The sequence below is a fragment of the Neolamprologus brichardi genome, chromosome 1 (genome assembly GCF_056152115.1).
Source record: "Neolamprologus brichardi isolate AB-2024 chromosome 1, ASM5615211v1, whole genome shotgun sequence".
Taxonomy (NCBI): Eukaryota; Metazoa; Chordata; class Actinopteri; order Cichliformes; family Cichlidae; genus Neolamprologus; species Neolamprologus brichardi.
The window spans coordinates 12124603-12196691 of NC_142104.1; the positions used below are offsets into that span (position 1 = coordinate 12124603).

Consider the following 72089-nt stretch of genomic DNA (forward strand, 5'->3'; position numbering starts at 1 on the left):
CCTTTTTTTAAAGCTTAAAAAGACAACTGATCATGTATTCAGAGTATTAACTTCCCTTTGAGAGCTTGTGATGAATAAAACGAGAAGACCGGTGAGGCACAAAACAACATGTTTGGGTCAGTATGTTCCCTTCCTTCCTTCCTCTTGGTGATCTGGACAACACTTACACAAGGTGAATCCATTTAAACACAACAGATCCTGCGACATAAACATGAGCACATCACAAAGGAAGGGCACCGTGTATTGTTTTGCCAGTCCCTTTCAAATAGATTAGTGGACTGAAAATGTCATGGCGATAATGATGGTCTTAATATCACAGGATTCAACATTGCGTCTGGTACAGCAACAGTTAGACTTGCTTTTTAACCCCTACTGCTGTGGCAGAAGATAGTCTGTTATTAAAAGCAATTACAGACTAATTATAACAATTATTTAAAAAATTGTTTAATAAAAACATTAAAATAATAACAAGTCTTTTCTGTAATACTTGCTGTCATAAATAGTAATTATACTTTTCTTACTACTTATCAATGTTATATTGGTCATTAGATATAATAAAGCTAAATGTTTTTAGAGATAAGCATCTTTCCACCCACTTTAGTCCTTTTTCGGGTGTTTTTCTTAAATGTGTGGTGAAAGGTTTTATCGCCCATAATAAAGCAAAATATTCAACTTGACATTGGCAGTTTTAGCAAATTAATCAAATGATAACAGACAAGTAAAATCTGCCGTTGCTAAACCCTATATCACAGTGTTCAGTCCCTACATGTAATGGATCTTTGATTATGGTGCCATCGCTCATTCCTTTTGTGTTTTGCTCAGACTGGAATGGATAAAGAGAACGTCTGTGGTGTATTAATTGATTGCTGTCACTTCTTCTCTTGCCATGACCTGCGATGGGCTTTAAGTGAGACATTGCCATGGAAACAGAGCCCATCGGTTTGAGCTGTTCAGCCACACAAATATCTATAAGCTTTTTATTAAAATAAACTGCTGTCAGTGAAACGTAGCAGTGAAGACATGACACAGCCTCACAGGGTTGAAGTTTTAAATATGCTTCTTTAGAAAAAATCTTATACCGTAGGAAAGCCTGTTTATTTCCCCTTAAATGATGCTACATTTATAAGGAAAATGCTTTTGTAGGTTAAGAAGAGAAAATTGCCTTTTCTCTTCCAGTGCCTTTTAGTTTTAAGATTATAAAAGACAAACACAGCCTTTAAACAAAGTTAAAAAATAAAAAATAAAAAAAAGAAATTGCAGTCCTTCTCATGGCCAACAGGGGGCAACTCCTCTGGTAGAAAAGAAGCCAGACTGAATGGAAGTCTATGAAAAAATTACCCTACTTGTCACTTTACATATGATCTCAGTAAATATTTTTCTGATAGGTTTATGGGCTGAATCGCTAATTTTAATTCTTTGCCTCTATAACATCAGGCTGAATTGATAAATTATGGTCCCATTTAGTGTAAATCTGCTGATAAAGCGGGGTACAATCAGCAGCTTCCCTGTCAGGTAAGCATGCTGTCTTAAGTTCTCATTCACATATTGTACACTTTCTCTTGTGACATCTAGTTAAAAAAAAGTCAACAAAATTGAATTCAGTGCGACAAATTAGTAAAGTTATGTCATGGTGGCAGTTTCTGTCACTTTGCATTACATTAAGTACCACCTAATGTTTGTGGGGTTGTTATAGCCATGTGGCTGAAAGTCCCGTGATGTAAGTATTATTTGACACAACCACAACACAACAATGGAAGCGATAAGGCAATGGTATACCTGCTGCTAGGTCTATGGCTTTTTGTCAGACTCAGGGACCATTGTGTTGGTTTTTGTGTAGCCACTTCCCTCATTATTAGGTTTTCATTTTTCTAAAGGAGTCAGTCTCATGACTTGTGGAATGATGCCACTGGCTGGCTAATTGGTGGCATGCAGTCTGTTGATGTCACATCTTCAGATCGCCACAGCTCACTTAGGATCCTGACCGAGCAGGTACTAAAAAGTACCTGGCATCAGACACTACCACCTGATGGAAAAGCCTGACTTGACTAATGGCAAGTTGAGCTGAGCTGAGGCACTAGTGGAAAGGGCTTTATGAGGCACTTCCACGTTAGCTTCACTTTTCTAACCTGGTGCATCTTTTGTATATGGTCTATTCTTGTGAGTCAAAGCACTTCCACATTTGCTCATCCATATCTTACTTGCTTACATTTTATTTCCAAGTCAAATGTTTTGATGTTAAATGTGAACATTACATATTGAGGTAGATATAGTCTGACAGTAGCTGTGTCTCATAGGCAATCTTGGACTTGGAAAGAGATCAGGGCTGCATTTAGCCTTGAAAAAACTTAGTAAAAAGTTGATTTAAATGGAAACTGTGGTGCATTTAACTCTCCCTTATGTCATACCTTTGGCACCTGACCCACTGTGTGCACTGCTCCCATTTATTTATAACCCTGAGCTGACCGAGCAATAAAAATATACCTCAAAGCTGCTGGCAAATTTCAGGTAAACATATTATTCATTCTGGAAACTTAGCAAAATGCAGCTATTGTTCTCAGATTCCACAATTGCTTTTTCAAGCATTTTTTTTCCCAGAAACTAGGACTGCTGTGGAGAACAAGTGCATTAAAGTCAGGTTCGGTGTCTAGGGGAGATGTGATTGACACTGAGACACTGAGAAGGGATCTGTATTTGGATTTGTTAAATTTCAGTGATGTTCTTTTCACATGTCCAGGTAGAGCCAAAGAGAACCAACATCTTCTCCTTATGCATGGAAGGTTCTCCTCTTTGAAAGAAGAATAAAAATCCACCACTGATACTGACTTGAAGGTCTCTTAGTTTAAGACACTTCTACTCTGGCTTCACTTTTCAGAGCAATTTTAAAGCAATTTTATGTTGCCACTTGAATAGGTTTCATTAAAATTTTTTTTTTTTTTTAAAGAAGTTTCCCCTGCCCTATCAGACACCTTTAAAACAACTAGTATTGTTATAAAATCAATTGGTAATGCTGAAGCTCACAATGTGGAAATCACTGGTTTCTGGTATTGACTAGATTTATTTATTTGTTTGCTTTGCACATTTCTGTTAAATGAGAATAAAATATAGGGTTACGCATATGCAAATTGTGATGCAGCAAATGCTGCTGGCAGCTCTTCACACCTTAAAATCAGATTTCAGGTGAGCTCAGGGACTTTTTTCCACTTTCAGCCTTCAGATTGATCCAATTATTGATCATGCTGTACAGAAGCCAAAACATTAATAGAGAGACAAAGATGACCTTTCAGAAGCAGCTTTTGGTTTTAAAAATTAAATCAAGGCTTATTTTTAATGGTCACTGGGGCATATAATCTGCACTCATACAACCACCGGTCAAATAAAAAAAGAAAAAACAGACAAAATATTTTTTCTGTGGACAAAATAAACTTTCTTTGGACAGCGCATCTCAAAGTCTTCAGATGTTTGTCACACATAATGTTTCTAAGCCTCAGCTGTCTTTCCCCGATGATCTCATGAACCATTTTTATGAGATGGGGCTGACTGGAGGGTATCACACCACAACTCTCATCCAAACTATCGTTTTTTGTCTGCCTTGTCATCATTCATCACAGTTATGCGTCCTAACCACTTGAGTGGGCTGTTGGCTTATGAAGCTGAGGTCAGACCCGCCGGGAGGGGGGTTATCTCACACGTCTCTGATTGGCGTGTATGGATAAGGGCGGAGCATCTGGAGCAGAAGAGCCGGACGGCTGAACCTGCGGACTTTGTAAACTTGCAGCAGCATACCTGTGGAAGACAAACGCACATTAACGCACTAACACACGAAGCTCTTTTAGTCCTGCGGTGATTTTTAAACCCTCGGAGAAACACGGCATCACTCCATGTAAGTTTGTCTTTTTTTCATTTTTAATAGCACGCTGTCTGTTTTGTTTATTGAATGAATTTATTAAGAACGATTTTAAGATGATGATTTTTACGCATTGCTTTGCGGGGTTTTTTTTAAAAACAAGTCTGTAAAATAACATGCCTCCGGTGAAGGTTACCAGTTTAATACAAAGCACACCCTGTACAACTGCAAAATGTCCAGTGGATGTGGTGTTAATCTCGTTTTGGGGCTCCAGATTCTCCGGATAAACAGTGCACGGTGTCTTCTAATCAATGCCTCTTATTTTAAAAACAGAGAACTCTGATAAGATGTGTGCAGTAAAGATTTTAGGTCTATTTGGATATAAGGACGCCAGATCTGCGATTTACTAACTACAAATAGGATTATACCGAAACTGTTTTTCTATAGTGGTAATAACTCACAATGCGATTGTGCGTGTAATATTTCCTGTTTTATTACAGCTATAAAACACATGCACATTAGAATATAACATATTGCTTATTTTGCTACTGACGCAAAGCAGACATGATGCTGGTGAGGCCTTCACGCTGTTGTGAAGCTTCCTTATATTTTATGGTCTTGACTGAACTCTTAGATTTAAACGTTTCGTGGTGTTATGCAGGTAGCATCACTGTAATGTTTCATATTTGGTAATGGGGCTCACAAAACACCATTTAATGATATCGTCACCATCATGTTTTTCTTTTTCTTTTTAAATGCTCCTGATTTAATATTTAATAATATACAATAATCTTCATTTTTGCTTTGTTTTTTTCAAATCTGTCTTCGGTTTTTAAAGAAATTCTCAGTAAGCTTTGGGTGAATATTAGACTTCTTGTGTGCACTCTGGGAAAACATGAAAGCACATTTGTAGAAAAGTTTCAGCTATTGCATTAGCTGACTTTGGTCCTCACAGTCTGTTAGCTCCATCTCTCCAGCTCAGTGCACATTGGGCGTCCATACATGCATATTACTTCCTCTTGATATGCTGCCATCATTTATGGGCTGTTTGTGTTTGTCTTGTAACACACTTATTCTGGTCCCTTGGTGATTCCCTTTTATTGCTTTTCTCCTATTTCCAGTGTTGACCTTCATGGTGGATGAGCACAATGTTCCTTCCCCTGAGCTTCAGAAAATGAACGCCTCTCTGTGTGACCCTGCAGCGGTTATGTATCAACTGGTGGCAGACCACCAACTTGATACCAACTGCAACTGCTCCTCTGCCCTTTCAAACTGGACAGCAAGGGGCGTGGCCCCTCAGCTGCCCACATTCAGTACAGCGGCGAAAGCGAGAGTGATCATCACCTTCATCCTCTGTGGCATATCTGCCTTTTGTAACCTGGCAGTGCTGTGGGCGGCTCGCATAGATGGGAAACGAAAATCCCACGTGAGGGTGCTGATTGTCAACCTGACGATGGCGGATCTGCTCGTGACCTTCATCGTGATGCCCGTAGATGCGGTGTGGAACATCACAGTTCAGTGGCTTGCCGGAGACTTTGCCTGCAGGCTGCTGATGTTTCTTAAGCTGCAGGCAATGTACTCCTGCGCCTTTGTCACAGTTGTAATCAGTCTGGATAGGCAGTCAGCCATCCTCAACCCTCTGGCCATCAATAAGGCCAGAAAGAGGAACAGAATCATGCTCACGGTGGCTTGGGTTATGAGTGTTGTGCTGTCTGTCCCTCAGGTAAGCTCAGGCATTCCCGCTGACAGCAGAGGCAATGATCAGGACTAATTTAAATTCAATCAGGCCATTAAACTGCTTCTCATCCTCTCTAAAGGAGGTTTAACTCCACTCCCTGCTTTAGTCCAATCTTTCATAAATAATAATTTTCAGAACAAAAAGTATAGAGGCAGTCTGAAATAAAGAGCTCCCTGTGACACATTCATCCCAGTGTGGAAAACTGCTGAAAGAAGCACCAAAGTCAACAGTAAGGGGTCATTTACTCAAAGGATAATGTAGCTTTATTTATTTTTATGAAAATGAACAAATCCCACAATCTATCCTTGTTACGGGCATTGTATCACAGACCCAGCATGAAGCTGCTGTGTTCTTGTTGTCCAAGAACACATAACAGAGGGATACTGTTGCATTTGGAGTGCAGGTAGCATTTTTCTTTGTGTTTGTGAGAACATCAGCTGAATGAGCCTGTTATATTTTTTCATTTCATTCTGTTCATGAGTCACGAACTGACTTAAAAAAAAAAGAAGAAGGTATTGATTGCAATCTGTCCTTTTTGTCAGTGTTTCTTAGCACCTGTTAAAATCATCGAGTAGGTGTGTGGTGTTTGAACCTGCAGGTGTGCGCTGCGTAATTTGGAACTAAATCAAATTAAACTGTTCATGTTCATAGAAGGAGGACACACTGGTTAGCACTGGCAGCTGAGTAATTTCTGTGTTGTTCTCCCTGTGCCTGCATGGGGTTCCTTCAGTTTCCGTCCACAGTTCAAAGACAGGCATGTTAAATTACCTGGTGATGAAGCCTAAGGATAAGAGATTTAAATAGATCACCCTTCTCTAAGAGAAGAAGTTCCTAATTTTTGGATTAGGCTCAAATAAATTAAAGGTCTAAGAGGTGTAATTATACAAAGCTGCTGCTTAAAATAAATAATAAACCTTTGTTATACTCCGTCCAGTTCACGCTCAGAGTCAGCACTTGCTTATGCACTATAGATTTATGCCTAGTTAAGGACAGCAGGGTTAAAACAAGTTAACTATAGCTTCATTTCACAGGTTTGCATGGCTTATTCCAACTTTTGTAACATCTTCTAAAGGTTCATGAGCTCCCTGAAAACAGGATGGAGACAAAACTTTGTCAGGCACAAGCAGTAAAAGATGTTATTTAGCGCTCTGAGAGACAGTAGCTTGGTAAAATGTATTATCCTCATATGATCAAAATCAAACTTAGTAGTTGTTTTCTCTTTGCAAATAACTGTAAACAATTTTTAAAAGTCAATGTGACATTAGCTCAGCAGGGTTAGTTCATTCTCACTCATTTCCAGTGGTATGTTGCCAGTATAATTTTCACTAATTTCTGCTACAGAAACAATACAAAATGATGAACTATCAGCAGGACTTAAAGCCACACAAGGCCGATTTTGAACTGGGGTAATCTGACCCTTGAAGTTTCTTCCTGAAACAGCATCCATTCCCAGCTGTTTGATGTGTAAAAGCAGCTGTGAACAACAATATCAGTAAACTTGTGAAAGTAGCTCATGTGTTACTTCATATGACTAAAAATACTTTTCTAAATGTCACGTTTTCCCTCCTCAGATGTTCCTTTTTCACAATGTGACCATCATCCATCCCGAGGACTTTACTCAGTGCACAACACGGGGGAGCTTTGTCACCCACTGGCATGAAACAGCCTACAACATGTTCACGTTTTGCTGCCTGTTCCTGCTGCCGCTGGTCATCATGATTACCTGTTACACCAGGATCTTCTGTGAGATCTCCAGACGACTGAAAAAGGACAACTGTAAGTTTCAGTTTAGTTTAGATGTAAAGAAGAAATAATCTATTAAATATTAAATGAGCGGCAGTCTGACCAGCCATAAATGCCATAAGTGTCTCCAGGTGAAGAATCCTAATACTGGTGATCCCCCTACATATTTGAGAACTACCAGCTAAACTCCCAAAAGACCTAAACAATACAGGAGGGCCATAGAAAGACTAGAAAGGGGGAGGAGCAGACAGGGAAAGAGTAAGAGAACTAAACAAATAACAAGATCGCTGTAGAAGCTAAAGCTGAATGAAAAAACAAGAATTCAATGACTAAATCATTCATGAGTAAAGTTGGCAAAGGCCTTTGACTATCCCTTAAGTATCACAGTACTCTCAAAGTGAACATCTGCTTACCTTGAGCCAATAACTAATCAAAAATAATAACTTAAAAAACAATAAAGGTTTGTGTTCATAGCCTTTTAAATGTGCACTATATTTTGTTTCTGTTCTGGTTCCAGTACCTTCCAGTGAAATGCACTTGCGGTGTTCAAAGAATAACATCCCGAGAGCCCGGATGAGAACTCTGAAAATGAGTATTGTGATTGTTCTGTCTTTCATCATCTGCTGGACTCCATACTACCTGCTGGGCCTGTGGTACTGGTTCTTCCCTGACGACCTGGAGGGGAAGGTTTCCCACTCCTTAACTCACATCCTGTTCATCTTTGGGCTTGTCAACGCCTGCCTGGACCCGCTCATCTACGGCCTATTCACCATCCACTTCAGAAAGGGGCTCCGGAGGTTTTATACCGGCACCACCACATCGGCTGATCTGGAAAACAACACGGTCATAACTGGGTCTTTTAGTTGTGCTGCCAACTCTTTGTCACTGAAACGGGAGGTGAGCCCTGCCAGCCCTGAGAGGCTCCTGCTGTGCAAAGCAGAGTGGACCCCACCGAGGAGCAGCTTTCTAACAGCCGACAACGACACAGACAGAAAAACTCACCAGTCCAGTGCTGAGAGCATCTTATGAGAAGAATATAGTATTGGTTTTACTGTTTTATTTACTCATATTTATTCAGTGTCGTGCTCTCATATGTAGGGTACTCTCATTCTCTTACACTCACCAATTAATTAGATACACATGATCAAGACGAACAGCTAAAGTTTTTCAACTGACCATCACAATGAAGACGACAGGTGACTTTGAACTTTGAATTTGAACATGGCATGGTTGCTGGTGCTAGTTAGAGTGTTTAAGAAACAGTTGGCTTTGAATCTCATCATAGATGTGTAGCTCACAAATGTGCAGCAACTGTGTGATGCTATGGACCAAAATCTCTGAGGAATGTTTCCAGCACCTTCTCGTATCTGTGGCATGAAGTATTTAGGCAACTTTGAAAGGAAGTGAGGGTACAATCCAGTACTAGTCAGGTACCAATCGGAATACATAAAGTGGCCAATGAGAGTATGTATAAAATACAAAGGCCAAAAATGGCTGAATGCTGGAAAATTGATAATTTTGTATGATATTGGGAAAAGCTTCAGAAAATAAACAGTGATCATATTACAGGATTAAAATCAATGCTTTGTAAGATCTCAATAAATAAAATCCAGCTGTGTCAGAGTGAAGTTTGTTTTGATTTTTTTTTTAAAACAAGCCAGACTTTTAGTTGGGTATGCAACTATTAAACAGTCCAATAGCCCTTGCAGACAGTATTTGATGCCCAAATAAGAGTAAAGAGACTGTCTGAAATTTGGTCCTACAATATAAGCAATTTAAAAAAATCACTTTGATCATTGCAGTTCAGTATTTATGGTCCAGAGTTTGTGCCAGTGCATTGCCAAATATTAGCCATCATAATATTTTCATTTCGACAATAATATTTTTGCATTTGCACATCCTGCAGGAGTCCTGAGAACTATTAACGTCGCAGAAATAAAGGAGTGTTTGTATTTTCTGTAAATTACAATTTGTGACCATCTGAAATTAAATGTATTCAGCTGGTGGAGTGACTTTTGCTGCTGGAAATGTCTTAAGTAAAAGAATTTGTGTTGGACAGCAGTTATATGGGATTTGTGTGCAGATGTCATGCAAACCCATGTCTGTCTCTGTCCCCAGAGGGGAGAGCTGCCTATAATCAGCGATGAATCATAACCTCAGATGGAAAAGGCCATTTGTGCCCTGGAAATGTGACAAAATTAAAATCCTCTCTGGCTCTCATTAAAAGAAAGAAAAAAGAAGAAACTGAGAAGTGCAGGTTCGTGCAGCTGGAGATGACTGTTGGACGCTCATTTGGGAGTGATTCTGAAAACATTTCTTAAAAAGCAGCATCTATTATTTACAAAAAAAATGTAAATGATACAAAAAAAATGCAGAAATTAATCTCTTACAAAATAGTAGCTACATACCAGCATTTTATGAGGACTATATATGAACATGAAAGACTTTGGAGGTTGCATTTAATTTCAAACCAAGATAAGAAATTGAATCTTCTTTCTAAATGATGCCTGTATCATTCATCTGCTAGTGCGTGCCAACTGGATCAGGAAAATCTGGAACTGAATTATAACCTTAGTCAAAATACTGGAATTTGTTGTTGGCCTCAGCTTGTGATTGATACCATTAAGGAGTCAGTTATTTTATTAATCAACCAATTAGTACATATTTATATGTAAAATATTAGCAAGAAGATTAGAAATCAAAAACTTGTCAGAACAATTGTGATAAAAATAAACAGACAATTTTCAAATTTGAAATTTGAAAAGGTTTTTGCGTGACTTTGAAAAAAAAAAAAAAGCAGCTCAAATCTGAAGAGGACTATCTGTGCTACATGTGATAAAAGGGCAACTTTGGATGGATCTGATTCTCCTGAAAGTGCTCAGAGTACATGAGTAAAACAGAACTGTTATGAATCCTTTATTTTTAAATTAATTTAACAACTTTCAATTCAGGTTTCATTTGGCTTTAAGGGCAGAAAATAAACCAACAAGGGAAAACTGTCACTGGCTGTTTTGTTTGTGTGTTAGCCGTTTCAGTTTATCCCAAGGAAGAATAAAGGTAAAATACATCAGTTAATCTGAGTGGGAAAAACTCAAATCATCAAAAATAACAGACCAAAAAAATCAACCCTTTGAAGTCTTTGCTTCATAGCAGGAGCTTTACTTCACTTCAGTATTACATCTAATACTGACACGAAAACCTGCCAAGCTCTCTGAATGGAACACCTGAGCTATTGTTGCCTTCTGAGTCATGACATCAGGGCTTCTGGTCTCAAGTCTTTTTAAAGCCTCTTAGAAATTCAAATTAGAAATTCAAATGAGGCTTTCAGTCAGATATTAAAAACGGTATCAGTATCTTGTTCACTTTTATGGAGAGATGTGGCAGTGTGCTTTCATAAGATGAAAGGAAATGAAAGAGAATTACACAACTGTGTACAACCCTGTTTCGAAAAAAAGAGAAAAGAATTGAATGAATGGGAAGTCTTTTTTTTTTTTTTTACCTCAGTGCTCATTAAATTCAGACACCACCTGATCATGTTCCCCTCTAGAAAAATGTTTTTGTTTGCCAAAAAACATAGCTGAGTATAAACAATAAATAGTCTTAGGCTACACTGTGTAATTATTTTAGTTAATTTTGTTGCATAACATTTTTTTTCCTGTCTTCTGAAAACATGACTTATGACACATTCAAGGCCCCAAAAGGCAACAAAATGTCAACATGCTGCGACTGAGCTCAGCTTGCATACACTCATCCTTTAAATAAATGTCCCTCGAGCTCAGCAGATATAAAAGCAAGGACCATTTTTCTACAAGTCACACTTAATACCTGAAATCTGATCTTACTTGAAATAAAATAAAAACCTGAGATTCATGGTTTGAGTCACATTTGGATCTATGAGTTCTCCCAGGTAAAGTGTTGCTGTGAGAGAACCATGTTTCAGCAACTTTGTATCCAAAATCATGAACATTTACTGCAAATAACACAGGCATGAAACCTTATTTCCCTCTATGAACATCATGCTCATTTTGGAGACTACACATTAGTTGTTAGTCACCAAAATGAGCATGATGTTCATAAACCTATCAGGAGAAAATTTAATGAGGTCATAGACCAAAAGTTCAGTTTCCTGCAGGTACTTACAAAAGCAACTAAAGGAGTCGCCCCCTGCTGGCAATTAGAAAAATACAGGTTTAAATGAGTTCCCCTTTGGCTTCACTTTTCAAATCTGGAAGCTACTCATCTTTTACATGCAGTCTTTGTGTGTGCCCATACACCAGGAAACAGATTCTCAAAATTATTTATGTTTTAATAAAACAATTTCAGTTTACAATTCAAATGCATCGAAAATATTTAAATAACAGAAAACAAGGACAACATCTTAAGACAATTTCAGCAGTTCTATATTTATATTTGCTAAGTTTATCAATTAAAGAAATAATATTTAATAGGATCCTCCACTTTGTGTCTGGGTGAGTAGTGCTTTACAGATGGTGGGAATCACTTTATTAGTATCTTTATCATTTGCTGCAATTCTTCATTGGATTTTCCTGCAGCTGCTCCCATGTCTGTGTCAGAGTTTTGTTCCTTTCCTCCACAGACTGTGCTCTTCACATGAAAATGCAGGAAAAACACGATGCTACTTTATTATTCAAAGACAAGTCATTTGTGGAGTTCAAGAACAGTCTGCATACAGTACAAAGACAATGCTAACCTTTTCTGAAGGTAGAGATTGCAGGTTTCCTTTAAGGTGTCGTAGCTCAGAGTTTGCTGCTGTCGTGTGGACTCAGGATATGAAACAACGTGCTGCTTAAAGATGTCAGACTCTGCAAAACGGAAGACGAAAAGCTGGCTCTGGCTACTTTCTTCAGATGTAACACTGCAGCTGGTGTCCTGGTCACCTGGATGAGAAATAAAAAAAAAACTTTATTTACAGTATTGTTCTAACATTAATCCAGGAACATGCTGTTATCATAAAATGGTGTTTGGGTTTACCTCGTATGAACAGACTCTGCTGTTTGGAGTTCAGCGCATAAATTGGACTGTGGGGAGTCGTAATGAGATGAGTTGTGGGAGGAGTCAGGAAGCACACAGTGGTGTTGTTGATGACATCTTGGATGGACAGTTTTCCACTCCTTTGCATTACAAGTGACTCACAGAGGCAGGAAAAATGAGACAGTAAGATAAAGTCATTAAAGGGAACCTATTGTGTTGATTTCCTAGTGCTTACTTCTATTTTTGAACCCTACTCCAGTAGCTCTGCGTGACTTGCAGTTCAAAATAACCCATTTATCTTATACTGGGTCCACTGAACCTTTACATCGTAAAGGTCCAATGGTGCATTTAGTCAGGGGCGTAATTTCCAGGGGGGTTATGGCCCCCCGAATAATCAGACCCAGCCAATATACCCCGCCCCCCCCAATAAAATTACGAATGATAGGCTGTTGATTTTCTTTACTCATTTCAGTTATTACCAGCAAAATAGTTGCATGTTTAATCGTCTGGGAATTTACCCAGATTTATTTATTTATTTAGACAGAGATCTTGACACCCCCCCCCCCAATGTTCAGCACAAAATTATGCCCATGCATTTAGTGCAGTCTCAAGCCTGAGCTTTTGTCTCACAAGGGTTATTTGCCCATACACTGACCTCATTATAAGTATTATAGCAATCCATTGTATATTTTTATCAACAGCTTGAGTATTCCTACCAATCCCTGCAGGAACTGTGCTGACGCAGTGACAGTTGGGAGGTCCTTGCTGTCCTTTGGCCTGAACAGACACATAAAGTGACGTGTAAACATTTAATCTAATACAATGCCACGCTACCACACATGTAAAACTCAGACAACCTTTTAGAGAGCTGCTTTGTGCTGGGTTTTGTCCCCCGTCCAGTTGTGACGGTTTGAATTGCTCCACTTTTACACAATATCAAAAGATGTACTTTTTCAGCAGTAAAAATCTGGAAGTCATCATCAGTCACAGGGCAGCAATCCACAAACTGTACCCTGAATAAGGCGCTGTTTGCTTCTGGCATTAAAACGAGAGACAATGGAGCCCCTGGAAATAAAAACAAAGAGGAATAAACAGGCTAAAATTCGTTTAGAATAGAAATAAATAAAAAGCTTTAAGACTTTTAGCCTCATAGATATTACATCAGAAACTGTGTATTTGTCTGCTATCTGACTCATGCTAATTATTGTTTTCAGTCATGTTTTTGTTGGAGAATAAATATATCTGTCAGCTTACTGAGAACGTGATTATTAGCTGAACTGTGTTGTCATGTGCACAGCTGGATGCGTGTTTAACTGTGGAAGCACTTAATAATACTGACACTGTTGTGTCAGTATTATTAAGTGTCAGTAAGGGAGACAAAAGGATGTCTGCCTTTTCTGTCCATGTGTTTGCAGAGACACAGAATAGAAGAAAATGGATATTCTGTGAGGAAACCAATCATTGCTTTTCATCTAACGTCCTGAGAACATCTGATTTTTTTGTATAAGAACTTAAGAATATATTTTAAAAAAAGCCCTGCAAATTTTACAGGCCCCTTTAAATACACATGCGTGGGTAAAACTTTGGTGGCTTTTGATTTATTTATTTATTTTTAGTAGTTTTTGAGTTTTGGCTAGAGCCAAAATCTTTTTTTTCTTCAGCATATTACTCATATTCTCATTCATATTACTTTAAACATCAAGATCATGGGATATATCATAGTTTCAACAACGGCAGCAATTTAATATTGAAGAGGTAGAGAAACAGGAAAAAGAATTGGTACCCTGATAATTTACTGGAGAAATCTTCCAAAATTGCATTTGAGTAAACTTTCAGCGGTCATGTCACCACCTGGGATAAGTTGCTTGTCAAAGGAACTTATATGAGAAGTTTTGATACAGGGCTCACCTTTAGCATTCATTCCTTCTGGGGGGGTTAAAGTGATTTCCTATTCTAAACATTCTGACTATGAAATGGAGAAGCAAATTGAATGTGAACTGATGTTCACATGTTCTATTTTCCAGATTTCATTTTAACGGAAAACAAGGATGTCTGCAGAAACTCTGTAAACTCCCAATCAAAGAAAGCTCTGGAGAATTCAGCCATGGTGACATTTTAGAGCTGCCCCGTAGGATTTACTCACTGGATCGCCTGTCCCAGACACACACCAAAGCATCACTGAGCCCAAGAGCGATGTAACGGTTGCATTTACTAACAGCTGAGCAGAGGATTTCCTTTGCGTTTGGCCACAATACATCTGGCATCGGGTCCACATCTGCATCAAACAGAAGGCCATTCCAAAACCTTAAAATAATCTCACTGGTGTAAAGAAAAGTATGCTGTAATATCAGCACTCTTTAAAGCTTTTGTTCTTAGTATCTAGACTTATCTCTTAATTAATAAAACATCATACTTGGGCTGCTCTTTGGTGGTTTTTTTAGGAAATACTGAAGAAGATTACAGCTGCCACTCCACCACACAGCAACAGCGACAAGTAATCCTAAGAAAAGGTCAGACAGTGAAAATGACATTAACAGGAGCATGGTCTGCATACAGACTTGAATATGTCTTTAATTGATCTGACTGTTGAATGCATAACAAATAAAATCCAAAGCAGGAGGATACCCTTGTGACTTTCAATCAGCTCATCAATCATACATATAAGGTCAGAAAGACAGAAGGATCATTATTGTGGAAACTTCCAAATGGGTTTGACATATTTAAATTACTGTTAAGCAATTAAGCAATAACACTTAATGTTACAAACCTGGCTGAAACTCTGCTTTGCTGTCACCAGGACCACAGGGCAGAAGAAAGTGCCACGTGCAATGTCTGGAAAAGATTCAGTAACTAATATGTAACAAAAGAGAGATAATTGTTTGCAGACAGACAGATTACAAATGCTGGAGTATCCACAGGTGAGTTTTATTTACTCTTTATATTAAGATGTAGAACTAACTCATCTTATGTCTTTAATACTGGATTTGCTGATAATATAGTGACTGGTTTGATTAGTGGTTCTTTGCATATCTGAATGAGTCTGTTAGTGTCATTCTAGTTTTCTTTAGTGAACCACATAAGGTCTTAGAAGGCAACCACACAGGAAGTGAGGAGCACCAATGTGGCAACTAGAGACCACCAAAAGTCAACAACATTTGACGACTTCTACGAGCAAAATATCTGCTGGCGATGCAAAGTGGGCAGATTTTTTAATTTTGAGGCGAGCGAGCAGGATGACATTTACAAATATAAACAAAATGAGCCTATGATTATTATCTAATACAGACAGACAATCTGGAAAATATCTGTGAACTCCCAATCAAGAAAAGCTCTGGAGAATTCAGCCATGGTGATATTTTAGAGATGCCCCGTAGGATTTATTTTAGACAGACAGACAGACTGACCAAAACAAAACAGAGCAACCAATGAAAGCAGCTTAGCTTTGGAATGCTGATTGTATTGGCACGAACTTTATCACACCTTGGGCTTTCATTCATTTCCTTTCTTTTTCCTTCATCTGCACTGAAGGGCGGCTTCTCCAAACGATGGCTGCTGCTCCTGATTATGTCCAGAGCCAAACAGTGCATCAGAAAGTCTGTTGGCTGCGACGTCTCAGGTGGACTACTGAGTGCCTTCTCTGCCAAAAAGCAGAAACATGAAGGTCAGTTGCTTGGGTGCATTTTTATTTCAATCATAAAAACAAGAGATACAATACATAAAAACTGATAGACCCACATACATCTCTGCATGTTTGGTTAAATTATAGCACAGTGTAAATGTAATGCATCTGCTCTAACAGAAAAGTTATACCTGTTGGGATTTTTGGTGGCCTGATTTGAATCATTACAGTAACTGGTGACCATTCAGATGAGTTTGGGTTCTGAGGATTAAAAAAAACAAAAAAACTGTTTATTTAATGTGTGATTCAGTCACATGCAATATATAGTCTCGATCAAAAGACTACTTGCAAAATGGCAAAAAAAATCATATTTTGCATGGTTGGATCTTAACAAGGTTCCAAATAGAGCTTCAACATGCAACAAGAAGAAATGAGAGTGAGACAAAACATTTTTTTTGAGAATGCAATTTATTGAAAACAATACTTAAACTGAAACAGGCTGTTTAGGACCACATGCCTTTAAAAGGCCAAATCTGTGAAAAAAATGTGGATTCATTGTCATCCATTGCATACATTTGAAAATCCTTACTTATATCCTTACTTCCTTATTGCAACCTTCTGCATTCAGAAGGTTTTCAGAAAACCTGACCTCTGACCCTCACATTGAGGTCGAGGTTACTGAGATTCAAACTGAGATTTTTAATACATACACTCATCATATTAATTTGACAGTCCTTGTGTCATCTTTCTTGAATTGTCATGTTCACAAAATTTTCAGAAAATTTGACTTCTGACCTTGGCCTTGAGGTCAACGTCATGGATATTTGAACTTGTCTAAGATTTTTAGTAGATACGCCTAAGGTATTAAATATGAAAATCCTAGCTGGGTGTTAATGCTACTTGCCCGGCTGGATGATGACAATACCCCAAGCATTTCAGGTTTAGAGGTAAAATCTAGAAAAACAACCAAAAGGATGGGAAAACCTGAAAAAAAATGATGGTAACATAAGTGTAATATGAAAACAAAAGGTATAAAGTACAAAGAGAGACCGGGGTGTAACCAGGACTTCAAAATCTTTGGTCTTAGCACTCCTTCCCAGAGTTCGGTACCCAAAACACATTCTTATTTCAATTTAAACTGTGACTCATTACCTGTGCATTGTCCAACTCTTTCAGCCATGCTGCTGAAGGGAACTGGTAGATCTCGAGCCAAACAGCTCCGCCGCCTGATAGGATACGTAAAATGAATAAAATTTTGCATTTGATTGCAAACTCTGTAACTAAATCCCATCCTAAAAACTAAAATAGAAGTTCATACTTACAACTGAGTGATGCAGCTCCATAATTTCCCCCTTCAAACAGTTCAAATGACAAACAAATGCTCCTTTTGTTGATATCTTCCTGTTATTCAAATAATTGATTTGTTTTCTTTTGTTTTTTGAATAATTAAAAACAGAAAAAATTTGTGAAAACCACACCCTGTCCCAGTTATATTAGTCATTTAGTAAAATGTGACAATACACACCATAATGTTAGTAACACAGAGAAGGTGTATCGAATCTGAATGATGACCAAAGACTCTCGCAACACCTGTAGATGATAGCAATGATGTCAGTATGATGAATAACATTGAATAATATAGAACCTGTTTACACACTTCAAAAAACATCACTGTCTAAGGCAGTGGTTCACAAAATGTAAAATTAAAATGGAGCATTAAATGCACAAAAAGACATGAATTAAATAACATTTACTACATTAATTACATCAGATGCCCTGATTAACATACAAGTGGCTCAGACTGACTGCAAGAATAATATTTTTTATGACTTAAAAATGAACAGTTTCTTGGGTGGAGTTAAGTTATGCTAAGATTGTGCCAAGTAACCCAACAAGGCTCTTGGAAACCAAACATCCCTTCTTAGAGAAAATGTGCCTACTGCACAGATTCCTAACCAGAGGCAGCAGCAAAGTCTGATTGTGTGTGAAAGCAGCCAATAAAAAGAATAGTGACAGGTGCCTGTCCTATCTGTCATAGGGTGAGAGGGCGGGGTGCATCTTGGACAGCTTGCCAGGCCATTGCACGGCCAAATGTCAGTGTGCGTTTGCTAATCTATAAAATTCCAGCTGTCTGATATATATTTATGGCAGATATTAGTTATAAACAGCAGAAGCAACCCAAGGAAAGCCTGGTGGACCATAACTCACCCATATCATCAACAGTGCCAAGCAGATACGTGGTCTTAGACATACTGGTCATCTGGATAGATGTCATTTCCAGCCTGTCCTGCAGCCACCCTGCAACACGATTTAGAGATGACGCACACCACACAGACAAGCCCCCGGAGTGGCCCAGACAGAGATACCTGCCGTCGTCTGAGCAAGCCAGGCAGTTGGTGTTTCCTGGGAGCTGACAAATGAGGGAAATAAGTCTTTATAGAAGCAAGTCTCACCACTAAACACCTTATATCGGCCGCTATTTTGAAACAATAATTTCATGAATTTCATTAATCACAAGTATGTGAAATTGCACGTATAGAATCACCAGTGAAATGAAATCTCAGAACAAATGCTCAAAAATACTTACTCACACCTGTAAGTTGTATTTCTACAATCTTCCCACAGGTTTCAATTCATAATTCTTCAAATAACACATTTCTAAATTAGAATGAGTATGAAAACATCTACATTTTGTTTAACGAAACTGTTATTTTTATTTGACAAACTTTGTTTTCTTCATTGTAAAAAATGGAATAGCTCTGTTTGCTGGTTCAGAGTTGACTGGATATATTTCATACTGGTCTACACAAAAATCAAGTTCTCACTTTGGCCATGTGCCAACAGATGCCATGATGCTACATGGATATAAAAATGTGAGAAAACATCCGATTATAAGCTTTAAAAATGTCTTATTGACAGTTTTCACAAAGTAAATCATGTTCTATTATTGGTTTGTTAAATACATATTTCTTTGGTTTAGGAATCAAATGCATGGTGTCCAAATGAGTAGACATGTTTGCAACTCCCTGAAAAATGGGTTCATAAACAAAATTTCAATTGCATTTTGGGGTTGTTTTTCTTTTTGTGCTTAATAAAAATCTAAGGAAAAAATCGTGACTGAGGCTCTCATAATTAACGCATGAGATAGTTAAACTTAAAACTTTATATGTCAAGATCTTTGTACCTGCATCATACCAGTAAGTTCCAAAGTAGGTGTCTCAACCCTGGATGTCTTCGCTTTATGGGCTGATTCCATTTCTTATGTTTTCTTTGTGCATACAAAGAAATCAAATGAAAAAAACAAAAACATACAAAGAATTTTGGCATTACCACAAAGAATGGTAAAATGGTAAATGGCCTGTATTTGTATAGCGCCTTACTAGTCCCTAAGGACCCCAAAGCGCTTTACATATCCAGTCATCCACCCATTCACACACACATTCACACACTGGTGATGGTAAGCTACAATGTAACCACAGCCACCCTGGGGCGCACTGACAGAGGCGAGGCTGCTGGACACTGGCGCCACCGGGCCCTCTGACCACCACCAGTAGGCAACAGGTGAAGTGTCTTGCCCAAGGACACAACGACCGAGACTGTCCAAGCCGGGGCTCGAACCGGCAACCTTCCGATTACAAGGCGAACTCCCAACTCTTGAGCCACGATCGCCTGAAGAAACATCACTGTAATCAAAACAAAATTGTAACCATTTTTGACAACTACAGTTATCAAATGACCAGAAATAAAACTGTATAGTGGACCACTAGTGGGCTCCACTCACACCCAGTGTACGGGAAGAGGTTGCTGCTTGAGGTTTCAGTTGTTTTGTGATGAAGAATAAACCTGGAGAGAGAATCGAGAGCTCTCATGTCGTCTTTGTTTACCTCCACAACAGAAATACATTTTTTTAGAAAGAAATAGATGTCTGTGAAATAAGACAACACAGACTCACTGCTTTAACTATATATAGATTTTACTCATCTGCCCCTTTATTAGCTAGAAAAAGCCCTGAAGTTAATTCAATATAAAGTATTCCAAAAACTGATACTATTTATATGCTGCTGAAAATATTTATTGGAAATAAATAAAATAACAAAATGAATCAGATTAGCCCTTTTTGTAACACTTGATGTCGTTCACTAAATACTTTAGAGCATAGAGTTTACAACTTTACACACAGACTGATTCATACGGCCTAGATGTGGCTAAAAAAGAGTTCAGTGAGGTCACTGGTTAGCAGTGTTGGGCAAGTTACTTTGAAAAAGTAATTAATTATAGTTACTAGTTACTTCTTCAAAAAAGTAACTGAGTTAGTAACTGAGCTACAATATTCTAAAAGTAATTAATTACTTGAAAAGTAACTATTGCGTTACTTAAAGAAAAAAAAAAAACGTTTAACCCTCTGGGGTCCAGGGTGTAATTGGCCATTTTTTTTAAAACTACTTTTGATGTTTCCTCTACATTTTACCTTTAAAAACTATTTACTTTGCCTCGTTTGGTATCATCCTTTTCAGCACAACCTCACGTGTCTGAATTTACAGTTATGTTTTCATTTTGACATACTGTATTAACACAATTGATCTAAAATCACACAAAAAACATAACATCAGAGTAGAAAAAGTTATATTTTTTTTTACTGTAACAACCACAAACATGTTTAATGAATCATATTTCAACTTTAAATGCAAACATAAATGGTCAATTTTAAAATCCTATGCACAAGTTTTGCAAACAACAAAGTTATTTGCATCCATTTACCTTTTACCTTGATTTTCCAAATAACCATTTCAAACTATTTACAGAACAATCAGCTGTTCTTTATTCAATAAGATGCCACACAAAAATATTTTCTGTCCACTATAAAGGAGAACATCACAGCCTAAAACCTGCAGGTCTGACAGCAGCAGGTGTATCACTCCTTTTTCTATCTGGAGACAGCAGTCACCTCATTGTTCTGACATACAACACAAAACTATCCACAACACTACACTCCCATCGCTGCTGGTTAGCCTGGAGGCTAACAATGAGCTGAGACCACAGATAAAAAAAAATCGTCATATAAAGCTGTTTAACTCAGGACAAAAAAGGGGCAGCTTGTAAAACAACTATTAGATCACAAACAAAAGTATTTTAGTGTAAGTGTAATTTCAGACCAGAGTGGAAAAGCACTGAAAATGGATATGTTGGTCTTACCTTAGCCTTGTGAACTCTGAACGGGCTTGATGTTTCACGGTCGCTATGACAACCGACTGGCTCCACCCCGACCGCGGTTTAAAGCTGCTTCGTGTCAGGAGGAGCTACACACCGGCGTGGATGCTACAGAAGGACGGTCACAGTGAGATCTGCAGCCCTGCGATCTAACCTATGTCTGAAGAAAGTGCATGTTCTACTCTTGTGATAAATGACTGATAAAATATTATTCTTATGTGCACTTTATGTAAAGCAGAAAGTATTTTTTTTATTTTTATTTTTAAGGTACTTAATTTATCATTTATAGATATTGCCCCGCTTTAGTATGCCATTTATAAATATAGATATATTATTATGACTATGATTACGATTGTTACTGTGATAGCTCTGCATGATGTAACAGTAACGGATGGCTAGACATACCTGTATTTATAAATGACATACTGAGGAGGACTCTCTCTTTCTCATTTATCTTTGAATGTTATTCCATGTGGTTTAAGGGTTTCTGTTTCTCAAAATCATACTTTTCTTATAGCATATGCATATTTATCTGTTGCCCCTCTCCTGTTAGACGAGTGGACCAATCTTTGCCTACTGCAAGTGCCAACATCTGCATGATGTATAGAAAGATTACACACATTAAAGACACATTTTTTTGCACTAAGCAGCAACCTCTGCAGCTAAAAATTCAAACCAATTATAATACCAACGAGTGCAGTTTCTCTGGTGGTCGCTCCCAATTTTATTTATATAACACAAAATCACAGCAGCAGTCATCAACAGTATTTCTTTTGTGCTATCATTTTAATAGAACTCTTCAAGCATGTCAGTCTTGCAACTACTTAACCCGCTCAACCCAGCACACATGAATAAGCAGCCAAAACTTAACTGAACTGGTCTGTGTTTTTCATTGCAAGTTGGAGAATGATACTGGGATGAGGTCAACATAGAGACAAGCTGATGGTCTTCTGTTGTTCTCCTTTTATAACATGGTAGTTAACAGTACATAAAATAGTGTTTTGTACCTCAAGTCTCGCCTTGCAACTCTGTGAATGTTTTCAGATCTCATCCATCTGGATACCAGAGTTAGTCTGTATCTTTGCAGTAAGTAGCAGATGTGTGTATTCAGGCACTGCATCTGTACAGTTTATCAATGCAGCTTGCTAACCACAGTTACTAGTGTTAGCTGATGACTTAACCTACATTCTCAAATATGGTAACTTCCAGCTAAACAGGCAAAAATGCAGCAATTATAATAAAATGAATGTGGCTTTCAAAACGCATGCTATAACCATCTTTATTATACAGTTTACAATTATCCTCCAAGTATACCAAAACACAAAATTAATAGGACTGTTTCATGCATGTGAAGCATTATAATGATATGAAATTGCACTGATTTTATAGCCAGCCACAGCTGGCCTTCGCTTTAACAATTAAGGAAACAAAACATATTATTATTCAGGATCTAAAAGCTTGAATTTTAAAGATCTTGATTTAGCCCATTCTTTACATTTGACACTTTATTTTAAGTTTTAAAGTTTGCAGTTCTTACACTTTTGATAAAGGAAAACTCTCTTGCTGCAGGATAATCATCTGCAAATGGATTTTTATCACAAACTGACAACATTGTTGTTTAGCCCTTTATAAAACAGATAATAAAATGTCTTATACAATAATTTCTTGGCTTCTACTTATACCTGTATATGAGGGTGCCTGTGTGCATAAAGAAAACATGATTGCTGTGTGCACAAAAAAAAATAAGAGCGATATACAAAGAAAAATGTCTGTGGTTATAGATCTCTTTGATGGTTTTATTTGTTTGAAATTTGCACAATAGAAGAAGAGAAAGTACACAACTGTAAAATGCAGTTCATAATGCATACGCTCCTCTCTGGGTCTTCATCGTTGGTGATACTTTTATCCTGCTCAATCGCCCAAATATAATCATACCCTCTTAATCACAACAATCCAAATATAATTATGGTTTTCCATCAATAATCTGACACATCAATTCCTTTCTTTCTATAAATCTTTTCATAATTACCACTTGTTCGTCAATTGTTACTTTTAAGATTGGGCTTTTTGTGCTTGAAATATGGCCGAAATCACTAAAAGGCAAATTTTCAAATCAAACTACTCTGTGTGCTCAGAAAGTAAAACAGGGTGTCAACAGGAATATCGGCAGCATTAGAAATATATAAGTGTTATTCTTAATGGCGAATGCCTGCACATTTACCTCAGTGATGTATAAAGCAAAAATGTACCAGAAGGATTACAAATGCAACAAATGAGTAAGCAATGTCATCACAGGAAACAGAGAACGTTAAATTACATTAAGAATACAGAAAGCCACTGTTGGCAATCATTTAAACAGTTTTAAACAGCAAACAGTGGCAATAAGGCAGATAACAGATGAGTGTGTATGGATAATGACCATCTTGATATTGGCAGTTTGAAGACTATACAAGTATCCTTAAGGCTTCTATGTCAATGACTGTGTAATGACATTCAATACAAAAGCTGCAGCCACAATGGACAAATACACTCTGAATAGGCACTGATTAAAAGTTGAGAATCAGCTCTCCAAGCGTAAAATACCTAAATACTACAACATATAGTAAGTTAGCAAATGCACACATTTTACCAATATAGTGGCAGCTTCTTGAAACCAGTCACTGTACACTATAAAACATCCTCAGTTAACTACTTTTATTTTCTAATAAGCCAAAAAAAAAGCAACACAATATGAACATCAACCCTCATAAAGGTGCACTTTTCTCATAAGTAAAATGACTTTGTGGGGTTAATTATCCAGTTTACACAGGAATACTTCTTTAATGACGGCATTTATGTTCATCGTACCTACGCGGACAGTTCATTAGGTATATCTGGCTAGCATGGGCTGGACCCCTGTTTGCCTTCGGAACATGCTGAAAACATTCCTCAGATTTTGGTCCATATTGACATGATTGACATGACACAGCTGCTGCAGATTCGTCACCTGCACATCCACGATGTGGATTTCTTAATCCACTGTATCTCAAAGGTGCTCTATTCAATTGTAATGTAGTGGCTGTGGAGCTCATTTGAATATAGTGAACTCGTTGTCGTGTTGAAAAACCAGTTTGAGATGATTTGAACGTCGTGACAGGTCACCTTATCCTAATGGTCATTTATCATTATTTAAACGATGCTCGTGTGGTAAGGGGCCAAAGTGTGCCGAGAAAATACCAAATTCTGTCCCCACTATCTGAGTGTAACAGCTGAAATGAAGACTCCTCAGACTGAGTAACATTTTTTCAGTCTTTTTTTCCCCAATTTTGGTGAGTGTGCCGAAACTGTAGCATGTTCTTAGTTGACAGGAGTGCCAAACAGTGTGGCATTCTGCTGCAATGTTCAAACTGCATATCTCAGTTTTAAGAAGTGGTTACTGTTGCCTTCCTGTCAGCCTGAATCAGTCTGGTTATTCTCCTGTGACATCAAAGCATTTTTGCCCAGAGAACAGCCGCTCACTGGATATTTTCTCTTTTTTTGGACCATTGTCTGTAAACCATGGAGTTGGCGGTGTGGGAAAAATCCCAGCAGGTCAGCAGTTTCTGAAATGCACAGACCAGCTGGGATTCTAGCACAAACAACCGCGCCAACTTCAAAGGCACTTAATCACCTTTCTTCCCCATTCTGATGCTTGGTTTGAACTTCAGCAGGTCGTCTTGCCTACATGCCTAAATGCATTGAGTTGCTGCCATGTGATTGGCTAATTTGGTCTTTAAAAATGAGTTGAACAAGTGTGCCTACGAAAATGAATGCAAACTGTTCTGTTCATTTAACCGTTTTCATCTAACTGAGCTGATTTTATTGCATCAAGGCTTCTGCTGCAGTAAACCTAGTTGCTTTGTCTCTATGAGCCATGGCTCACTACAAAACACCACGATGTAGTACTTAGAAGTGGAAAATTACAATAAATCAAACCCCATGATGTTGAAAACCTTGCACAGATTTCCAGGATCATAACTGACCCCACACAACTTTCCAATATCCTTGCCACATCAATGTGCCAATTCATGAAAAAAATAAAGTAGTTTTTGCCATTGTGATATAAAAATGTTCACAGCAGCACTGAAGTTTAAAGTAACAGGTTTGCTATGTGCCTCATTCTTTTTTTAAATCTATTTTTATAGTGTACAAGTGAATGGTTTCAAACATAGCCGGAGAGTTAGGTGACGTGTCTATTCACTGCTACCAAGACCTTCTGTAGCTATATCAATCTTTTAATATTGAGAGTCCTTTGGGGCTGCAGAGACAAAACACACAGTAAGTTATGATACTTTCATCTACAACTTTTCCCTCTCTTGCTTGGATACAAACACTTAGATCTACCAAGACCGGCTACCACGATCCGTGGAGACCAGCGACACAGGAATGAAGAAAATCCTTTCAAAATAAATACATCAGTAGTTCTATGTAAAAAGAGACAAAGACACTTCTTTCCAGTAGGTTTAAATACTTTAAACTAGACTTGCTGCTTGCTTATTAATGACGTCTGAGCATTTTGGTCAGTTTAGCAAAAGAAAGGGAGTGTACTTAATAAATACTTTATAAATACGGCACATATCGACTTATTGCAGTAAGTTTCATGTGAACCTGAAGCTCTTAACATGTTCAACCAGGTAATTGAGAACAAGTTTTTGCTCGTTGGATTCAGCAGCTTTCAAAATGAGCCCGAATCAATTTAGTGTGTGAAATGTGAAGATCGCATACTTCATAAAAAGTAAGAAACCAGCTGACTCCAGCTAAACAGCAGGAACCTCTTACTGGCTGCATCGCAAAATGTCATTATCTTACATGACTTTTTGTTTTGCCACAGATTGACAATTATTCCACTTATTTCCAGTACAGAACAAATGTAATGCAGAACTCTAAAACATCCCTTCCTCCAAGATAAATGCCTGAAGCACTGCAGGTGGAAAAAGAGGGGGGAAAAATCTCACTCACTTTGCACAATAAGACATAAAGGATAAATCTGAAAAAAGTATTTAAATCGTTTCATTTTCTTTTTCTTTGCAGTGCACAGCTTCTGTCATTAATCGCAAATTAGGGTGCTTTGATAAGAACCTGAACAGTAGTGTCTCTTTTATGCTGCTTATTTAAATCTTTAAATGTTAAAAAAAAAGAGAGTGAAAAACATTTGACTGAGCAAGTCTCAAAAACAAAGGGAATAAGTTAAAGTCACTTCTACCTTTGATATATTTCAATTCAAATGTCTGACAGCGAGTCTGGCTGACAGAAGGTTTTAGGAAATGTATCCATCTTGGCAAAGTGAGGTTCACAGTCCTCATTAGTGCCAAGACTCTCTCTTTGCCTCTCCCTCTGACTTCTTAAATCCATGAGATATCTTTAAAGAAGTCATAACTACACAACTAAAAGACCGCAATAGAAATCTGCTATATATTTAATATCACCAACGCTCAGGGCATCATTTGTGGTCTGCAATAGTGTCTGCCTTTTTCATACAAAACCTTTTCACCATATAAAAACTCTGTTTGACACTCTGTTTGTGTATGCATATATGAAAATCTGCTACGAGGAAGCTTTAGAGACGTCATAGTCCATGATGAGCTGCTTGATATAGGAAAGTTTTTCGTGGAGATACTCGCAGCGTTTCTTTTCTTCCCGGTAACCGGGAAACTTCTGTGGAGACAACAAAAAAAAAAGTGTATTATTAAAAGAGTTTTACATGGTTTTCCTCTATGTTCATGCCTACATAACTTACATAGTAGACAGGTGGAAATCCTAAATAGAGCAACTGCAAAAAATCTTGTTAAACTAGTGCCAGCCTACACCATACAATCCACATTCTCTCAAATAAATAAAAAATAAACAATAAATAAAACAATTTCTTTCTCAACCACTAACATATTGAGGTTCAATCTTAACGATTGTCTTTGTTTAGTTTAGGTTAACTACTCGCTGTTTAATAAAACAAGCTTTCACAGAATTTAATTGCTTAAAAAAATCAAGCTATTTAAGCGTTGAAATGTACATTTAAGACTATAAGAGCACAAAAAAAGAGGAGCAATAGATGATAAATCTGAAATAAATCTCAAATATGTGAACTACAAGAAAAACAACTTCAATGTGTCTGCCTTACCTTGCGATACTTCTTGTACTTTTCTAGTATTTGGTCTTCCATTGTCTAAATGGTACAAAACACAAAGTTGTTCATATTAGTTTCCACATAGAGAATAACAGTCCAAACTGAGCACTTGCATATCTGCATATATCATGTACCTTATATTCTTGAGTACCAGGGGACAGGCTCTTGATTTTAGAGCCCAGCTGAACAAACATGTGAGTTATGGTGGCAATCCGGGAATGGAGGTCTTTGTACTCATCGTACTCGGCGCAGAAATCCTCCTGGTACTGCTCACGTTGCTCTAAACTTGCTATGGGGCTGTATTTTCTATAAGTAGACACAGAAACATAGTGTGTGATAATGTAAGGACCACCACAGAAGATAGAAATAATCTTATGCAACATTGAGCCTTCAAGAGACACTCTTCCATATGAATTCTTTCCTAGAGATACAATCACAATATTTTTTATGCAAATTTCTAAACTGCCTATTTCCCTAATTTTGTTTACTTCTTGTGTAGTACCTCTTTCTGCCACGAGATGGTAGCACAAGCCTACAATATCACCCTACACAGTTTGTTCTTGAATCCTTGTCATCTACTTCATTTAAACAAATGCAAAAGATTCTAGCAGGTCATGGAAAAATAACTTAAAAACATGTTCAGACTTACAGCACATAATCTGGCTTCTCCTCAGAAACCACAGTATTTGTTATGTCAGGATCTGGAGCAAGAACGTAAGAAAAAGACAATATCATTAGCTGCAGTCGAATCAGTACAGTCATCCATGTGGATCTTTGCCATTGTCTGAATATTAAGCAATGTGTTTTTTGTTTTGCTAAAAGCCACAGTGTGTCTGTGTGTGTGTTTGTGTGTGTGTGTGTGTTCATCTCTGCCTCTGTTCAGACTAGCTAAGAGCCTGTGGGTGTCAGGAGACCTCTAGGCTTAGAGACCCAAGCTGTTGTCGAGTCAGTCAGCCACATAACACACTGAGGACTCAAGAGGGAGAGCTTCAGGAAGCACATACAGTCATGAGATAATACTGTGCTGATACAGCACTGGGTTGCAAGGAGGACTTCACATGCACTCACCTGCCCATTTATTAGGTATACCTGTTTAACTTTTTGCTAATACGACTATCTAGTTGGATTTAAATGGACAAAACAGCGCCAGTGCCAAAATAAACGGGAAGTAGTTTAATTTAACACGAGAGGCAGCAATGATGAAGGGGCATTTAAATCCAGCTGACAGGAATTTGGGGGAATGTTGGATGAAAAAGCAAAACTACAATCACTGACTTAATAATCTGGAAAACATTACAAGATGTTTTTTAGTTGTTTTTTTTTTTTTTTTTAAATACACAGGGAGGAAAAGGCCTTACTGTCAAGTTTGTCTGGATTCTTCTCGAGCTCATTATTTGTCTTTAACCAGTCAGTCCTATGGTCGTCTTTCAATTTCTCGCGCTCCTTGTCCTTGTGCTTTTTCGATTTCTTCTTTCTGTGTTGGCTGTTGGCGAGCTGTGGCTGAGCACAGTTGGAGTCACGCTGGGTTGGCTGGAGGCTGCTTACTTTGGGTTCTTGCTCCCTGGTCTCTGAAACAGGCGTGTCAGAAGTGCTAGATCGTTTGTGCATTAGAGGAAAGGAATTATGGCTCCCTGGTAAACCATTTTGGCTATCAGTATGGTTATCTGTCCTTTGAAACTCAGTCTTTGTGTGGAAACTTGGGTTAAGGGTAGGAGTTGCATCATCGTGTCCTCCTTTATTGTTTAAGAGTCCGTTTACAGCTGGCTGCTGTTGTAACCTCTGGTCTGTGAGTTTTTGTCTCTTAGCTGCTAGTCTTTCCTGTGAGTCAAAAGGCACAGGGCGTTTCTAGGGAAACAGACAGGGAAAGACAAGAAATACATCTCTGAAACATTTTCATACAAACTTCATGAATAAACTTTAATTCCAGCAGACAAAGGTAAAGACTAGAGGGCAAAGGGCACTCATTTACACTGACGTAACAAAGGAACATCCGTTCAGAACCACATCAACCACTTTCACACATACTGAAAGGTAAATGGAGAACAATACAGTTATTTACCACTGCAGGATTTTTTGCTATGCTTTGATCCTCTGACGTCCTCAGTACTGATGGGTTTGGTTGAGGATTTCGCGACTGGTTGCCAATATGTGGCTGCAACTTCCTATCAAACAGAAAGAGAGAACAAAGCAATCAGACACAACCAAAGCACCTTTGGGAATTTCATAAACACCTAGTCTTGCTGGTTTACAGAAGCCCGAATAAGGCCAAGCTTAAAGGTGGAAAAGATTCTCTGTCTAGCAAGGACACACAAGGTCTGCCTCTGAGGGCTGACTAGCACCTATACAGAAACATGTGGGAGTGAAAGAAGATGTGCAGGAGACCTTACTTTTCTAATGCGGCGAATAACAAGTGCAAAATGAAGTTTCAGTGATTCAGTCATCATCTTGTTATTTATGAGCTAACACCAGTACCACCGGGGAATTAATAAATAAGATATATCAGGCATAAAAGTGAAAGGGCACGTTTACGTACAGCACGTTACACAAAAACAAGCTGTTTAATGAGAGCGCATAACTTGCATCCATATGGGACCCCCTGCCTCTAGCCCACCTGGCCAGCAGCCGGCTGACAAGCTGCTTCTCCTCCTCGTTGTAGCCTGGCCAGTCTCTCTGCACATGCCTGTAGAAGTCATCTCTCAGTGAGTAGCTGCTGTCTTTGGGGTTCAATTTGGCCACCTAAAGAAATATCACACAACACACAATGTTAATTCAAATTCCTATTAAAGTTAGAAAAAATGTTATTTATTAGTTACTCCATGCCAAATGGGGAATTTTAATGTGACATTCACCGTTTTTAGCTCTGTTTTTGGTCTCCACCAGCCCCAGAGGAAAGCATCTGCTTCAATAGCAGTTAAATATTGCCATATGTTCAACAGTTAGTCATCAAATTTGTTTGCCAGAAAGTGGTTAGAAAGTAGGGAATAAGAGGTTATTTTTTCCTGGATGACGCACACATTTCTACTTCTTAATTAAGACAGAATTTAAGTCATTGTATTTTGGCTAAAAATCTCAGTCATACAGGCTCTGGCTGTTACTGTTAGGAAGGTTGGAGCCCTTTCTGACCAGGCATATGCCTCATTTAATGTCCTCATGCAACAAATCTCTCAGACACACTTCTTTCATCTGATCAGTCATGTAAAAGTGAGGAACATCCTTTCTCAGGAAAAGTAGCCAACACCTTTATTTCTTTTAAGCCTTTTGCAGAGAATACAAAGCTGCTGCCTTCAATCCGTTATGGCGACAGGATTCTGCCATTCAAGCACACCCACTGCAGTGACAGAAAGCACCATGCAGATGATTGGAATAAAAGATGAGGGTGGTTTCTTGGTCACAAGAGTAGCCAAGTCATAAGTGCCTTAACCTTGGATTCATGATGATAGCTGTGGTTGCAAAAACACTCTCAGTCATACAGAATCTCAGTGCTGACCTCTAAATGCCTTCCTCGAGGATTTATGGGTTCAATCACTCATTTTGAATCATATTGGATGAAACATTAAGTCCATTTTACATATTTTAGTCATTCTAGCTGTCAAAAAAAAAAGGGAAAAAAAAGAGTATAATGTGGAAAACTGGTATTGACTTGTGATTGAGAAGCCATTAGCAATGAATGCCGACTTGATTACAACAAAAACATCAAAAAGGGTTAAAAATTATCTTTGTGGTAATTTTTAATCCTTAAAATATACCAAACCTCTTTTTTATTTTTAACATATCCTCACATATGTAATAGCAATCGATATCAACGTATCTTATATTCCGCCGACTAATTTGTCAGTAAGTTGGGCTTCTTGCAAACTTGTTTCGATTGGGATAATAAAATATGAAATGGTAGAAAAATAAATAAAAAGACTACTCAGAAACTTAAAAACACAAAAGCTGCCACTACCTGGATCCATTATGTGCTAAACCCGAAACATCCACATTCTTGAAAAGCAACAACACTTTCTCAGCGTTTCCGTTTCCATCCGAGCGTCCCAGATTTTTTCCCCTCACATTCTCTAAAGACATCTATCTTTCTGAAGCCTCCAGACAGAGGAGTCTGCCCAATAGCAAACAATCTCTGAAGACACAATTACAGCAGCGACCTAATTACTCTTACGCAGTGAGACAAGAACCACATGCGTGTACAGACATCAACTAGCAGAAGGCCTGCAAAACACACAAACAAACATCACTTAGGAATAACTCAAAAATATTTACAGGAAAGCAAAAGAAACTTCTTAAAATTAGATCCCGGCTTTGATTAAAGCACAAACGGTCCTGGTCTCTGTCAGCACACACATTACCACAGATCTGTGTTGTTCAGAGCTTTTAAGTGCCTTTCAGACACTCTGACAGTGTCAAAATGTATTGTTTTTTTTAAATGTTAAATATAGTAGGGAAACACATACTTGATTTTCACAATGTGATATTCGTTGAATGTCAGGCAATGGCCATATACAGTGTGCAAAAACAGAGCCAACACAAGCACATTTGCTTGGCTGGCAATGTAAATCACTGTTGTCTTGGTATAATGTGCAAAACCATAGTGTGTTTTTTAAAGTTTTATATAATGACAATTAGGGGTGTTTAAGGATGTTCAGGGAGTATAATGTACAAAGTCTACATTTGAAAAACAATATATGCATGAGATGCTGCGTTAGGCACGCGTGTGTGCCAAGCAGCAACCGGTGCAAACATGTTTACATGATGATTAAGGGAAATAAATGTTTGTCTCTACACTCATTTTCCCCCTTTGGGACAATCTGTAGGAGTTATGCATTTTCAAGGTCATGATGGCTTCAAGTAAAAACCATACACTGTATATAAAAGATGGAAGTAACCACTGCATCGTTGTTTACTGGTAATTGAAACCACCAGCTGTCCGGGGCGATCGTGGCTCAAGAGCTGGGAGTTCGCCTTGTAATCGGAAGGTTGCCGGTTCGAGCCCCGGCTTGGACAGTCTCGGTTGTTGTGTCCTTGGGCGAGACACTTCACCTGTTGCCTACTGGTGGTGGTCAAAGGGAACTCTAAACCCTGCTGTTAGAGCGTTTTAGAGCATTTTAATGAACAAACAGTATGGCCTCCTGTGTGGTACGCATTATCCAAGTTATTACTTCAGTTATGGTGAGTCAATTTGTATTATACTAGTTTTGTACTACAAAATATATCTTTGTCTGAACAGTGCATCCACAGAGTTAATGGGTGCAGCTTTCTTACCGAGAAATCCCCTTTTGGATCCAGAAAACCAACATGATGACACTGCAGTGGCTAAATCCTTTTTTTACACTCTGTGGTCTCTGCATGGATGCAGTTGCTTCAGTTTTTGTACATTTTGTCTACAAACAGTGTGTCTAAGTACCTCCTCCAGTATGGCACCCAGCTCGGCCTTATCTTTGGGGCTTGCTCTTTCTCTTTCCAGCCACAGCAGCAGCTCTGGTTTTCTGTAGGGTTTGAGAGCCAGTAGGTGGACGATGCGATCCTTCAGGGGCTTCTGCATTGAGGTCGCCATACTGCCATTCCTCCGGTTATTCACAGAGTACTTGGAGAAGCTGCTGTCTGAGGCAGGGAGTGGGCCTGGCCTCTTCTGGTACTTGACACATTTACCTGAACACAAAGTAAAAGAACAAGATCTACGATGATGCATCAGTCCGCCTGTGATTTAGGATGGATTAACTTGGATGACATTACCTCAAAAGATACACACATTATGTTAATGAATCAAATCAACATCTAATTATAAATACTTTGTATGCCTCGAGGAGCGGGCTTATAAAAAGCAGGATATTTCACATTTTATTGCAGGTGGCAAAACAGAAGCCTGTTTTGCATCAAGCAGTTTTGAGAACTACCTGAAGAGCTCCTCGTTGAACTTCATACTCTCCTTTCTTTCCATCTGTTTGCATTCATATTGCTTATAGAAAAGCTGAATCACTGTATTAACCAGCCAGTGGCCAGGAATGCAACATTAACTTTGATTTTCTTGTATTGTTGTTTTAGCCTCTGAGTTTTCTCAATATTTTTTGCCTTATTGTGGATTGCGCTAATCAGCTTCACAAGTGCTTACTTGAAATTTTTTTATATTTTGCAGTCCAGTTATAGACAGAATGGATTTTAGTGTTGGTGTTTGCAAGTTGCATGTTTATTTTTATGGCTATAGTTAAGAGTTATTGGTTACTTGTCTCATGTTTTACCAAGGTTAATACTATTTGTATTGCTACTATACCAATCACAGTACACCTACATCTCTCAAAAGGTCCTCTTATGCTGGTAAACCTATAACCTGATAACCTTTTCTGTGTTAGGAGCTAAAAATGTAGTTCTGAGAACAACAGTTTTCTCCAGTTGATGCAGTAATTGAATTCAGTCTACATACAATATTGCACAAGGAAAACACCAGGTGCATGCTTTGAGATCGGATTGCAGTGCAGTTTTGTTCTGTTCTTTGCATGGCTTTGAATCACAATTTAGTCTGCCAGGGGTCTTTTATGTTTTAAAATTGGCCAGATTATCTATCATCCTTCTTTGTCTGATTTCCTGTCTTTACTCCTTACCTGCTCTATGCAGCTTAATTCAGATTTTATTAAAAGAAAAAAGGAAAAAGGGGAAAAAGACAAGAAAATACAACTGTGCAATTTTAAGCAGGGATACATTTCTGGGACAATTCTGAAATACTTTGTGAGTCATCCTGTGGAATTGCAAGCACCGTTTTACTGGGGTCAGAATGTAACACAGCCACGCCTGGTGGATTCCTGAGGTTAGAGAGAGAGAACCCCAGCAATCAGACAATCTCCTATGCAAGCTGGCGACTGTGGGAAGAAAGAGCTCCCTTTTTTACAGGAAGGAATCTGCAGCAGAACAAGGCTCGGGAAGGTACAAGGAGAAAAGAATCTTAAGGCAGTGAGATCTGAGATAAAATAAACAGATTTTTAAAAAGTGATAAACACTTTACTCGAGATATCATCTGAGACCTGCTATTTATAGATCAGACTTGCAGCTACTTGTCCTTAGATGTAAAGATGCCCTTGATTATTGCTTGTATCTCCAGTGAAGAAAGATGGGGCATGTTAGAGCAGTGAAAGATACGTCTCTCTGTGCTAATCCCATTACGGGTTAATCTGCGCTTTGCAGGTCAGTGTAGGGGAACGATACAGGAAAAGAAAAAGTAAGTCCAACAGATAACTTCATGCATATGTACTTCTATTAGTCATTTATCATGATGAAAATAAGGAGAATTATGTCATAATTATTGGGTGCGGATTTATGGTGTGCCAGATATGTGCTTGATAGAGTTTGGCTTTCTTTCTAATAAATTCTGTGTGAGTTACAATTTATACTGCTTTGTCATGTTCACCTTAAGATCTGATGTTACACAATCCATGCAGTAATCTGGTTTAAACCAACTAGAGTTGCAGCTTCCCTGGAGCTTCAGCACTGACATGGGGGTCCAGGACAGTGCCAAGAAAAAGTTTTGCATAACCGCAACAAAGGTTAGCGAACAGGGAAAAAACACAGAAGGTAGCTTTCAGGTCATAGTTAGTAAAACCTGCACGTCCCATACAGCTCTCATTCTGCAATAATCTTTGTATTAGAGACATGGCTCCATTAACTATACTTTTCAGTTGGATTAATGGTAAGGGCCTGGCAGTGAATCGAAACTCCCTGAAATTAAAGTTTAAAGACAGTTTCTGACTTTGAACAATGACAAACATTAAATATTGGAGACAAGGCTTAGCTTTTGTCTTGGTATAACCAAAAATACGGCCTACGCATGTGGTTTCATTGCACATCAAAAACAGGAAAGTATCTGGTTTTTAGCTTTAAGCAATAAATAAAGGAATATTTTTCAAGGCAAATATTCCTTTTACTTTTATTGGTGCTATTATATTTCTATTTGGGTTTTTATACAGCCTCTTTTGTATCCACATCCAAATTGCTGATCCCTCTCCAACTAAAAAGCTATTTGGCCCTTCCACATGAAAATCTGCCTTGTGCTTAATCTTACTTGGATGTGTTGCTCCAGGTTTGATCTCAATGGCAGAGCGACTCCAACTGTCCTTCTCCACCTGCGACATCCTCTCGCGGGTCATCTGGTAGGAATCATCGGTGGCACACACAGTGATCTTGTCCTGGATGCTGCCCTGACCTTCCAGCTGCTCGCGGCCGTCACTACAAAATAAAAAACAGCCAGCTGTTGAACTTCACGGCATTCTGCTGCTTTTAAAAAACATCCTTTAAGTTATCTCAAAGCAGGATGCCAGCGCAGAACCCTTGCATCAGAAAGTGGCTTTGCGGCAGAATCTGGCTAAACCTGTGGTTCTGTATGTTATGTCACTGTCTAGATTTAGCTCTGCAGCCTGTGACATGTGAGAAAGGCTATATATCTTGGTTCAGAGCAGGACAGACCATGTAGAAAAACCGCCAGGATTAACTTGGCTCCTGTCGGCATGCTTGCAAAACAAGAATCATCTTGGCCAAAAGTAAAAAGTTAAAATAAGAACCTGGGCTCCATTAATGGTGCAAATAAATCAGATTTACAGAGCTGCCAAAATCCAAAAAATGAACAAAAACAGAACAAAATAAAAAAAGTAGCAATTCCTGCTAATTTGAGACATTTTCACTATACAATAACATAAGTGACCAATGGCCAGTCTTTCACTCTGTCCTCCAAATATCAAAACAAATGCAGGGGCCAACGGGAGCAAGATATTGCTGTCATGCTGATGTGCGGTTTCTCTTGGCTGCAGTAACTGGCTGAAATCAATGCTAGTTAAAGTTCAGGCCACAATTAGCCATCTGGCACCAAGAAGCCGCAACAGAGCATAACCTTTAGTTTCCAAGCATATCCACTCCATAAATAAGGCAACGCGGGTCTCAGTAATGAGAGGTTCGGCCCAGAAATTTACAGGAAATTACAAGTGCCCCATGGTCTGTACGGTAAGATGCAAGCAAACAGTCTCTTCTGATTTGCAAGCATAGGGAGACAGTGTCTTCTGAGGTTATGAGCCACTACAAGAGGATCAGACCACTTACACATCTGGAAGCTCAAAAGTGTACTTTGCAAAATTCTCCAGAAATGATGCACAAGCAATACGCAATCCTTCTTCATAACCATTTGCACACTGGAAGTGGGTAGTGGTGTACTTCTTTGTTTGCATTTTCTTCTGCATTCTGAACATTTTTGGGCTGCAACCTTCAGACAATACGTGGATGCCAGTAGCCATGTATGCAGGCAACCAGTTACCAGACTGAAGGGGGCTGAAAATGTGGATTCAGCAAAAAAACAGTATTATAAATCTCCTTCTAGACTGAATCTGAGGCTAGCCTTCACCCAACCAGCCTAAATTGTTGATGCAATGCAAGATGGATCTTGGTTTAAACATTTTTGCAATCCTTTATTTTTCTTTTAGTTTCTTGTTCTTAGCTGATAAGGGGGTTAAAGGTTCGATAAGTTGTCCTTACAGAGAAGCTCTTTTGCACACTTTTGCTGTAATAAGTGATTATTTGAGTTGTTGCCTTCATATCAACCCAAAGCAGTCTGATCATTCTCCTCTGACCTCTGGCATCAACAAGTATTTTCATCCAGAGAATTGCCACTCTCTGTATATTTTATTTTTCTGACCAGTCTCTGTAAATCCTAAAGATAGTTGTGCTCAAATCAGCTTTCTTCCCCATTCTGGTGGTCTGTTTGAACTTCAGTTTACATGCCTAAATGTACTGAGCTGTTGCCATGTGATTGGCTAGTTTGTGTGTACATCTATTTGGTCTTAATAAGTGATAATAACCAACATAAATGTTAGCAGCATATTTTAAGTCTGCAGGTGTTTCACTGGGGTTGTGTGTGTGTGTGTTCTGGCAAATTCGGTCAGGCATATTAAGCGAGAACTTTTGGCTGTGCTTATCCAGAGAAGAATAGCCAAGTTTGAAGCTTTAACAAAGAGTTCTCTTTTTTTTTTAATTGAAAATATTTGCCAAAATTTTTTGCTGATTAATGTAACGGGGAAAAGAGATTTTTGATTAGTCTTCCATGGTGCTCAAAGTTGGAACTTGATTCAGTGGCGATAATAGTACTCGACTTGTGAAAATAAGTTTCGGATTCATACCTCGACACATACTGATGGATGCAGTCAAAGCTGGCCTGTGGCTGGTCTTTGCTGTCGCTGGACAAGTAAAAGGAAAAGACACGGAGGGCAGAAGGAGACTCTGAAGTGGGAGCTGGGATCTTGATGTACTGTGGAGAAAACAGAGGAAAAGATTTTTATTTTAGCAGATGCAAATAATAATAAAGTCGAATGAATGACCAAGTTGCATAAGCGTGTTAAACGCACCCACAAAACGATAATAAATGTATTCCAGGTTTTCCTGCCCGCTGATTTTGTCCTTAAAACAGCTTATGTAAATATTGTGTGAGCGCATTACCACCCGAAGTAAAAGAATGGTTTTATTGTTTCATTTGACTGCCAGCTAGTTGCTTTAACTTATCATTTTCCTAAGAGATTAGGCGTTTTTGATCATATTTCAAACTGTCAACTCATTGCAGGGAAAAGCAATTATCTACTCAGCACAATTTTAGGCAAGCTGATGCCAGATGCATTTAAGCCAAGAACACAGGACCATCCAAAGTCAAGGTTTCTGCAAACACCATAAATCAGTGAAGTTTTTATTTTCACAACACAATGCCACAGAAATAAGACTAAGTAACATGCACAATAATGCATAATACCACCAAAGGGAATTTACTTTATTTCATCAACAATTTTACCCAACAGGATGTTAAATGGACAAAAAGCAGACTGAGACTTCTTTTAAACTTCCAGTGGGGTTATTAATATGCAACCAGGGGCCTTTATCACTTGAATCAGTAAATTTATAGCAAGTTTTTGCTAATTTGTTTGGTTTGTGTGCAAAAGTGACCCCCCCAAAAAAACCAAAAAAAACCCCCCAAAAACCTATACTGTGCACTGACTGCCCAGCACAGCAGAGCAGACACATGCAGATAGCATGGTTTCTACAGGAAAGGGAACAACGGTGAAGTTCACCACGAGGGGGAGGAAGATAAATAAAAACATTAAAAATAGCACACAGAAATTGGTGCTTTGTGTATTTTGACTTCTATCTTCTGTGCGACAGGGGCTAAGCTAAAACCTCCAAAGGGAGGCGCCCAGGAGACATCCTAACCAGATCACAGAACCACCTCAACTGGCTCCTTTCCTTTTTAGCAGTAGGATGTGGTTCTGTGTAGAACCTACGGACAACCAACGTACTGCCACATGGTGATCTTGAGGAAAAGGTTCCTTTATCTTGTTCCACCACCACAACACAAATTAGAATTTCAGTTATTCACTGTAGAGCTTACATTAAACTCAAACATTCAGTGACTGAAATTGGAAACATGACAGTACGCAAAATCCCTTTGGGGTCAGGAAGAGCACCTGACGTTAAAAAAATTAATTAAAATAACAATATTTGTTGCTACCTGCTGTGGTGACCCCTTATGCAAATAAAGGAGTGGCTCAAAGTAAGGCGGGGCAAGTTTATTTATATAGCACAATTCAACAGCGAGGTGATTCAAAGTGCTTAGTTTCTACATTACGTTACACACAATGATAAGTCATTAAAACAATTAAAATTCAAACTGGAAGTAACAGCTCTCGCTGCTTTGAACACCCCATATTAAATTGGCAAAAATGGCGCAAAATTTAGCAAAATCAACATGGTGGACTTCCTGTTGGATCTGGAACGCAAGTCGTTTTTTTACTGAACTTTACTGAATTTTATTGATATTTTGTAGGTGTTGCTATGGTTCTATTTACAGATTTCTTTCCTCAAGCATGTGTAGCTCTTCAAAAATGCAATTCATTTTTATAAACAACAAACAGAGCAATTTCATTAGCACCTTCATACCGTTTGTTCCCCCCTAAAAATCACACTCATGTGTGCACAGTAGTGTCTGATCCATACCGCACACAGGTTGGAAAACGCATACTGAAACCAGGCGACATGTCAAAGTCTGTTAGAGAAGAAATCTGCCAACGCAGTGTGATGATTATCTCTGGGGTAAAATGTGGGAGATGATTAAAAACAAAAAAAACAAAAACACTACAGTTGCTTGAGAACAAACGCTTGGACTATGACAAATGAGCTGTGGTGAAATACTGCATTAAAATTACAAGGTTTACACACCTTTTAGAAATAACACAAACATTACTGGCTTCATTTTTTTGTTTTGTTTTTGGAGCATTTCAACACAGTCTCACATGTACAATGAATCACACACACACAGTTTCTCTCAGAGGTTTTAGACACTTTGTACTGCTCTGTAACTTTAAATAAATCTCCTTGGGTAAGCAGTGTTTTTAAGAGTCCGCTCCACTGAGGCGTCCATGAGATCTCCTGGCAGACTCAGTGGAGCGCAGCAGAGCCAAGGCTGCAACCTCCAGGGCAGACCAATGCATGTGAGTGTACACACACACACACACACACACACACACACACACACACACACACACACACACACACACACATAATAACAGATTTGGAAAAGGGAGCATGAGAAAAAAGTTAGGATCAACGTTGATTTGACCACAGAAAAAGATGTAATTGTAGGTCTGTGAGCAATATCCTGAAATATTTACTTTAATTTATGGGAAATTTGTAGAAGCGTTTGTTTTTTGTTTTTTTTTGAGGGGGAATATGAGTGAGTAAAGGCCACTTCATCAGCTACAGGAAATACAGTGACTGAGTTGAGTCTCAGAGTTCAGAAGACATCCACATTGTCATCGCAGTCTCCTAACAGTGGCCAGGGGGCATCAGCAGTTTCATATCGGCCCATTCTTCATGCTGCTGGCAGCTGTGGCGTCCTTTTGGGTTGGGAAGCAGCTTAAAGTGCAGATATCACGGGGGATTTCCTCTGCTTTCTCCTTTTCTGTCCCCTCACTACATGACTCTGGTTTCATTCAGAACACAATGTGCAGTCCCTGCTCAGATTTTTCCAGCTCCAAGTGTGGACGTGACACAGATGCTCGGGCTTGGGCATTAGCACTGAACTGTACAAACACATACCACAGAATGTAGTTTCTAAGTTACTTAAGCTGAATATAGTGTAAATAAAGAATCAGACTCTAAAATAGAACTTATGATTGGTATGCATGCCCTGTTAGGAATTACTTTGTCTTCATTAGGTATATATTTACATTTAAATGGCAGCAATTACACAACTTTAGGAGCCAAAAATGATTATGCTGGTTTAAAATCCCTCAGTTTTCCATTAAACTCACATTCTCACATCTCTGCCTTTATTCACACTTTTGCACTTTGCACATGTTCAAATGCTCATTAATGCAAATATCCAAGCAGCTAATCACATGGCAGCATCTCAATGCATTTAAGGTCAAAGTTCAAAATATTAAGAACCATTTATTTATCCCAATTAATGGATGATCAAATTGTTTGTTTTGAACAATTGCCACACTTTGTAAAAGCAGCAACTTATTTTTGGCAATTCTGACATTTTTAAACCAGTTTCTTGCTTTTCCCCCACCACTATTTGATATTAACCCTTTAAAGCCAGTCGGAGCGGGCACGCTCTGTGTTGCGCAACTATTTTTAAATCCCGGTAGCACTGCAACCACGTAAGCTAGCGCAATAATTTTTTTTTTTGCATATGAAACCGGAGGAGTTGTACTTACATCTTATGCCATCAGCTTGTCCTAGGTCACGGTTTCCTTCCACATATAGTTTTGCAAAAACTGCATAAAAAACACTTCCAGCAACAAAAAACATAATATTCCAGAAACACGCTTTGCCATCCGATCAGCTGTTTGTAACACTTTCTACGTCCATCAGCGCGAACAATCGCATGTCCGCCATGACCTGCCCGAAACCGGAAGTGACATAATTTGCGGAAATGTAGTTTTTTTTCCCTTTTTTCCCCTGTTTTTTACCATCTGGGCTTTATGAGCCTATACTGGTGTTATGTTTGACTTTATGACTTTGTGTCGTTTCTGGGATGCTTAGGACTCATATTGCACTGCTGGAAATAGTTTATTTTGATGCATATGCAGTTTCTTTTTGCAAATTTGCATTATAATATTTATTTTTGTTTTTCCTGCAGTATATAAAAATTGGTGTATTTCAAAAATAAAACTACGAAGACGCTTAAAATAAATTTCCTGTGGTGGGAAACTATTTTGTGCCACTTTTTTGTATTTACAGTTTTGAGGGATAAGCCTCTTAAATAGAAATATGTGTTAAAAAAAACAAAAACGATTAAATTTCTTTGTAGTTTATTGCACTTTTTTGCAATTTATGTAATTACTATGCATTTAATGCAGACATATTATTAAAATTTGGGCTATAATGGTTGTATTGATGTATATGCATACTTGAAATAAAAATATAATATAAGCTCTGGCGGACTTGCTTCTGTGGTAGGTCTTAAAGGGTTAACTGCTCATGTGTTTAATTTAAAGCTTCGATTAGCTCAACAAAAGATCAACTCCTTTATGTTTCACCTGGGTGGAAAATAGTTTCTATTGCTTGCCCCCTCTAAATACAGAGATACAAATGTTGAGTGCATTTTGGATAAATTAGCAAGTATAATATGGTCTCATGTGAAGAGCTGAAGGTGAGGAATTGATGATGATACATTGTTTATATATCAGTTTTTAAAAATCAAAAGTCTTTACATATCTAGAATAAAGACATCATATGCTATGTTTTACGTGTGTGCCACTTTAAAGAAACAACAAGAGCCTCATAGGCTATTAAACTGAACAAAACTAATACTGTTATAGGGAATTCTGATCTACTCTCATTCAGCTGTGTGGCCCATTACCTCTGTGTATTTGCCTTTAAGTCACCTCAGATGTTTTGCAAGTGTGCAACAAAGAACAGACGTTGGGTCTCTTTTCTTATCAGCCTGCTGCACATGTCTCTACTTGCAGGCTTTCATCACAGGAATTTATACAACCTATATTTAGCTTAACTCGGATGGGACAGAGCAGTTTACATGTAGCTACACAGGTGGATCTCAGTTCCTGAAGAAGTTGTGTTTTTAATTCAGCCTTTGCTGAACTGCGTAATGTTTTTCTGAGATAGTCCTGCAAGACCAAAAGCCCCCCACCATAAGACATTTCTGTTAATGATTCATAAGGCGATGATGATTTTCTTCAAAGCAAAAAAACAAAACGAAACAGAACAGCAATAAAGTTTAAAGTCTTGCAAGTTAAACAACCACATTAGGCACACAAATAAAAAGGCTGATTTACATACAGATGTCACTGCAATCACTAAAGCTTAGTGCATCTGTCAGTCCAAATCATTTTACACCTACAGCTTATTTCACGCAACAACCACTTAAGCTGCAAAACCAGAGAAGCAGCCATTAAATAAGAGCTCATGTTTCATCTGAAAAAGCAGAGAAACAGTCTGAGACAAGCAAGGGAAAAAAATCTATTAGTTGATCGAACAGAAAAGCACTCATAAACTGTTTTGAGAAATATAATTATTATATTTACATCTAAAAGTAAAATCACAATTACAAAAAAGTAACTGAACAAACAAACAAACTGTGCTGCCCAGTAAGACTCAGAGCACACTAGATTATTATAGTGTATTATAGTGTGTTGGGGACCCTGACCTGTCTCATCATGATCCACTCATGATCCACTTATGTATATTGTTTATTTCTTCTTTTGTCGCTCATATATTGTGTGTTTTACATTGCTGTGCTTGAGAGACACCGTCGACCAGAACCAAAATCCTACTATGTGTTTGCACATATATTTGACCAATAAATGCGATTCTGATTCTCTGCATCACCTCCTGCAACTCTAGTTCGAGACTTCTGGATAACATCTGGATGTGGATAACATCTATTCTATCTATTACACACGATAGCTAAACATTAGTCAAACAAATACAAACATTAGTAATTCTGATACTGTCAATCTGATATCTGTACTTTTTTGTCACTCTTAACATGAAAAAGTAAAATTGTATTATTGGTATTAAAGTCTTAAATTAAACCTTCAGAGGTACTCTGTTAGCGTGCTAACAAGCTTAACTAAACTTAAGAACACAGAAAATACTATGCTAAATATTAGCACACGTAACAGGGAATTTATACTTGTGTTAAAGGGGCGATCGTGGCTCAAGAGTTGGGAGTTCGCCTTGTAATCGGAAGGTTGCCAGTTTGAGCCCCGGCTCGGACAGTCTCGGTCGTTGTGTCCTTGGGCAAGACACTTCACCTACCGCCTACTGGTGTTGGCCAGAAGGGCCGATGGCGCAATATGGCAGCCTCGCTTCTGTCAGTCTGCCCCAGGGCAGCTGTGGCTACAACTGTAGCTTGCCTCCACCAGTGTGTGAATGTGAGAGTGAATGGGTGGATGACTGGACGTGTAAAGCGCTTTGGGGTCCCTAGGCGGGACTAGTAAAAAGCGCTATACAAATACAGGCCATTTACCATTTAAATGTATGACTTTGGTAATTCGTAACCAGAAACACTACAACATAACTTATGCCGTAACCTGATGTGCACCTCCCTGGAAATGTAACTACACATAGAGTTAACGCAGCTCAGAGCTGTTTTGATTGGCCTGTTCAGTACTGTCTAATACTCCTGTGCAGCTACTTGTTCACTGCAGGTTTTGGATTTAATCAGTGACAAAATAATCATCATAGCTTCAATATAATAACTCACTGCTGTCAGCAAATTTCTAGAGGGAGATGCAAAAACTTTCAGAATGGATGTGAGATAATGTACGAAGGAGTCGAAAACCCAGAGGGACAAATGATTGCCTGAATATTCTTTGAAAATTCAAAATGCTAACCACAACAAAGAGACGCATTCAAAGATGGAAAAAGTCCCCACGTTTTAATTGTATGTGGGTGGCACCACATATGAAACATCGGGACACTGCCAGAAGATAATTAACATATAAAACACCACGTAAAAGCATCAAAGCTGGTAATAGGGTTGGCCATTCATGAAAGTTAGGTTGAAGCCTCTACAACGATTCAGCGCATAAGTCTAAGTCAGTCATAAGCCCGTACCTTACTGAGCTGCTAGTGTTGACTGAAGAAGACAATGAAGAAGTCAATAAGGAAAAAAAGAAACCAACATCCCACAAAGAGGAAAGGGTTTAAAGTCTGCCTCCAATGGGCCACTGACTGGGAAAAAAATGGATCTCCCTGTTGGAGCTTAGTCGGGGGGAGTTCTTTTTTTCTCCCTGTCTTTTCTCATGTGGTGCATTTTCCATTGTTGTTCAGTTCCGGGTCGCTGCTCGTGCAGCTGACCGGCCAGCTACCTAGCCTGACCTGTCTCCCCAATGTGATGTTTGTGTAGTGTATGTACGGTTGGCAAGGTCAGTCTTTTAATTGCCCCTTGGGGATAAATAAAGTCTTCTGAATCTGAATCTGAGCTTTTACTTGGCAAATAAATAAATGCATTTATTTTTGCTTATATGTTGTGTTATTATGAGACACGTTTACATTTCTAAACATTGGCCCCACCCACGAGCTCCAGCTTAACAGCAAACCATTATGTCATAGATCCTACAGTTGTAGAGTCAAAGCCCCCAACTCAAGGAAACCTCTGATCAACTGTCCTTCAGACGGCATTACACAGCAGATATCTGTCAGCTTAGAGACCAATGTAACCTTGGATTCACCAAGAAAACAAGGCGCAAACATCGTTCTGCTAATTGTGTTAGTTCATAACACATTTTGTTTGTTCGTAATTTAATCTCCTGACTCTTAAAAGCCCATATATGCAAATGACATAATGAAATAATGAAGTATTTAAAGTCATAAAGTTAAAGTACCACTCTGTGAATACATAGCCCTCACTGCAGGAGGGGAGACCAGATCACCTCCTCGCTAATTAGCACACAAAACCCCTGAACGACCAATTTAAGCTACTTTCTTGACCTGTGGAGAACATTCTCCAACCCACTGCGATCTGCATATTCAACCTGAAACTCAACCACTCACCTTCAGATACATCACAACATCCTGATCAGTGCCTCAACTACAGTGGGGCAAAAAAGTATTTAGTCAGCCACCGATTGTGCAAGTTCCCCCACTTAAAATGATGACAGAGGTCAGTAATTTGCACCAGAGGTACACTTCAACTGTGAGAGACAGAATGTGAAAAAAAAATCCATGAATTCACATGGTAGGATTTGTAAAGAATTTATTCGTAAATCAGGGTGGAAAATAAGTATTTGGTCAATAACAAAAATACAACTCAATACTTTGTAACATAACCTTTGTTGGCAATAACAGAGGTCAAACGTTTACTATAGGTCTTTACCAGGTTTGCACACACAGTAGCTGGTATTTTGGCCCATTCCTCCATGCAGATCTTCTCAAGAGCAGTGATGTTTTGGGGCTGTCGCCGAGCAACACGGACTTTCAACTCCCGCCACAGATTTTCTATGGGGTTGAGGTCTGGAGACTGGCTAGGCCACTCCAGGACTTTCAAATGCTTCTTACGGAGCCACTCCTTTGTTGCCCGGGTGGTGTGTTTTGGATCATTGTCATGTTGGAAGACCCAGCCTCGTTTCATCTTCAAAGTTCTCACTGATGGAAGGAGGTTTTGGCTCAAAATCTCACGATACTTGGCCCCATTCATTCTGTCCTTAACACGGATCAGTCGTCCTGTCCCCTTGGCAGAAAAACAGCCCCATAGCATGATGTTTCCACCCCCATGCTTCACAGTAGGTATGGTGTTCTTGGGATGCAACTCAGTATTCTTCTTCCTCCAAACACGACGAGTTGAGTTTATACCAAAAAGTTCTACTTTGGTTTCATCTGACCACATGACATTCTCCCAATCCTCTGCTGTATCATCCATGTGCTCTCTGGCAAACTTCAGACGGGCCTGGACATGCACTGGCTTCAGCAGCGGAACACGTCTGGCACTGCGGGATTTGATTCCCTGCCGTTGTAGTGTGTTACTGATGGTGACCTTTGTTACTTTGGTCCCAGCTCTCTGCAGGTCATTCACCAGGTCCCCCCGTGTGGTTCTGGGATCTTTGCTCACCGTTCTCATGATCATTTTGACCCCACGGGATGAGATCTTGCGTGGAGCCACAGATCGAGGGAGATTATCAGTGGTCTTGTATGTCTTCCATTTTCTGATGATTGCTCCCACAGTTGATTTTTTCACACCAAGCTGCTTGCCTATTGTAGATTCACTCTTCCCAGTCTGGTGCAGGTCTACAATTCTTTTCCTGGTGTCCTTCGAAAGCTCTTTGGTCTTGGCCATGGCGGAGTTTGGAGTCTGACTGGTTGAGGCTGTGGACAGGTGTCTTTTATACAGATGATGAGGTCAAACAGGTGCCATTCATACAGGTAACGAGTGGGGGACAGAAAAGCTTCTTACAGAAGATGTTATAGGTCTGTGAGAGCCAGGGATTTTCCTTGTTTGAGGTGACCAAATACTTATTTTCCACCCTGATTTACGAATAAATTCTTTACAAATCCTACCATGTGAATTCATGGATTTGTTTTTCACATTCTGTCTCTCACAGTTGAAGTGTACCTCTGGTGCAAATTACTGACCTCTGTCATCATTTTAAGTGGGGGAACTTGCACAATCGGTGGCTGACTAAATACTTTTTTGCCCCACTGTAACTGGTACGCAAGTTACTTCTGAAAACCTGATCATCTGATAACCTGATGCAAATTAATTGCTCGTTTCTAACAAAAATACAAAAACAACTTTTACCAGCGTAGTTACCGGCTACTCCCAAGTGATGCTCAGCTTGTCTCTCTTTCCGGTTTGGTTGACTCCTCCATATCCATCATTAAGTTTTACTGTGCTGATGTTTGTGTTTGACTGAAGCTTGAATTAGAGTTCTGCAGGAAATCAAAGTCGTATCTTATGAGATAACCAGAAACCGCGCCTTGCAGGAAGACCCCTCCTCACCCCACACTGCAACTTTCCATGCCATTCAAGCTGTATCGACCTGACGCATAGTTACATTTCTCGAGAGGTGCGTGGAAGGTTTTGGTGTAGGATTGACTTAGAATATTATTTAATAGTACTGCACAACTGGTTGTGAACAGTTTTGACTCCAGTTTCTCTACAACAGTGGTGTCCAAACCCAGGCCTCATGGCTGGTGTCCTGCAGGTTTTAGATGTGCCCCTGATCCATCACAGCTGATTTAAATGGCTAAATTACCTCCTTAACATGTCTTGAATTTCTCCAGAGGCCTGGTAATGAACTAATCATTTTGATTCAGGTGTGTTGACCCAGGGTGAGATCTAAAACCTGCAGGACACCGGCCCTGGCCTGGAGTTGGCCAAGCCTGCTCTACAAAATAATCTAACATTCCTGAGTCTTGCTCCATCCATCCACCTTCTTCCACTTATTCAATTCAGAGTCACGCTGGAGCCCATTCAAGTTGTCACAGGACGGAAGGCGGACTGTTCCCTACAGGTTGCCACTCTATCTCAGGCCCAACACATAAAGACATCCATTCACACTCACATTCACACCTTTTGGCCAGTTTAGAATCACCTAATATGCATGTCTATGGACTTTGGGAGGAAGTTGGAGCACCTGGAGAGAACATGCAAACAGCGCACAGAAAGCCCCAAAGTGGATTCAAGCCCAGGGCCCTCTCGCTGCGAGGTGACAGTCCTAAACACCCGGAACTAAATTTGTAGTTTTGCTATTTTAATATATTTTATCAACAGAAAACATTTTCTGTCCTATTGCATAATAAAAACTCAAAGTAAACACAGAAACATGGTGCTCATGTGAGTTAGACGGTGATGCTTGATTTGAATATGACTTCCAGTGTAATCTGACTTTCACGTGAAGCCTGATAAGCATTCATGGGTGATATGTGACAGCGGGAAGGTGACTAAGCACCACACTTCACAGGACAGAAGAAATTATACTGGTGGTATTTTTTTAAAAAAAAACTAAAAATCTGCACATTAAGTTTTCTTTTTTTAGCAGCATATGTTTTTGTCAGCTTACAGCTGAGTTCACACATCAAACTTTGCAAAAGTAAGGCACTTCTAGGTGAAAATTAGAAGTCTGTAATTGCCAAGAGCATCCACTTTTTATACAAGGCTGCCGCTTCTTCAGTCAGGAGTTCATTACAGGATGTTTTCACAGTAACTTTCAATAATTTATGGACTGTTGTGCTGCGTGCCGTCACAAGACTACAGCTGTCACAGATGCCCCGTCACGCAGTGCACGTAGGAGCAGTAGCTGGCCGCTCCACAGGCAGACATCTAGATCCCCACCGTCCAAACTACAACAATCACTCTTGTTCCCAGCCACTGGGGCCCATGCCAAAGCCAAGCTCTTGAGAGACAAACACTGCAAATCAAACCCAGAGAGGCGCTCGAACAAAAGGACTGGGCACTTTAAGAGTTCAACTGACCATGAATAATGAAATATTTATTGTCTTCCTTTGAAGTGAAATATTCAAAGAATCTGTGGGGTTGCTTCTGATCTTTGTGCTTTTTAAATGAGGCAAAAAGAAAACCAGATTAACCAAACAGGGCACAAGTAATCAGGACGGTTAGGTATTCTACAAATATTAACAAGGGTCTCCTCTTAAGAAATTGTTGTAATAAAAATTGCTTTGAAAGAGACTTCTGACCTCAGTAATGCTCGGTGACCCCAGAGGCCACAAGGCAAAGAGGCAAAGCAAGCAGAGCCTGAATCTGACAAATGTTTCTGTTTTCCCAAATCGAGGGATAACAGAACTCATCATTCTTTTTTATTGTAAGATAGACAGTTGGGCAGCCTTGTTCCAGTTTCTGCCTTTTCACTAATTCCCCCACCATCAAATATTATGCCTCTCCTAAATCGGGTCTGTGGTACAAAGTCCAAATGTCTGTCTGTGTCTCATCATTGTCATAGGTTTCACCATTCGTTTCCTTTGAGCTTTTTTCTTTCATTGGTGTTCTTCAATTGTTAACGATTTGAAATGTGATCAGGTTAAAATGGTTATAAAAGGTGCCATTTCCCAACTAAAATGTGCAAGCTCATAGGAAAGAGACATCAGTCAATCAAACAAATCTAAATCTGCCTAATTAAATAAAGACACCTGTGTGATCACACCAGCCCATCAAATAAGAAACCCAACGCTGCCACGCAGTGATAAATGAGCACCGAGTTTAACTGCAGTGTTCACTTTAATGTAATTTTCCGGATCTCAGTTTCTGCACCAAGAGTAGGTCACTCCCTTTATTGCTCACACAAATCCATTCCCTCAGGCCTCCAACAGTTTTAATCATGATCTTTCCATATTTATCATGTTACATATTAGGCTGAATAAATGAGCAGACATTTAAACTTTCACCCCCTTGGACTGTGTAAGGGAACGCAGCAGTAGTTTAAGGCTTGGGAAATCTATACTTGGATTTCTCTCGGTTTCTTGAATGTTGAGCTGAATGCCACATCTGTGCAAACAAACGAGAAAAAAAAAATAGAAGTACATATTTTATGTTTACACAAAAATTTTGCATTTGTACACCTACATACAAGCTGCAACTTGTTGCTGAAGAGTATTGTGCTACTCACTATCCCATTATAATCTATAATGCCACTTCATGTACAGATGATCAAATCCTGGCAAGAATTAAATTTGTTTAATGAGTTTTAGGACAAAATACTGTCAGATAATGAGACAGCAGTTGTATTTTCAGGTTCATGTGACGGGAAACAAACAAGGAGAATGAAGAGAGACATCTTGCACGTAGCACACAGCAGGAAATAATCCACTTCAAAAGCATTCAAGCTACATGCTTCGTGTGGTTTAAGCCACAGGCAGTATAAAAGATGTACGTGGCCACCGTGATGGCACTCACTGGTTTTGTACTACGGATTTTCAAGTCTCCGTTATTTGAAACGAAGCGTGGAGGGCAAACGCCAACATCGGCAAGCTTGGTTAAAAAACCGCATTCGCAAACTGCAGCACAATCCAGTGAGCACAACAGTCCAACAGCTGGGTGTAACATACAGATAGATATCTGCTAATTACTGTGGAAAACAAGACTGAAAATACCCCCCCACTACAATTTAATACACTAAAACTGAAGCGCAAAGCTTTTGCCTGGTCTCTACTATCAAACAAGTCATTAGTCATAAAAATCCATTAACCCCCCCCCCCCCCCCCCCCCACCTAGAGTAATCTATAGAGGCTAAAGCTGTTCCTTAAACTTGGGATGTAAACATGCCTTTTAACGCTGTACAGTCGGGCTTTTTCAGCCTGTGGGGTTCGACTAACTTTTGAAGCCAGACCTGCCACATAACAGCAAGCTGACATAGCAGGTGAACTACGGTGGTGTTGTGACGCAGTTCTGATTTATTTTAAATTAAATGTTGTTAACCCAACCCTACATACTCCAAGAGCCCTTTACCTCAGAAAGTATTCATAGTAGGATGGCTGCAGTCACCCGTGCTATCCTTACACGTGTTTCACTGGACGTTAAAGGGTGGGAGGGAACTGGCAGGTTAAGGTCTATTTATTCATCTAATCAGACTTTTGCATTGTTGCATACAGATGATGAGTAATGTCTAGAAAAGTTCACGGCTTCAGTGCATGTGTAACTATAGTCTAAGCACATCATAATGACTGGGTTAGGTGCGACTGACAGACTGTTTCACCAATGACGGACACGTGAGCAGGATTTATGGCTCTGTGCGCTGTCTGGCTCGGTCCAGTTTACAGATTCAGACTTGCTTGATCACTAAAGCATCCATGCAATCTTTTTTTTGTTTAATTCTTAAAAAAAAAAAAAACCCTATCAATAACTCTTACCCACCATAGTTAGGTATACAACGAGCTACACCCTAATTTTCTTCAAAATGAGTTATCCTTCGAGGTTGATCCCACCTAACGCAGTAAATACACTGTACTTCAGCTGAAGGCAAACAATAGTTTATGAGTAACTACCCCTGCCTCCACAATGCCAGCTTTTTATTTTTCCCCACACCGTCTGTTTCTGAGTTTTAGACCACAGCTGAGAGATAACGCTGCCATAAATTGCATGACTTGGAAGCTCAGAAGTGTGTGGGCAGATCTTTGAAAAGTGGCTGTCTTTACATACTGCTCCAAGAGCAGTATGAGTGCAAATGTACATCCTCACAAGTCCACATTTGCAAGATTTCAAACCTCAAAAACAAGCTGATGCACCAGGGACACTGACAATGTTTGCAGACATTGGACAGCTTCTTTCCAGCATATCTAAACATTGAATCTTAGTTTGTAAAGCTTGCACAATCTTGCAAAACCTCCATTTTAATTAGACAGAGTTTCAAAACTGAACAACTTTCATCCCAGACAAAGCCACTCACTTGCACACACAAGATTTTTAATTTCTACCTGAAAAATAGTCCCCATGCAACCCACAGCTGTTCCCGAAGGAAAAGAACCAGCTGCTGGGTTTTTGACAGAGTAAAAGTTGAGTCTGTCAGCCTCTGTGGTGACTGTATCTTAATGAGCCACAGTTCACTCTCTACTGTCATAAATGTCTCCACACGTTGAAGGTGCAGGACGGGAAAGGCTCATTTTCCTGGCTTTATCAAACTATAAAGTCGATTGAACAAAAACTGTGAGAGACTGCTGTCGGTGCACAGGGCTTATGTTTCCTGCTAGCTTTTGGTTGAATGTGGGGTCTGGGTGTAGATCTCATGCAGGCTATTGTTTCCACATCCTCTGCAGCCTGAGTAATGGCCTTCTGAAAACAGGCCGTCTTTTGTCCTGGCCTCCCCGGCTCCAGAGTGAGATGCCATGGCACTGCTTCCCTTTCTGGTTGATAGGAGGAGGAGAAGGTGGAGGAGGGAGTGAAACCTGTCGCCACCACTACTGTCTGTTATCAGCAGGAGGCAAGTCACTCTGAACTGGCTGCTAATGCAAACTGTGCATGTGTGTGTCTGTGCTAATCCAGCATGAGCAAAGAGGCTCAGCTCCAGCTCGTCTCACCGGGGCGTAATCAGCATTACTGCCACTCATAAGAGTGAAGGGGGAGAAAGGCCAAAGTGTAGCTATCAGCCAAACATCTCCACTACTGGTTTAAAGACAGACACACACACACACACACGCTCAGACAGCCAGCCAACCACCACCCTCATCCTCACCACACTTCAGTAAACACTACTTCTCATCATCTCATCGCAAACAAAAGGGCCGAATCGTTCCCAGGGCCACAAGTTGACACATGCCATTTAAGACAAGTCCCCTCCACAATGGAGGACAGAGATACAAAACACAATGTGTGTCTGTGTTTCAGGCTGCTTGGAGGAGAGGGGGCAGGGGGTGGCAGAGCCAAAGAGGAGAAACATACAAAGAGAGAAACCAGTGATTTTGAGTGTTTTTAATGCAGGCGTGCGTTTATGATCCCACAGTCAATCAGTCAATGCTTGGAGCTATACTGTGTCTTCTCTCTTGCTGAGTTCCACATGCCGACACTGCGTGATTAATGTGGCTGCCATGAGTGGGAGACAGTGCATGTAATCAAGCCCCAGCCTGTAATCACCCTCCATTCCTTTTCATTTGCAGTTTCACAGAGGGGCAGAGCTGCTGCCAGACCTGCAAGCTCCAGCACTGGGGCGGAAGAGGCCGATATGAAGGAAAAGGAGGAAGTGGTGCTGCGCCACAAGAATCCCTCGAGGTTTCTCCCCCCTCTAATGCCAAGAACGATACATCTCTGGCAGGTGCCCGAGGGCCAGACTGCCAACTTCAACAAATTGTGGGTCACTGTTCCTGACAAAATGTCACTCCTTCCACCCTCCAAACTAAGCAGGATCCTCCCCTGAAGGGTATGTTACCCAACGTACCATGATGCACGTGTGCAGGGGCGGGGGGAGACAAGTGGCCCTTTACACCTCATTAACTTGTGTGTGAAGTTTTCACATAAGGGAATTAGACAGGAAACGGGAATAGCAAACCAAAATGTGCTCTGTATCTCCGAGCTGCTTGATTGGACAGAGGACGCTTTTCCAGAGCTAATGAATCTCAGAGGAACGCATGCATTTTTTTATCAAAATAAAACAAAACAAAAAAACCTCACCAACACATGAATAATCTGGTCAGCACATAAGAATATTCACAAGAAAGAGCACTGATTTCCCCCCCTCAGAAGACAGCATTTTCTAAACATGCTGAAGGAGGTGTGCAGTCATTTTTCTTGAGAGGCCTGGTATTTTGTTGTTGTGGGTGTTTAGATTTCATATGCATTTTGTATATCTTGTATTTTATGTTGTATTTGTTGCATTTAAAAAAAATATGCTTTAAGTTGGCATGGGTGCTAGCTTGGACAGATGATGTACTACAAAGCAAGCTCAAGGCAGCCAGACTTCATTCATCTCAGCTCACTTTAACTAAACTTAAAAGCTCAGTCAGATAACTGGTATCACAACGGTGGTAATCGACTTTCTCTGTTAACTCAGACTTTCTGCTTCAGGCTCTGGACATGCTCACATTAAAAGGTGCGCCTGGCACATTATTTGATTCCCCACCCAAGACGACAGCTACACATCGACCTTTGGATTTAAAAATTAATGTAGTCAGTCAGGTTACTCAGGGTGATCATCCTAATAAATTAGATATCCAAACCACTTTAATATGTCGTCAGATCAAAGGGAAATTTTATTGCTTAAATAGGTATCATTGGTGATAAATAGCCATAAACGTAACTGAACATTTTTCTAATCTAAGATCTGTTAGCTTAGATTAGAAAACTCAAACTTCATGTCAGATTAGAAACTGCTTTAAAATAAGATATACACCAAAAATCTACTTTCGGTTGCTTTAGTCGCCAGCAGGTTGCCTCAGTGTGTTTTCCTGAATAAGTTGTTAGTTCTAAGCTCCCAGATGGAATTTGGTTCTGGAATTGGATCTGGAACAACCCAAGATGGTGCCAATGAACGTAAACTGTAGTAAAACTGCAAAATTTTTCATCTTTACTGCAACTATTATGGATTTGTGACGTGCTAAATAAGCTATCCACAGAGGACTGACCGGGCTCTGTCGATGCATGTGCTGCAGCTGTGTTTTTAAGCACAAAAAACAAGTATTGTGATTTACTGCTGGTGATACCTGAATATCCTGCAAACTTCCCAACCTGCCTGCAAACAGTCACCAACTACTTGCTCAACATTAGTAAAACTTGAAAAAGTGGAATGGTTCTTCGATTCTGGTTTGTGTTGGGAAACTGCAGAATCCTGCTCGTGACCAAAAAAATGGCAAGGAGATTCTCAGTACAGCACTTTGTAGCCAATTTCACCTACCAACTCAGAAAAAACTCCAGCAACCGCTCACCGATTGGTTGAGGAATACTCACGTTTCAATAGAAACCTGTGGTTGCTAGAGGTCATTACCGATTAGTCTACAGACACGTGTGACTGAGGCTTACAGCTTAAAAGCTTCATGCTATGAACATTTTTCCTTCCCCAGAGAATTTATACAGAACTTTAAACACACTGTAAATAAAAGAATTATGAAAAGTTCAGATTAGGGCTGGACAAAATTATACCGCTCATGGTAATACCGGTACAATGTTAGGCAACGATAAGAAAATAAAATATCACAATAGAATATGGGTAAAACGCGCATGCGCAGTGCCTTTGTTTTCATGCGCACATGACCGAAAAGCAACATAAACAGTGAAGCTGCAGGATGAACGCTAACTTTGTCCCACTCGATAAAAGTTAATGTGAAGGTTCCTGATGGTTAGGGACAAATGCAATCTCATGGCAGGATGCTGTAAACGGACCAAACTTCAGTCAGGAGAACAACTGAGATAATCCATCCACAATATGAGGTTAGTCATTAATATACTGCAACAACATGGGAATAGAGCAGCTGTGATAGAATACAGCATTAATGAATCAATGGTACAGAAGTGGAGGAAGCAAGAAGAATGAGTTGAATAAAGTTTGATTTATCTGACTGCTTTGTTTCGCTTAATGTGCCTTGTAATCCTGTGCACCTTATGGTCCGAAAAATACGTATTTGACTTTTTTTTATTTGGCACACTGCAGTTTATTGTTGCAAGGCACCTCTTTTTAACTTTAGTGGATATTATACATGATTATGCTCAGGATATGTCAGCCCATTTCTACTGGAAATGTCTTTTGGTTAAAGTTTCAGCAAGGAATTTGCATTTGCACTGTTAAATTTTTATATAGCTTTAATGCACATAAAAAACAGCTGCTTGTTTAAGTGAAAATAAATAGATGGGTTTTTTTTGCGCTAGTAAAGTTGTGGAGTTGTATTTTGTATTTCATCTCGCATCAATTATATTGTCAGTTATATCGTTATCGCAAATTTTCAAATCTATATCGTGATAAATATTTTTGGCCATATCGCCCTGCTCTAGTTTCGATGTTAGATTTTAGACCAAAACTCTGCTCCAGACCACGTTATGTGTTCAGCACAAGTTAACACAGAGATTGACCCACGTAAAAAGAAAGACACCTTCATAAATTTAAGCTCGCTAACACATTAATTTTGTTTCGTAGTACAACCCCTCTAATCTCCCTTGTAAAATACCCCTCAACCACGTTTCCTGTTTAAATAAAGGCATATCAATAAATATGATGCTTGTTTCTACTGTAGGGGAGAAAAAATAGAATCAGTGCCTTTTAAAAATATACTTTCTCAACGCTGGCACATACTGATTAAGCAAAAAACAAAAAAAACCCCAAAACATAATATATGCAACACATACAATACAGTACAGTATTGTATAATGTGTAAATTTATATGCATAATTTATAAAATGCCTGACAGATTTTCCCATGCTTAGTTGCAGTGGTTTGCAACTTCATCATATCGCAAGATGACTTTTTTGGGGAGAACACATACTTTTAAGTGCCTTTGTGGCACCTGTTTAGATAATCCACATACAGTACACAGTAATGATGTGACAGAAGTACCATCAATGTTTTTTATATTTTGGTCATGGTTAAATAACTAAATGGTTAAGATGAAAGCTGTTTGCTGTGTTACTCTCCACTCCATTAGATCCACAGCAGGGAAGTTTTTATCACGCTGGGCACAAACAAACCCTCGGGGCAGGCCACAACACATCTGGACCGACTGTAACACATTAGTCTGAAAAACCTGATTCATTTTGGGTGATCCAGGCAGGGTGACAACACACCGCCTGCATTCCCCCGCTCATTGTTATTCAAATCAGAGGAGACGGCACACAATCAGAGGGGACTCTCGGGAACTCAGCATAGGCAGGCTAAACACACGCACAGACACACACTTGTGGAAAAATAAGTGCCAAAATCCTCTCCTTTCATTCACTCCGGCAAAAGAAACAAACAAACACACGGCACACACGCAGATGGACCTTAAGGGATCGACGCTGGTCCTGCCAGGCTAACGACTGCAGCACACCGGGCACAGGGGGGCAGGACAGGAAAGAGGAGGTCAGATATGAATAAATCATGTCTGTAGACCACACAAGGGATAAACAATCACACCAACCCAAATCAAAAACATCCTGCCAACACCCAGGCCAGAGCAAGCAGAAAAAAATTATATCACACATATTAACGCGTGCATACATGTGCCATTCACTGCATCACTAAAACACGCTTTAACACAGAAGGTGTGATCTCTCTGCTCAATTACTGGCACACACAGAAAAAGTAGGACTCCCAACTTGTAATGGGACGGGAAAATTAGCAGGTCAGAGTTCATGTCATTAACCTAGCTATTACTTCAGCAAAAGTGTGCCACTGACACACACGCGTATATCCCCACATTTATCAACGTCTGAGCCAGGCAGACAGGGAGAGCTAATGCAAACTGAAGTCATGATGCCTCACGCTGTAATCAAGAGCGTTACTGCTCCTGTAATTACCTCTAAACATTCATTTCGCTTATAAATCTGTGCCGTATATTTGGGAGGAGTGCCAGATTCTCTCCGATCCCTGAGCCGTCACAGTGACAGAGGCGCAGATGAACTGTCAGGGGAAAAAAAAATAATGTCTCACTCAGATCTCCCGATATGACAGAGTATTCAACACATTCCTTACATTAAAAGGAGCTCGGTTTAACTTTCAGAAAATCACTGTTAATGACAGTCATGGCTGTTAAGTCAACTATAGTCAGCATTTTGTTGCACATCATGTCTGAGTTTATGTCAACAGCAATGAGACACACATAAGTCTCTCCTAAACTGCTTTGTTGTAACTAATGCAGCAACCAGAGACCAGTGCATACCCAAGCATTAGTATAATGAGAGCAAAGCTGATTTGAACAAAACAAAGCTACCAGTGCTGGATGCAGGATAATTAGCAAAGTTATGGATATTTGCGATTTGGATTTTTTTATGAGTAACACCTGTCTAACGCTTGAAATTGCTTGTCTAAGCACTTTGTAAAGTATGTTCTTAAGCTGCTATAAATGTATATTAAAAATAATAACAGTACAATAACAACAATAGTAATATTAATGACAATAGCAAAGACTACAAGTAGTAGTATTACTAATAGTAATCACCAGTCTGTAAAAGTCTTGAGCCACCCCTCAATTCTGTATATTTTGCTTCTAAGGAGCCAGACTTTCTCACAATTTTTGCTGTTGAGCAATAGTTCTCCAGCCTTTCTTTGTGAAACTGTCTGATTTTTCACTCATTTTAAGTCCAGTCCTTGTATCTTTTCAGAAGAATATTTTTCATTGTATTATTTTTGGTTTGGTAATCCACTTAACACTGCCCTGTGAATCACGTAACTTATGCACTTAAGGGATGAAAAGTGTCTGCACACAACAGACAACTTAGCAAAGAACCAATCCTAAACTTTATCTTTAGGCAGCGTTAATAGCCATTGTTAAGAGTTAGTAGAAACCTTGGCATCTCTCGTCATGATGTGCAGTGTGTCCTTGAAAAATCTGAGGTAACTGCACAAGTAGCAAGAAAAGACTGCGTTGTAGAATAAAGGTGGTCATACCAAACACTGACTCTAAAACTCTGCATTTTGCGTTTGTATTTTCATGTACGTTTCCACATATTTAAATAGATGAAAGCACCTATTTCCAATTTTCCTCACAAAATAAACAGAAATTAGGGGTGGCTTAAGCCTTTTGCACAGTACTCCATCACTACCAACACGCCACCTTGTTGAGCAAAACTTCCATATAAAGTCAGTTGCCATTTCCCTCGTGCACGGAGCACGGGACAAACCCAAATTAATGAAACTCACTTTTCACGCACAACAGCTTCTCTATTAAAAAATAATAATAATAATAAAAATAAATAAAACAGGGAATCCAACTATCATCTTCGGTTGTATTCTAACTGCAGGCATTTCTCAGCACGCCATCAGCTTTGGATTTGCAGCATTCGTTTTCTAAATTACTGCCATACGTACTCGTATCATTGCCTTGTCTAATGGGAGTTGCAGTCAATACAGAGCACAACACAAACAACAACAGGAACCGACTGACCGCTTCTTTACCTCCAGCTCTTGCAAAGAGGTACCGACATGACGATCAATCCTCTGTGACAGCTCGAGTCAGGTCAGAAGCAGGTTAGAAAAATCCTGGACTAGTTACAAAAACTACAGGCACCACACCTTACTGTCAGAAAAGTAAAAGATTGTTTTCACTACTCTTAAACTAACAAAAAAAACCCCACACATACACAAATTAGAAGCAGCAAACGTTCCACCACTATTCACATTTACAGGTTTTACAGGTTACCCATACCCTGCCTCCCCCCACTCCCTCATAAAGCTCAGGACCACTCAGCTCATCTTGTCATGACAGGAAAGGGGGGGGGGGGGGGGGGTCAACTCTTTCCAACCAGCCTGTGCAATTAGCATTGCCTGAAAAGAAACTATTCCCCAAGGACACAGCTGCTCCCGACTTGAGTCAAAACACGCATACTTCAGGCTGCTTACTGCAGATTATAGCTGAATTTCACGAGCCAAAGAAAGCTGCTAATGCACTGCTGTCCTGATGTTTCTGCGCAGCGACACACATGCAGCATTAACTTGCATTTTTACAAAGTAGAAACAAGGTGCACAGGGCTAATTTGTATCTATTAATGCTCCTCATTTGACTCATAATAACTCCTTTCCACACTGTTGACTCTGGCTCTGTCAGTGTAGTGCGCACTTCTCCCTCCCCTCCTTCTTCCCCCAGCGCTGACCCAACAAAGCCTCTCCACAGCCTGACCCAGTAACCTGCATGCCTCCTATCTGCTGGAGGAGACCAGCTATAAGCTCCCATCTGAGCGCTCCGAGGGTGGCAGCATGGTGGAGAGTGTGAGTCAGAAGGAGACAACAGCTCGGCAGCAGAATTTAAGGAGCAATTTGCTCCTGTTTTAAGAAATGTTGCTGTTTTATTCATTTAAAGAACAACAATGCAGGCTTTTTGAATTTAGTTAACAAATAAATGGGGTTGAAATCCCAGAAGCATAAAAATACAGTTATGTGCACATGTGAAAACAAACAAATAAATATGATCACACTTACCCCTTGGCTCCCTTTGAAACATATTGATGGCTCACTTGATAAAGACCCCTAATGAGAAAGAAGAAAATGAGGCTATTGTAGTTGCATATAGGCGTCTTCAGAGAATTATGCAACTGAATTAGTGCAGTAAATATAATTTATCTTACATTTAAACAGATTAAAGCACAAGTTACACAATCAATAAAGCCTGTGCGCTGTTAATGATCTCCACTGGAGCCAATTATGACACAAACTAGGCTACTTGTCAATTAGATAACTATGCAGAGTGCTGCCTCTCTGCTTTACTTTGAAGCAGCACCAGGAAGGCTTCCCAGCAAACAGCTGAGGGGCTCGTCTTTCCTGACAATCACTGGGTTTAGTTCTGGTATGTTACCCAGCCACGAAGCCAACTGATTCAGTTAGAAGTAACTGTACTGGCCGGAGCCACAACCTCAACACACACTAAATTAAAAGCGCGAGCTAAATAAACGAAGAAAAACAATTTAAGAATAATTAGGTAGTGGAAATTTTTTAGAAAGAAGATAAAAGAGAAACTTTGACGCATGAATTCACACCCAAACACACAAAAAGAAAACAAACAAACCACAAAGGTACCTTGAGGTTCTGGTACGCCTCCAGCGCTCTGATAGCCGTGTCCGTGAGCTTGACATGGTACAGCGTCCTGTTGGGGCTGTTTTTGTTGTTTTTTCCACAGGAGAGCCCGTACTGGTGCTCCTGCCTCAGAGAAGCCATCGCTGGCTTTTCTCGCTGCTGTGCAATTAAAGCTGCTTTCCTCTCTCGGCTCAGCGCTCTCCCCGCCGCGTCACGCCGAGGGCGGGGCCTCGCTCGGTGACAATAGCGCCGTGAACTGATGGCTCCGAGCGGTGGCGATACACAGGCTGAATGTGCAAAACTAAACGCTTAATAATTAAATAAAAGCTTAGGGAAAAACGATAATTACCCATTTTACATATGAAGGAAAAAAATGCATGCATGTAAGCAGTGTTGTCAGACTTTTTTGTTGTTTTATTCTGGTTCGTAAAACTATCAATGCCATTTTTAAAGCGTTCTGAGATAAGATGTATTTAAGACAGATAGATTAAATAAAATAGCAACAAAAATAACAAGACAAAGTAACTCAATTATCTGAAATGTAACAAAAGAAGTGAAATAAAAATAAATAACAGAGCTGGAGAGCTTCTTTTGGCTGCTTTCTTTAGGGATCACTAGGAGGTCATCTGCCTCCATCTCACCCTTTCCCCAGCATCCTCATCTCTCACTTCAACCCTCTGGATGGCCTCAAAATTCATTGTCCAATATATCCACCAACACTCCTCTGCAAATGCTGTCTAACTTTGTCTCCAACGCGTTCAGCCTGAGCTGTACCTCTAATGTACTCATTTCTAATCTTGTCCATCCTGGTCACCCCCAGTGAAAACTCTCTAACATCTTCAATCGAGTCACCTCCAGCTCGGTCTCCTGTCTTTTTGTCAGTGTCTCCAATCCACACATAGCAGGTCTCACTACCATCTTTCAATTCTTCCCTTTCAGTTTTTCTGCTATCCTTCTGTCACAAATAACTCCTGATACTTGTTTCCACCCACTCCACCCTTCCTCTTCTTGCTTGCTTCTTGCTCTCTCCTTCACCCCTTGTGCACTGTCTTGCTTTGAAATGTGGACCTCAGGTTCACTACCTCAGCTCCTTGCATCTTCACTGTTACACCTGTCGTCCTCTCATTCACATGCATTCTGGCATCTGCTGACTTCCATTCCTCTTCTCTCCAGAGCTTACCTCCACCTGTCCTTGATCCCTAACCCTAACCCACTATGGATCATAGCGTTGTCTATGAACGTCATAATCCATGGATATTCCTACCTAACCTCATCCATACTGCTCATCACCACAGCTGAATAAAATTCTCAATATAATACAAAAATCTAACAAATAAATCCACGTATTGTGGAATGACAGGTGGTCACTACATATCTGTCTTTGTAGCAGCAGAATTGAAAAGTTTTTGTTAGAAGCACTAATGCTTTAGAATGAACTGTGGGTCAAATCTGAGTCCACAACATAAATGTGAGTATGGTTCTGTGGGACACATTAGCTATGCAAGATGGAAGTTTGGCATCAGTCATACAAAAGGAAAAATGTATTTTGTGACTTCGTTTAAACACAAATGGAAACTGTCTTGTTTTTCTGGTCTTTGCACATTTGCGTTCCCTTTTTCTATCACAGTAACTGCTAAAACTGTTATTTCAGCTGCTACTCTGTCTGGTAATCATCACAGGGTTTCAGTGAGGATGCATCTTCAATATATCTCTTTTTGAGCCACACGTTTCCTGTGAGACTCGCAGTGTTGACTTTGCTAAACTTCAGCCAGTAAAAATGTGGGACATTGTCTCAATATGTGGGACGGGGGGGAGGGTAGGGATAAAAATACTGTGCAGTCCAATATAAAGCGGGAGACCTGGTCACCCTGTCTAAGACATTATGAGAGAGGAACGTGGCAGTTATCCTGAATGAGCTCTAAGAGGAATCTCACTAAAAGTAAAGACGGTGGTTAAACGTTTACACTTTTAAAAATCGTATTTACGGAAAAAGTGACCTAACCTTTCCAGTGTTTTTGTCAACTACAGTCTTTATAAATGTGTGATTCATGTTTCAGTAACCACTGAAATCAAAGTTAAATTAGTTCATGCCTCAGAAAACCTCCAAAAAAGTGCTGCAGTCCTTTCAAGATGGTGGCAGAGCTGGACATCTGGCTTATAGAGCTTTGACCTTTAAACTATGAGGAAATCAGTAAGGGAAGTTAAGCTGAATTAAATATGATTTAGCTAAATGGAAAGGAAAAAAACAAGAGTTTAATGACTCTATAATGCTTATGTTTATTTTAGTGAAATTCAGCTTGAATACTTTTTCTGTTCCTAGTGACTGATTAAAGTGGCAGTTTTTTTCAGTTAATTAAATTGGGCGCAGATTGCTTATTATTCTGGTTTTAAGTGAGACAACTTTACTATTATCTCAACAGCAGCAGCAGGAAGACATTTTTAGTGTAAATACTTTATCTAGAAACAAACAGACCTGCTCTAATAAAAGAAAGTTGAGAATTTTTCACACCTTTTCCAGCCCTACAGAAAAAAGGCAGACATCCCATTTATTTGAATGGAGCCACTGTCATCACAGCAGGGATGCCAATTGAAGGAGCAACACAGGAGCCACAGAGGGTCATCAGTGCAATGCAGCGTCAACCAGTAAGGGCCTGCTTTGGCTGAATCCCCACATGGAAACACATTCCTGGAGCATCACTGTGTGACATGAACACATCCTTGTGATGAAACACAAGTCATCCAACTGGAACAGCATTAAAGGTCATTTGTCCCTATTCTGCAGGAGTGTTTCCACTTTCAGACAACAGAAAGTCTGCATTAGAAAGCCATAGGGAGTGGGGTTGGAGTAGTTTGGAGGAAAGTAGTTGTAGAAACACTCTCACTTTTCTACTAAACAACTGGAATCCACTTACTTTCACTTGGTCTTTCACTTTTTCACCAAATATGCAGTCAAAGTGAAAGCTGAGGCAGCGAATTTACTTGTTTGGGAGATTGGAAAAAGATTATGGTTTACATAAAAAACAAAAACACATTAAGCATGAAGAAAGACGAGATTTCCTAATATGTGCGTGGATCTCTGCACATCTAAAGGTGACACCAACACACATCTTACATGCCCTTATTTACATGGCCATTAGAGGTTGGTTTGTCATTCTAACAGGTTTCACAATGGACCTCCGGTGTCATTCTTTAAAGAACACACCACCATCAGCAACTAACGAACTCAGAGACCAAAACAGGGCTGAAAGAAGAGGGACGTTTTTAAAGTTTTAATGACGTATTGCACTGTCACAACTAATGAAAACATGAATAGTGCAGGATTAAAAAAACACAACAAAAAACAGCTAGGGAATATAATAAAGACTTAAACCTTTGATAATATAAGTGCAGAAAAACATGTAAATGTTACATACACAGTTAAGTTTGGAAGTTTTCTTGAGCTTGCAGCATAAGCCGAAATAAATCATGTAGCATCTCACATGTGTCTAAGTTTAGCAACAAAGTCGGCGTAAAGCTGGAATCAACGCTTTCCCCATCTCACCTTCATCTGCAACAGAAAGTCTCAGTCTTTGTGTGGAGCTGTGCAGAAATCTTCCATGCATTCGAAGTTTCTGCAAAACCTGGAGGCTAAAATCTAATTCTTACTATGCTAATAAGAATGCTAAGAAATGCTGATCTACCTGTCATGTCATGTCTGGCCTGGTGAGTGCCAGTAAAATCAGAACCTTTGTGTAATCATGACACATTTCTCATTAAATAGCATGGCAAACGTGCTGACCATAACACTGTAAATGTGTAGTATTATGTCTGGCACGTTAGATGATACATAAGTGCCTAATTAGCAACACTGTTGACTTATTAAACAAGAATAAGTCAAGAAAAGGCCAGTTTGTTTTAAGTTAGAATATACCCTTTCATTGAGATTAATAATAATAATAATAATGATAAATGTGAGTGCTGTTTGAGCTAAGGACACGAAGCAGTAGGATAGATACTGCGGTGGTTGGAGGAAATTTATTATTTAAAACAAAAAGTAAATTTTCAGTTGCACTAGTGATATTCACATAAAATCACCAAAATGATGGTGTCATGCTTGCTTTCTTCTTCCTTGCTTAAAGAGCCACACCTGTCCTCAATGGTAGAGAAATTCCCAGTAACCCACAGGTAATAACTACTCTAAGCCCACAGTAACAAAACGGCCATGTTGAGTAGATGAATAACCATGTTTTTGTTCCATTTATGAAATTATCAAGTTTTATCCTCATCCTTATCTAGCCTGGAGTACTCGGGACAAATCATTATGTGTATGCACCTATGTCTGTCACATATCAAAACTTTTTTTCCCCCTATAACTAATTATTTTTATTCATCTAGTTTTATGTCAAAGTCACAGAGAGCCAAATATGTCTCAGGAGCCATAGGTTTTAGACCCCTAAAATAATTTATTTAATGTATTTAACGTAAATTTTGACACAGAAATAAAATACATGCAGACACAGTTACTGTTTATATACATATCATTATTTATATACATATTATAGATACGTTATTACAAGCTGAATGTCTGTCAGGAAGAAAGAAAGAGAAATGGATCCAGTGACAATAACATTGTTGGTCAGTTTGCAGGATAAGCATCGTTCCCTGACTTGAACGATGCTTATCCCGGGGAGTTAATTAGCTAATAGGCTTAAGTTATCTTCATTTTTGACGGTCTGTCAACTGTCTGTTGTGTTAGTGATTGAAGCACAATGCAAAGTAAACAGGAACGGCTCTCTGTTAAGGATTTTTGCATAGTGATTTAGATGTCTCACAGCCCAGCAAGCATGACCCAGCTGAATGACAGCAAATCAAAGCAACTTAAGTGTTTGCAAAAAGGTGAGAAAGAGCACGAGTAAGGGTGGAGCTTGGAAGGAAGAAGAGTATGATAAGTAAGCCTATTTAGGTAAATTGCTAAGCTCTGCAGTGTCAGTGAAAGTACGTAAGAGGAGGGTTTACTGCAGGTCAATGCTGGAGAGGTTTGGAAAGCTTTATTCTGATCCCCATCCATTAAATCTTGAACTTGAACAAAAGGATTGTGTATGTGTAAATCCAGCCTGTATGACAAATACAGGATTCCTTTCCGTTCATTCACTGACACAGGTATGAGTAGGTTTCAAGTCACTCCTCTGACAGATGAGCAGTTGAAGATTAACCCATCCAACATCCTCCCTCTTCTGTACCTGGCTTGTCTGTCTCATCCACTCATTGTCTGTGGTCTGCCATCTGCTGCAACTGCTAATGCAGGCCTTGACCCCTGGGAGTGATGTTCGACACCTGAGGTCGGTGACTCCCAGGACACCTGCAGCTGAGTGTGTTTGCTTTATTCACAGGAGTCTGTGTTTAAAAAGCTAACAGCTAATATCACCAGCACAACCTGAAAATAATATTTTTGTTCTTAACGTAACTCAAGACACAACATATAATGACTACGCTATGGATCCAGCATGGCTGAAGTACATAAAAAAGAAGCACAACTAAAGCAAATAATAATAAAGATATAAGTTTCTTTTTCTACTGGATTAGTGTGGTGAAAAGGAAAGAGCTACTACAATCTAATGACGACAGAAAAAACCTGAATTGTCTTTCAGCCTTGCTCAGCATCCCCAGGTCAGATCCAGCATGTGTAGATGAACGCTAATTAAAAGTAGAAATATCTTTATTTCACATTTTCTTCTTAAAAATTAAGCTTTACCCACAGTGCAACTCAGTCACACTCAGTGAAGCCTTGAGATGCTAGCTTACAGCTAAAATGAGAGGTGATAGGTCTGCTCATCAGGCCAACGCTGACTCAAGCAACAACACTCAAGGCAGTTCAACTTCACGTGGCTTTTAAGCATGTTAATACTTAAGTATTACTTATAAGTATGTTCAACTGATATCTGTTGACTGTGGAGGCCATTTGAATACAGTGAACTCATTGTGATATTCTAGAAACTAGCTTGAGCTTTGTGACATAGCACATTTGACCACAGTTGTGTACACTGTGGTCATAAATGGATTGACACTGCTAGCAACAACACTCAGGTTGGCTGTGGTGTTTAAACAATGCTCAGTTTTGGAGGTTGAATATTCCTCAGCACTATTAGATCACCACCAACAGCCCTCAACTGCTCATGCGAGGCAGGATGTATCCATGCTTTCATTTTATTTACACCAAATTCTGATCTGATCTGAATTTTGCAGCAGAAATTGAGATTCATCTGACCAGACAATGTTTTTCCAATCTTCTGTTGTCCTGTTTTAGCAAGTCTGTGTAAATTCCAGCCTCAGTTTCCTGTTCTTACCTGACAGGAGTGGCACCTGGTGTGGTCTTCAGAGATCAGAAGTGCTCTTTTGCATACCGTGGCTGTAACAAGTGGTTATTTGAATTACTGTTGCCCTGCTATCACCTTGAAGCAGTATAGCCATTAAGTACAATAGCTCTTTTTGCTTGGAGACGTGACACTTCCTGATATTTTGTGAGAGATGGTTGTGAGGAAAAATCTCAGCGGATCAGCACTTTGTGAAATACTCAGACCAGCCCATCTGGCACCATACAAAGACACTTAAATCACCTTTCCTCTCCATTCTGATGCTTGGCTTGAACTTTAGCAGGTTGTCTTGACCATGTCTACATGCCTACATGCTTTGTGTTTCTGCCACAGAATTGCTGCCATGTGGTTGATCAGATATTTGCGTTAACAAACCTCTCCAATAAAATGACTGGTGAGTGCGCAGTATCTTATAATATAGTGAACTAAATAAAAAGCACTGGCACCGTCAGCCAGATGGGTGTGACTCCTTCAAGGCCTGATAAGCATTTCACAGTAGCAGATAGTAGAGAAGGTCTCGTACCAAATACTTTTCCCAGCATGAACCACCACACAGACATGCAAAAGCTTCACCCATTTTTGCCTTTAATAAGTGACTTCCTTTTTATTTGCAGTGAACATTATTATTCTGTATTTACATATTAGTAAATCACACAGAGAATCACATTCATCATGTACAGTAACTGCACATTTAGCTGTGAAACCCTAGAAGTTGTTTCAAGTTGTATCAACACACACACACACACACACACCCACACACACACACACACACACACACACACACACACACACACACACTTGTTTCATCTGGCAAGGAATCTGTCAGAGTGGGAAAGTACTGAGAAAGGTATCGACAGAGGCACCTTAACGCCTTTTGTGTGAAACTGGCGCTTCCCCTGTCAAACACAACAGAAAGTTTATAGCGTTCTAACAAAAGTTAAAAACTTAGACTTGTTTTTGGAAATCCTTTTTTTGTCTACTTAGGTTTACTATTTTTTTTGTTATAATATTATCGATTCTTTGAATCCTGTCTTTACTTTGCCCTTTTAATGAGTTTCAGTATTTAATCCTTATAGATGTTTTTGTTTTTTTTAACCACGTCTAATGTGAGTCTTGTCTCTGTGTTTAATATTTATATTTTGGCTAGTTCCTGTTTTACTTTGAAGGTCAGCTTTTTTCTGCATTACTTTTTATTTCCTGTCTCAGTCTTCTTTCCTGTGTTAATTACTTTAACCTTTGTCTCATTCTTATCCTGGTTTTCATCCTTCAGTCAGCCCTATGTTTACATATATAATCCTGTATTTTGTTTTGCTTGTTTGTTTGTGTTTCTTTTGTCAGGTCTTGTTCTTGGATTTTGTTCTCAGTCCAATAAAAGACTCGCACATGTGTCTGGTTTGTCGACTTGGAGTCCTGTGTTTACCTTTTACAGTGTGGCAATCTGATGTATGCAAATGCACCAAAGATAATACCATTATGTTCTCTGATATTTAAAAAGTCAAATATCTCTGCTCTGCTATTTTACTTGGCATATTTTGCATATCTTCATGACCTTCAACATGAGCCGTTAAAATGGAAGTATAGTTGGTTATGTTATCAAATGTCCCAAGACACTCGACACACCCCTGCGTGTCAACACGTTTAATTTGGCTTCTGTAAAGGGGGACAAGATAAGACAGCAACCAAATACTTCTGCTACTCCTAATCTTATATTCCAGTTTAATGTTAGTCTGAAACACAATCAAAAAATGACTCCACATAATGCTAACTGCTGTTTTAATTGTTTTTATTTATTTATTGTGACTTAGAAATGATGCAAATAGATATAGGTCAGCATCATTAAGGGTCCACATTTTGCTGGTTATGTGGTTACACTCTCCAGCATGTGCAGCAGGCTGAGTTGGGATTTTTTGCTCATAGTTGAGATTTGGGGTAAAATAGTGTGTTGTTAATTTGCAGTTTATGCAGACACTAAAGTAAAGATAAGAAAGCTGAATTTGTCTCGATTGCGTCAATGCTTGGTTAATTTTTTGACATTATGATTAGTTTTATTGCCATTGATCTGTGGACTTCTACAAACCACACTGAAAGAAAAACATTTAGAGCTTCAGTCACTCAGGGCTAGAGACTGAACAGTGACCCTGTGGCAACTTCCAGTTGTTGGGGAAAAAATCTAACCCCTGCCTGGTTGGTGAGTGGTTGGACAGCAGTTCTGGGTGTTGCAAAATGAAAGTGGCTGCACCAAAAACCACCTCATGACTGGATTGGTCAGTAACAGATTACCATGTTTGCCTGTAGTTTGCATGGAAGATGCTGACTTGTCTGCAAACATGGAGTGAAAACCAGAACTGGATAACTTTCATCTCCAAAGTAAAATTTGTGTCTTGCTGCTTAAATATAATAATATTTTAAAAGGGGCAACTTTTGCTTAAAAAATGCTAACTGTTTGCATTGTATTCTTTGCTGTTTTGCTACGGCGGGCAAGCTGATAAGTCGGCGTCTTGCATACAAACAGCAGGTGATCACAGCAACCTGCTAACGATCAAATCAATCACAAGCAGACTTTCAGCGCAGCGTTGTACTCCTCCTAGTGATTCATTTTAGTGGTTACCAGGGCTTCACTCATTGGTCTCTATGTCTGCATGACTGGACCTTCATGCTCAAATTATACTTCTCCAGTGAGTCAATGTAGATCCTACAACAGAGCTTATGCAAGTCACCAATGCTGTTGCCAGCATTTATACCAGTGTGGGGCTTCGTCGACAGTAATGTATACTTAAATTTTCTAGGTTTAAAATGTACACCACAGGTAGGTCATAACCGCAAACCCTTTTGAATGCCTACGCCATAACCTACAACATAAACTGACGTGCACCTCCCTAAAAAAGCCACATGCATAGGCTATGTTGTAGACTCTACATAGATTCACCGCAGAAGTATAATTCATGCATCGCTAAAGAGGTAGATGTCAGGTTTGCATTTATGACATGCATATAGCATAGATTTAACACAGAAATATAAACCTTTTGTTAGCAATCGTTTTCACAGTGACTCTGAGCAACCTACAGCTATCAGCAGTGGGGGAATATTCATGTTTCTGAGGTGACCCATGGATTCCAGGCACTCTCAAGGCCTTTGTGACCAAGGTCTAAGTTTATGTAAGCACATAAAGTTTTTGCACTACAATTCTAGCCTCTTACATGTATGTGAGGGAAGGTTAATAAAATTAGAGCGCATATATGTTCTTTTTGTTCTTAGTAGTCAGGTTTTTAATCTAAGCAATGGGACTGACTGCCATTCATGAGTATCATTTTGATTTTAATCATCAGACACATTTGAAAGCCTCCAGATTAAGCACATATTGGCTGACTGAAAATATGTCAGGACTGATTTTGTAGCATCGATCAACACTCTTAACTTCGGTGTTTCAAAAGTGGTGGAATTTCAAGGCTGTATGTTACTTGTATGGCGTGTTTGGCAGCAGATCGGTCCAGGATGTCTCAGTTTCTCACTAAAAGCTCCAGCTGTAGTCTGGGTTTTGTTCCTCTGTGTTGTGTAACACTTGTTGCCTTTGTGGAACTTGATAATTTGTTATTTTTTGCTGCGCTTAGTGTAACAAAATTGATCTCATGTTTTCCCTAACTGGCAAGACAAAGAGTACAGTCAGTGTAAAAGAGCCTCACATACGTTGAAAACTCCCATGGTAACCAGGGTCAAACTGAAAAAGTTCCATGTAAGATAAGATTTAATCAAAACAATCAAACCTGATGACTGTAGAGTTCAGAAGCTTAGCTCGCAGTAATCGCCTTCTTCCTACTTTAAAATAACAGAAAAACATCTGGACCTGCGAACCGTGTAGTGTAAACACGGGCTTATTCAGCAAAGGCTGCGGATTACGTTCACAACTGAGAGTTACACATTTGTTTTCATTGTCTTCAAAGTGAAGGTGGGCACAAGCTTTCCCACAAGGCAACATGATCAGACTTTTGAATCAGCTTTTGATTCCCTCTGAATGTCTGCGTGTGTGTTCTTCCGTGGCATCACACGCATGCATGTATGCACTCGTTGATAAGCAGACCCAGGTGTTTTGGTGTTTTACTGAGCACGCAGGGCCTTTACAGCCATGGTTACAAGTGTGACTGATGACAGATGAAAAAAGACTCCAAGGAAACAGGTTTTTGCTGTCTCAACTAATATTTGCCTCTATGCTGCTGCTGGTATTTGAAAAAGTTTAGATCTGAATCATGGCGGAGGGTTCCCCTTTTAAACTAAAAGTATCAAATGAAGATTAGGAAACTCATCAGAAGATTGGAAATCATCTTGTGCTGTATCTCCAGCCCAGTCCCCTGAGAAAATGATAAGTAGTCAGTGAAAAGCCATGTATTTCTCCGTGGTCATGACCCAGTCATCAGGCAAAGTATCTCAATAGGAAGCATGTTTCCTATAGTTTGATTTGAACCCAAACCATCATCTTTTTCTAATCCCAACCAAATTGCTTTTAATGCTTAAACCCAACCAAAGCAGTAATCAATAATGTATTTGAAAATAAAAGAAGTTTGTGTGAAGATCTTTCATGTGCTGACTTGGGTCTCTGGTGTGAGCAGCACCAACAATCCATCCAACCTCAAAATGCTGCCTTTTTTTTTGCCTTTTAAGAGTGCGAAGCATTAATTTTGCGTACATGGACATGAATCAGCAATACAATCAACCTCGTATTAGCAGTTCGGGCTGCTGGTGGTAGAGTAATGATGTGGGGAATATTTTCTTGGCACACTTTTTGCTCTCATAGTACCAACTGAACATCATTAAATGCCGCAGCCTACCAGAGTATCGCTGCTGACCATGTCCATACCCACAATCTTTATACTACATCCATTCCATGTGGATAATGCACCATGCCTTTGTAGCCTAAATAATCTCAAAGGGGTTTCTTGAACATGAAAATAATTCCTCTGGACTCAAATGTCCTCAGAGTCAGCAGATCTCAATCCAATAGAGAACCTTTGGGTTGTGTTAGAACTGAAGATTTAAATCTGCAACAACTGTGTGACGCCGCAAATGTTTCCAGCTCCTCGCTGAATGGTAAAAATGGTAAATGGCCTGTATTTGTATAGCGCTTTACTAGTCCCTAAGGACCCCAAAGCGCTTTACACATCCAGTCATCCACCCATTCACACACTGGTGATGGCAGCTACATTGTAGCCACAGCCGCCCTGGGACGCACTGACAGAGGCTGACAGAGGCGAATGAATAATTAAGCTCTGAAGGTAAAGATGGGTCCAAACTGGTACTAGCAAAGTGTACGCAATAAAGTGGTGGATAAGGGAGGGTTTTCATTTTTCAGATTTGAAT

General features: G+C 39.5%; 3 protein-coding genes across 10 annotated transcripts; 1 reads left to right on the top strand and 2 right to left on the bottom strand.

Moving 5' to 3' along the window:
* The first annotated feature begins 3707 nt into the window (after positions 1–3707).
* LOC102787053 (gonadotropin-releasing hormone II receptor-like) lies at positions 3708–8945 on the top strand. 2 transcript variants are annotated; one of them, XM_006810342.2, is made up of 4 exons: positions 3708–3880; positions 4966–5342; positions 7154–7358; positions 7843–8945. In XM_006810342.2, the coding sequence occupies exons 2-4, from the start codon at positions 4977–4979 to the stop codon at positions 8352–8354; spliced, it is 1083 nt and encodes a 360-aa protein (XP_006810405.1). In that variant the 5' UTR covers positions 3708–3880; positions 4966–4976; the 3' UTR covers positions 8355–8945. The 2 variants fall into 2 exon arrangements, with proteins under 2 accessions (XP_006810405.1, XP_006810404.1); XM_006810341.2 differs by having other exon boundaries at positions 3709–3880; positions 4966–5567.
* Positions 8946–11610: 2665 nt separating this feature from the next.
* Positions 11611–21173, bottom strand: wdr93 (WD repeat domain 93). Of its 7 annotated transcripts, none has more exons than XM_087830003.1 (17): positions 21130–21151; positions 19718–19779; positions 19121–19204; positions 18145–18346; positions 17462–17526; positions 17259–17337; positions 17089–17162; positions 16128–16197; positions 15798–15954; positions 15085–15149; positions 14731–14817; positions 14461–14592; positions 13175–13382; positions 13034–13094; positions 12318–12474; positions 12037–12223; positions 11611–11961 (listed from the first exon to the last, which is right to left on the bottom strand). In XM_087830003.1, the coding sequence occupies exons 3-17, from the start codon at positions 19190–19192 to the stop codon at positions 11823–11825; spliced, it is 1755 nt and encodes a 584-aa protein (XP_087686129.1). In that variant the 5' UTR covers positions 19193–19204; positions 19718–19779; positions 21130–21151; the 3' UTR covers positions 11611–11822. The 7 variants fall into 7 exon arrangements, with proteins under 7 accessions (XP_087686129.1, XP_087686261.1, XP_087686191.1 ...); XM_087830135.1 differs by having other exon boundaries at positions 11611–11930; positions 21130–21150; XM_087830065.1 differs by lacking the exon at positions 19718–19779 and having other exon boundaries at positions 21130–21173.
* Positions 21174–24088: 2915 nt separating this feature from the next.
* On the bottom strand, positions 24089–60537 carry LOC102798071 (RNA polymerase II elongation factor ELL-like). Its single transcript, XM_006779844.2, has 12 exons — positions 60394–60537; positions 59800–59847; positions 37426–37553; positions 35328–35491; positions 32685–32929; positions 29895–30019; positions 29343–29445; positions 28642–29128; positions 27933–27984; positions 27418–27589; positions 27278–27322; positions 24089–26817 (listed from the first exon to the last, which is right to left on the bottom strand). The coding sequence occupies exons 1-12, from the start codon at positions 60529–60531 to the stop codon at positions 26707–26709; spliced, it is 1818 nt and encodes a 605-aa protein (XP_006779907.2). The 5' UTR covers positions 60532–60537; the 3' UTR covers positions 24089–26706.
* Positions 60538–72089: the final 11552 nt, after the last annotated feature.

Excerpts from the sequence above, each read along its gene's own strand:
- LOC102798071 (XM_006779844.2), bottom strand. The coding sequence starts at position 60,531 with ATGGCTTCTCTGAGGCAGGAGCACCAGTACGGGCTCTCCTGTGGAAAA. Across the intron at positions 32,930-35,327 it reads ACCTGGAGCAACACATCCAA|GTAAATGTGTCAAGTACCAG; the intron begins GTAAGATTAAGC and ends CTTTGTGTTCAG. Across the intron at positions 29,446-29,894 it reads GTCAGCCGGCTGCTGGCCAG|GAAGTTGCAGCCACATATTG; the intron begins GTGGGCTAGAGG and ends TCTGTTTGATAG.
- LOC102787053 (XM_006810341.2), top strand. The coding sequence starts at position 4,977 with ATGGTGGATGAGCACAATGTTCCTTCCCCTGAGCTTCAGAAAATGAAC. Across the intron at positions 5,568-7,153 it reads TTGTGCTGTCTGTCCCTCAG|ATGTTCCTTTTTCACAATGT; the intron begins GTAAGCTCAGGC and ends TTCCCTCCTCAG. Across the intron at positions 7,359-7,842 it reads ACGACTGAAAAAGGACAACT|TACCTTCCAGTGAAATGCAC; the intron begins GTAAGTTTCAGT and ends TTCTGGTTCCAG.
- wdr93 (XM_087829928.1), bottom strand. The coding sequence starts at position 19,263 with ATGCCAAAATTCTTTGTATGTTTTTGTTTTTTTCATTTGATTTCTTTG. Across the intron at positions 14,818-15,084 it reads CAAAGCAGAGTTTCAGCCAG|GATTACTTGTCGCTGTTGCT; the intron begins GTTTGTAACATT and ends ACCTTTTCTTAG. Across the intron at positions 12,475-13,033 it reads CACAGTTCCTGCAGGGATTG|TCACTTGTAATGCAAAGGAG; the intron begins GTAGGAATACTC and ends TGCCTCTGTGAG.